Source organism: Nanorana parkeri, unplaced genomic scaffold (genome assembly GCF_000935625.1).
Source record: "Nanorana parkeri isolate BGI_ZX_2015 unplaced genomic scaffold, ASM93562v1 scaffold198, whole genome shotgun sequence".
In the NCBI taxonomy this organism is placed as follows: Eukaryota; Metazoa; Chordata; class Amphibia; order Anura; family Dicroglossidae; genus Nanorana; species Nanorana parkeri.
Window position 1 is genome coordinate 572,011 of NW_017306466.1, and position 64,313 is coordinate 636,323.

The following is a 64,313-nucleotide window of genomic DNA, read 5'->3' on the forward strand; positions in this document are numbered from 1 at the left end:
CCTTATTTGTTTTTAAAGATCTGCATGTTGGATTCAGTTGTGCTATATATTAAATCTTTGTGTTATCTAATGGTGTTTTCATGTTTTCCTTTATAACATAAAGCCTATTAAAAGGGTCACATCTTGCTTTAGAATAATGGTCGGAGTCATGCAAATTTTTCCTATAGAGAACCATGGTCTTCTCTGCATCTGAAATACAACTTCCACACTATGATGGATTAATGATTCTTTTTGTGGGGGTATTTTAATATTGATTGAGAAACAATAATTAATATGAAAAATGAAAGCTTGTTTTTAAATGTAATTAAAATATATACCAACCTAGGCTGCTCTCAGTACACTCTCTTATATTTAACATGCATCTAAAGCACTGTCGGTCAGCTCAGAGAATATAAAGGGGTCTCAAGTACAGTCCTGACGCATTGAGGTCTGCACAGTTGTTGATAGTTTATAAATGTGTTGTGTTAAAATGATACTACACTCAGGAGATAAATCTTTAAAAAGCGTTCAAGTGCCTTACCTATTAACAAAAATGTATCTTATGTGTGTATCACTCGGATGTAGATCCTCCAATCATCTCTGAATTGGTGCTGACACTGTCCTTCCTTCTGGAGGGTGGCTACTTTTGTTAGTGTGTGTTGTAATGTAGCCGCCTCTCCAAGCTCACGCATGTGATGAGCTACAAACTTAATACAAATTAGTAAACTAAACATGACATTATAGTCCATCCCATGAGTGAGCATGAAGTGGTGACTACTTTACAACACACACAGGGACCATGGGGAACAAAAGTAGCCCCCCTACAGAAGGAAGGACAGTGTCAGCACCAATTCAGAGATGATTTGAGGATCTACAGCTGACATACACAAATAATACACATTTCAGTTACTAGTTAAGGTACTTGAATGATTTTTAAGATCTAACTCCTGAGTTTAGTGTCATTTTAACATGCTGAAAATACGTCTCAATGTGTGTAACCGCGTTAACCTACGCACCGCTGTGTGTGCATTGTGATGCCATTTGTTTTGAATGAAACCCTAACTCACTGTCACAGTAGTGGGCAACACACCCACCCAAACTGCAGCGCACCACAACGACCATGATGTGCGTTGCAGTATGCTGCATTATAAAAGGTTATGTCTGATTTTTAATGTGTTAAGGTGCACTTAAATTCGTTAAAGTTCTGAGGACTTGCTTATGCATTAAGAACCTGTCCATGTTATATGTTTTGACTGGCACTTTTAAACAGCTGAGCAGCACCAGTCACGGGTAGGTCACATAGAAAATAATGCCCCGTTCACATTACAGCCCAGATGTGATCTGCCGTATAGTGTGAAAAAAAATGCAGACATGCTGCAGTTTTTAATTGGTATCAGCAAGTACCTGAGCCAAAGTACTTGCACTTGACTGCACTGCAGGTCACCGTATCGCCGTACACCCACTGCTGTGCAGGTACCTGAATGAAGTGTACAGTTTGCACACTCCAAATAAAGTTAAAAAAGGAAACTGTGCGATACTCTGAGACAAGGCTTTAGACCGCTCATTGCTGGAGCTGTGACACTCTATTTTAGCGGGCTGGTTAGTGTGAAAGGCCCGTTAATATCACCCAGAATGTTTGACATATTTGGTTTGACCCTAGGATAAATGGGATAGTTGTTTTCCACTTACATTCATTGAAGGACACAGCACAGATGTTGATCTCTGTACTGATGGGTCATACTGCCACTTGCAGGAGTAGATAGATTAAAGTAGTCACTCGCACTCCATGATGTTAAAGTCAATGCTGATTATTGACTGAGATAACACACATCTACTTAGCGACGTTTTGAGACCATGCGGTCCCGTCCTCAGGCAAACAGGCTGTTTGCCTGAGGACGGGACCGCATGGTCTTGAAACGTCGCTAAGGAGATGTGTTTTATCTCAGTCAATAAACAGCATTGACTTTAATATCATGGAGTGCGAGTGACTACTTTAATCTATCTACATTTCACGGAGGCATCCGTTGTCACCACCGCACCCACCCAGTTGGATTTGGGTTTTTGTCCGGTCAGGAGTGCGATGGGACAGGAGGATTAAACTTGCAGGAGTAGAACGCTAGGCACAAAAAAAGAACCTTGGTTTGGGGGGGGGTGACTCCTGCTGGTGGCCACACCCCCATCCAGGGCAGCCTGGCATCAAGGAGTAAAGGCCTATCTCCTTGCTGGGGATCTTTGTTCCTACTTTTTTGTCCCTAGTCAGGTATTCATTTTTATTTTTTCTCTTCACTTTTCATTGATCTGCAATTAATAGCTCAGCTGGGTGGACAGGCTGGATAATATAGATCCTTATAGTCTCCCCAGCTTAGCCATCGAGTGCACACAGTTCTCTTCCTGAGAGTGAGATCGGTTGCGACAGCCCTTAAGAAATTTGGGTCAGCCGGTGAGATATCTCAGAAAAGATACAAATGACCGACTGTCACAGTATTTCCCCCAGGCTAACAGGGTCCCCGTCTTGGTGGGAGACATTCTGTCGGCACAGAGGATGCAGCAGCTGCCGTTCTTCACAGGCATGTTTCTCTGGGGGTGGTAAGCCTGCTGGGACCCCATTCATCCCTGGTGGCTTGGTGAGTTTAGGCTTGTGGAGCTGTGGCATGGTGGACCCTGTTAAGGGGAGCAGTGATGGTATGGTGGGCTGTAAGACATGTGGGGAAGTTTTTTTACCTGGGATTTCTGCATCTTCTGGGAAAATAGGGGTGACAGATTCACCTCACTTTGCTAGTACTGATGAAACCACTTCATCTATTTTTCGCAAGAGAAAGAACTAGTCTCTGCTCTTCTTCATTCGGTTCGCAAGACTTTTAAGATTGAAGATTTCTTTGGCAGCTTTGGTTCCCTTTTGTACACATAAGTCTAAAGTACACATACGTCTAAACATTTGACTTAGTCTTTCCCTTCTCATGCCTTTTTTGATTACTTTATTTGCAAAGAATGGAATTCCCCTCAGCAGTGGTTGTCCGGTTCTATATTTCCATCTCCTCCTTCCCGGCGCAGGCACAGCCATGGACAGCCCCACACCGCACATACAGCCCCAGAGCCGGCACCTGCCCGTTCAACTCCCCACACACCATTTCAAGCCAGCACCTACCCGATCCGCATAGCCACTGCCTGCAGAGATCAGCACACAGCCTGGTGACATGTATTCAGCCCTGGTGACATCTATATTTATCCCTGGTGAGAAACTGCCATAAAATCATCTGTCTGTATTGTTTTAGAAAAAATGTCACATGTCCCCTTAAGAATAAGTATCAGTAATTGGTATCGGCAAGTACCTGAGGGAAAGTACTTGTACTTGGACATCCCTACTTTTCCCATATAATTTCTCCATTTTGGCTATGTTTTGTAAAATAAATAATGACACGGTGTAATTTGTCATGTGCTGTTGTTCATCTGAGGTTGTATTTACCTAATTTTAAGACCTTCTAAGGACCAGATGATTTTTATAATGGCCTGATACTTCAGAAAAATTTGATTCAAAAAGGGTGTACTTTCTTTTTCACACAACTGTAAGTCATATACTATCATAGTGTACATGGGTTTGGTTATGCTCTTATTTCTTCTAAAAGTTTTCTACTGTTGTGTCCTGCCAATGATCTCATGTACCTTTAATGATTCCTTTTATGATATGTGTGTGATTCCTCTTTACCCTCTTGGTTCTGTACCACTCCCTCTTTCCCTTTGTACCTTGTTATTTCAATAACAACTGTAAAAAACAAAAAAGATCTATATCAAAAGTAGTATTCAAATACATTGTTGGAGTACAAATGGTATGCAAAGTCTAAAGGGCAATTACTATAGAAGAACATAAAATGCTGAAAGACTTTGCAAAATTCTATCATGTCTACTAGGGATGCACCGATACCGTTTTTTCGGTATCGAGTAAGAGTACCGATATTTATATTTCAGTACTCACACATACCGGTACTTCCTCTAGCATGGAGCCGACTTCCCGGGCAATCAGGAAGCCGGGTGGCATGTCATTAAACGCCGCCTGGCTTCTTGATTGCCTGGGAAGCTGGCTCCATGCTGTTTGGCCGACTCCATGCTGACTTCCAACTTCCCAGCCAATCAGCATTGAGAGAGCTTCCCGGCCAATCAGGAACTTGGGAGGCGGGTCAATAGCCGCCGCCCGGCTTCCTGGCCAATCAGGTGCCGCCGCCCAGCTTCCTGGCCAATCCATGCTGTTTAGCTGGCTCGATGCTGATTAACTGGGAAGCCAGCTTCCCTGCCAATCAGCATGGAGCCTGCCAAACAGCATGGAGCCGGCAAGTCATTACCCACCGCCCGGCTTCCTGATTAGCCTGGAAGCTGGCTCCATGTTCCCTTGCAGCACTGCCAGTCAGAGGAAATCTCCCTCTGACCGGAATTTCTGGTATTGGGGAAGGTATCCAATCATTTGGGCGAGTACGAGTACTAGTAACAGTGCATCCCTAATGTCTACCAGCCAAGTCATTAAAAAATCATTATACTCCCTGCATCAGGGCTGCAAAGATATGTTGGAAGGATCATTACTCACACATTGTAAAAGGGTGATTTATGGATGGGTTCTGTGTGTTGAGCAAATGCAATAAAGACTTTCAAGTCCTTGCAGTATACAGTTTGAGGAAGTGTCCAAGTTATTTCGCAGATATAATAAAAGTTTATGTTTTGGTACACTTATGTGTACTAGAGCACATTTTTATATCTCTTTAAACTGTGGCTGGCAATAATGTCTCTCTTGAATGGAGTTCTGCTCATCTGCATGGAGCCAGCCAAAAAGTGATCTCTACCTATCCAAAACTACACGAAAAGGTCAGTGAAATCCATCTTTCTTTCAGGTATCCCCCTTTTTTACCCTGTGCTACAATACAGTGCTCCACCTTCTCCCTTTCAGTTTTACACTGGTCTAGGAATTCTAGCACCATCATTCCAAGCCTCATACCTGTCCATAAGCTTGCTAGCTGGCCAAACAGATTGATGGCTGCCATGCTGCCCAAGTGCCTGACTTTGTGGCCTAACCATGAATCAGGGCTTGCGTCTTACACCTGGTTTTGCAGTGCTTCACGGCCTTTTGGCTAAGATCAAGTGTGGTATCTGTTCTTATCAGTTGCCGGAGGGGAAAGGATGCTGCCGTCTATGGAAAGGGGCGGATGCACCTTAGTACCCTCTGGTGTAATTGGTGGGTGTCGGATGGGGTTCAGTCCGTGGTTATGCAGTGCTCCATGGCAAACTGACTATTGTGTCCAACAAGCTGAGATACTCTGGATTAGCATCACTATGTCTCTCTAAATAATTTTAAAGAAAATTTTGGGATTTGATTAAGGATTTAGAAAAATTGACCCTTGCAGTGGGGCTACCCCCACACTGCAAGGGTTAATTGCTCGTTTTTCTGTAGAAGTGAAAATAAAGAAGAAATACTCACCCGTTCCTTGGTCCTGCGGCAATGACCGCTCACCTTTCTCCCCCTCCACTCCGGCTGTGGTATCTTTATGACGGCCTCGTATGTGATATCTTTAAAGATTGCCTGGGCGTCTTTATGTCTAATAGACCTGTATTAGATATGATGATGTCATGGGATCTTAGACCTGTTGCAATGACATCATCACAGTGCTGCACATAGCTTGTGTAGAGAGCAGAACAAGAGGGGGTGGATACAAAACCAGTCACCCTTCACAAGGATAGCATGCAACAGTGGCTAGTCTTGACAACAGGAAGTTCCTGCACAAAGTAAAAGTTTCAAATAGAAAACTGCAGAGATCTAGAAGCAAAAACCACATCGTACACCAAGATTCAAGTAGCAATACACATGGGTATGGGTCAAGTATTTAGACAATATTTGCTTATCCTGAAGTTCAGTTTGAAACCTTCTGAATCTCAGGAATCGCTGAAACTTGCAGCAAGTCCTTCCTGAACTTCTGGCAGATGAAACCTAGCATCATTTGGTTCCAAAAACCATAACTCTTTTTTTTTTTTTTTGAAGCCCGTGGACGTGCATCAATACAAACTTCCCCCTGTGAACAAAAAAAGTGAACCGTGAAATCACAGCACACAAAAACGTGCACAAGGGTGCAAGGTCCTTCCGAAGAAGGGACCCATTTCCCGACCCCCCGGGGCGCAAGGCTCCTGACAGGGGTTGAGACTGGTGGTCCACCAACCCGAAGGCCGGTGGACCCATTTCCTATGGGGACCTGCCGAAACAGGTCCCCCTCAGTACTTGGCAGGTGGGATCTCCCGAAGAGAAACCCACCTCCTGGGTGGGAGGAGGCAGAGAACCCCGTAAGAGGCACAGAACCTCCTCCCAGCATCAGGAATAGGCCCCGAAGGAACCTGCACCTTCCGCAATCTGTGGGTCAAATTTAAAAATAAAAAAGTGCCAAACGTGCATAGAGTGCAATAAATAAATCTAAAGTGCCAGTGCACCACGCTGACAGGCCTTAGGGGCCGGAGTGCAAAAATATTGCCCCGGACTAGCCATAAGGCCTGTCCAAGAGGCGTTGTGCAGAAAATTGCAATGTGGAGTGTGACCAAGTGATCAAGTGAGTCAAGTGGGGTCCCACACCCATGTGACTACCTGAGCACCCCTGGGACGCCACCCCCAGGGGGCACAACTCCACGGGCTTCTGCCGCCCCCCGAACCCTCGGGCCAGACCCCGTGGTTCTCCGCTCACATCAGGAGGTAGTGCCGTCGGGGGTCCTCCCACTGTCTAGGGTCTACCCGTACATCAGGGCCTGACGCAACTAGCAGTGGACCGAACCGTCCTCCGACACCCACCATTACGTCAGAGGGTACTAGAATGTTCTCCCATCGGGTGGCAACATCCTCTCCCCTCCAACAACTGATAAGAACAGATACTACACTTGATCTTAGCCAAAAGGCGAAAAACCATAACTCTTTTCTTCTTTGCCACTAGATGGTGCTGTGCCTGTACAAGGTGTATCATTTATTCAATCAAAGTGCCACTATTCTAATTTTCGGATCTACTTGGTGCTTGCACCTGTAAGGGTGTGTATTGTATTAGCGCGAAAAACATTTGGTTATTGTAAGGTGTATAACCTGCAGGACCTACATTCACAAAACTCCCTTCATCTCCCCAGATAGAAACCAATGATATGCATGTAACTAAAAACATTGGTTGTTGTCTTTGCAGGTGGAACTCATTTGCATACTGAGGGTTTAAGCCAATCTTAGCAGGTAGAAAAAATTTTTACATTATATATTTGCATATATTCACTGCGTGGTCATGAACATGTATCCTTTGGTATCCTATACCTATAAAAGTATCAGCAGCTCAGCAAAACAGGCGCTATAAGTTGTCAGCTTGTTCATTTTAATGTGCTCTGTGTGCTCTGTGTGCTTGGAGTGCCACCTAAAACCCAGGCACACAATGACTGCAATGCAAAGCCTCAGTAGCCTCTAAAGTAGTGCATTGTGGGATAGCAGTAAGTTTTCTACCTTGGAATAAAATTGAGGCTTTCAGTAAGCATCTTGTGGTACCCATTTCTCTGAGCTGCTGTTTATTCACATGTTTTGAAAATACAACAGTTTCACTTTTTAATTTCCCCCCCAGTTTGTAGGACAGTGGTATCACGCTTTCACAATCATTTGCATGACTCCACCCACTGCCCTAAAATAAAAAATTAACCCATTGTTTTTTGGATTTGTGTGGGAGATGAGGACACAGTATCCCCTCTTTTTTAAGAAGCCAGGACTATATTTTATAGTGCTTTAATCTTTTTTTGTTTCATTTTTATCTACCACAAAATAAATTCATACATTTTCTGCTAATCCTTACAGATTCTCCAAACCTTATTGCATTGTGTGTCAATTTATAAGTATAGAGGACTTAACTGTGCCGCCTGATATCACCAAGGAGCTGCACATAATCCATGGAATCTATGAAGCGTCGTAGACAATTTTTCGAAATGCGTTGTTCCTCCTCACGAAAAATGTCAGTGCCTGCAACAAATTCATGTAGTTGTTGAAACACATACATGGATGTGTCTCATGGAGGCATGGTGAGGGTGGCACTGAGGCTGCAGTGTCCATACCATGGACACTTCATCCTCAATCCATGTTCAGCAGAGTTTGTTATCTTCAGCAAAGGACAGGACATAGTTTTTCCCCAATCCACTTCACTTAGCTGCTGGCATCTGCCCAGAGTACTGCACAGCATACCTCCCCAATCCATTCCCAAGACTGAAGCCAAGGTGTGAAGATCACTAGGTATTCATGTAACCTTAGCACACTGAAATACGCATCCTGTGCAGGGGAATCTGGCATTAAGTCATTTTCATTGCCTGGAAATTCTGTAGGAAATTTTGGTTTGTAAAAGTATTAGCTTTTGGTTTAAAAAAGGTCATGGCTGCTGAACTTTGAGCCCACACGGCCCAAAATTCACAAGAGAGATTCACTCCAGGTGTTATATATTCAATTGTGTTCCGCTGTGCTAATAAAATGTTGAAAGTGATCATTACTGTGTGCAGAGGTTTTTCCAGTCCTGTCACGATATATGCACCTACATTTAAATATCACCCAAATACTTTGTTATCCCTTCATAAGTGAACTAAGAAAACAATTTCTTAACTCATTATCTTTGGAAGGTGGTGCATACATCTTAAAGAACATAAGCTTTTAGGAAATGACTGAGGCTAGACTCATAGGTGGGTGTTTCGTGGCTCAGAGATGGGATGATAAGTCCTAGTTTCTCTTAGAGTTAGCTATGGCTATGACCTGTTTCAGTAAGGACTTCTGTAGCTGTGCCTATTTACCATTCCTCGGACTGATGAGTCACCCACAGAGGAAAAAGATCTCTATAGCAGTGGTACTCATGGAGTCTTTGATACTCATCAAATGTCTTAGACGCATTCAGATAACCACAAATGTAATGTGGTGCTAAGGGTGATATTAGACTAAAGCTAGCCATACACCTTTAGATTTCTCTTGTGGGAGAAATTAATAAGTTTCCAGTATCAAAGCTAAAGACCATGGATGAAGAAATATCCTCTACCAGCTACTGAATTCAGCAGCCAGTACGACCCATGGCTGCTTAATATCCAGCAATTTTCTATCCGACTCCTTCCCCAAAAATGGGCTTATTGAATTCAGCAGGAATCAGATGAAATTCGAGTAGTGTATGGCCATCTAAAGAGTTGTGTCTGACACTGTTTTTCATTGTTAAGTGAACCGGCATTCTAATGGTACTAAACAGGCCACAACTCTACAGTGCAGTCAGCTGGTGTAAAGCATATCTTTAGATGGCCCCTTGCCAGTGCCCTGGCTTCCACGCGTAACAGGATCCTATAACATGCAAATTTCAGCACTTGTTGAGAGCTGGTCGCTGTCTCCCACACATTCTTATTCACTACTGAGGCCACCAGGCCAAAAAGAACAAGTGGGAGCAGGTATGTAAGCTGTCAAAAGTCTCAGAAAGTCCTTTAAAATTTACAGTGCCCCAGAATTTGATCCACCCAGACTACTGGAATGTATCAAAAAGTGCAGGCGCCGCACATAGTCAAACCAGTGCCAATGTTTTCATATATTTGAATAAGTGCAAAAAAAACTAGTGATCCGCCAGATTCTAATTTCCTGTGTACCTTGCCTGTGCTTATTCCCAAACAGTGTTATCAGCCCTACCCACAGGGCTGCTATTAGAATTCATGGGGCCCCGTACAGCCTGCCTCTCCACAATAGCCAATGTGGGGGTCATCATGTGTCACCCCAGCAGTGCTACTTATATAGTGACAGTGTGCCAACTTGCAGGCAAACCCCTTCCTATAACAGTATGCTGATAAAAGTGATACAGAGGAAGGCTGTGTGCCCGGCTCCTCTTCTTTTCTAGCTTTCTCTCCCATCCAGCTTCTCTTCCCTACATACTCCAGCTACCTCCCTGTCTCAGTACTGTGCATCCAGCTATCTCTTCCCTGCTCGGTAACACATGCCCTGCCTTACCCATGACATCAGCTGACAGTCAAGCATCTCTAGCTGAATTTAGGCATTTGCTTCTCCCTGGCTGCTGTGTGCACTGAGTGTGCTGCCTGAGCCCAGGCCCAGTATTGCAGAGCTGTCTGTACCCCCCTATGGCTGGCCCTGCCTAAGAAGGTTGCCACCTGTCCAGGATTCACCCAGACAGTCCAGGTTTCTTGGCAGCAGATACCCGGACACAAGATGTCCAGCAGACGGGGGCAACCAAAATTAAGATAGGTGCTACTGGCCACGCACTGAAAATAGACTCAGCTGTGATATTTACATATGAATGGGCGGCGCTATTTACATATGAATAAGCTACAACTCATTCTCCCAAAAAAATTCCCACTCGTCGCTAGAGTATTTGGGTTTCGCTTGAACAAAAGGTGGCAACCCTACTGCCTACCCAGGTTAACCCTGTTCACTACACCACCCTTTATGTTATGGAGATGAGGAAAGGGGGATGTGTTATGTAGTTCAAATCAGGAGTGAGCAGCCTAGGGCAGGGGTGTCCCGAGTCTGGGTGACACCTGGAGCGGTAACCGAGTGTCACCCCGTCGAGACATCACTGCGCATGCACGTGACGTCATCGCGCACGCGTGGCAGTATTCTGATACCTGCCGGGGGCCATCTTGGTGATGGATGCCGGCAGAGAGAGGAGGAGACAGTCACCCGGCGGGATAAGGTATGCCGCCGTGTCCCCTCCTCTCTCCTGACACTGTCGGGCGTTTGGTCCATGACCGAGCGCCCGACTTTTCAGAGGGGGGTGACACCAAAATGACTGTGAGTCATTTTGGTGTCACCCCTCCAATGGTGTCACCCGGGTGCGGGCCGCACCCCCTGCACTCCCCTTGTGACGCCACTGGCCTAGGGTGACAATGCGGTAGATGTTGCTACCCAAAGAAAGGAAGTGTGTTACTTGCAGGGTCACCAGGTGAAAATAAAGGAAAAAAAGACTGAAAAAAAGAAACCTAATGCAGCCACCATATCTAAGGGTTAATTTTTTGAATCAACTTTGTTCAAAGGGGCCAGGTGGTAAATTGTTAGGAAAAGTGAAAGGTGTTGGAACAAACCAAATACCTCTTCTGGGGGTGCTTACAACAGTCAGCTTTTATTTATATGGTTTAAACCTTTTTCCCAATAAAATAAAATAAAAAACAAAAAAACAGTTGTAACTGCACAGAATCTCTTTGCTGGAGATACACTGGGTACACACGGATCAATCCATGAGTGGTCCTATCTCCTTGACAAAAGTGAATCATTGGATCAAATTTTGTTTGCAACCAATCAGCTTCAGTCACTGTTCGGGTATTCTAACAGCAGCGGGCACCAATTGTCAGAATACAGTAGCAGGTAGGAAAATCCACAGCGTGGATGGGGAAATCAAAAGATTCTCTCATTCAGCCTATGGAGCCGGAGTAAAAAACTTGGATGCAGTATTTTTTTGGATGCAGTACAGCACAACGCACAGCAATGTGTGACCATAATAAATCGGCAAAGGATTATATAAAACTTGGATATTAGTACAGGCTTTCTGACTTTAGCATGGTTGCAGTGTTCCTTCAAAAACCAAATGAACGTGACTTCTAAAGGAAGAGTCATCCAGTGACCTGAGAGGTTCTGAATGATCACATACATGCCTCTACGTATGACCAAGTTAGCCCTTGGGGAGATCATGATGAAGGTGTCACTCCAGGAAGATTTCTTTCTGTAGGTGTAAGCTGGCCATACACTTATAGATTTCTTAGATGTAGAAATCTGACAGGTTCCTCCATCCACGCTAAACTACATTGATGGGCGAATCTCCCCTGCCAGGACATTGTATTCTCATAGTTGGCACCAGCGTCTGTCAGAATACCTGAACAGTGACTGCAACTGATTGGCTGTAGTCACTGTTCGGCCAAATTGCTCTCTCATGGCTCTCCTCCTACCTATCTAAGCGCTCCTTTAGTGTCACGTACAAATCTAACTTCTCCCCTCCTCTTCCTCTTTCTGTAATGCTGGGCACACACCTTACCGCCATCGCAAGACTGTTGTCTTGCGATGGTTGTAAGGTAATTTAAAAAACGTACGATCTGCCTATCTTGGACAGGCAGATCGTACTTGCGATGATCGCAATCCCGCCCCGCTGAGGGGCGGGCTTCCGATGACCGCAATGCTGAACAGGCAGTGTGCACTTGCGCACACCGGCCCGTGCGGCTTTTATCTTGCGAACATGCCACAAACCCGCCGAAAATCGTACGACGTTCGGCTAGTTTTCGAACATGTTCCTAAGATAAAAGTAGTGTGACCGTACAGTAGCAGAGGTCGCACGCCTTCCACACACCTTACGATATTCGTATGATCGCGGGATTCTCAGTGTCCTTGCGTGTCACTAATCTACTAATTGACATATCACTCTGGATGTCACAACATTTCTTACATCTAAACCTTTCAAAAACTGAGCTCTTGATTTTTCCTCCCGCCCGTGCACCTTCCCCCTACATTTCAGTTGAGATTGTTAACACAACTATCCAACCCTCCCCCCATGCCAAGGTCCTAGGTGTCATCCTTGACTCGGACCTCACCTTTCTTCCCTACATCCAATCACTATCCAAATACTGCCGCCTTCACCTTCGTAACATCTCCAAAATACGCCCCTTCCTCACCAAAGAAACCGCAAAATTACTCATCTACTCACTTGTTATATATATATATGAATGCTGCTGCTAGACGACAGGTGCCCATACACTGTACGATTATCGTACGAGAATCGTGGGAAATCCTGTGATCGTACAAAAATCGCAAAGTGTATGGAAGGCGTGCGCCTGTTTCTACTGTACGATCGCACGTCTTCCGTCAAACAAGCAGGCTGGAAAACCCGCCGAGAATTGTACGATTCTCGGTGGGTTAGTGGCGTGCTTGTTCGACAACTGCCGAACGGGCCGGTGCGCACACGCGCACAATGCCCGTTCAGCATTGCAATCAACAGAAGCCCACCCCTCAGTGGGGCGGGATTGCGATCATCGCAAGTACGATCTGCCTGTCCATGATGGGCAGATCGTACGTTTTTTGAATTTCTTTACAACCCTCGCAAGACAAAAGTCTTGCGAGGGTTGTAAAGTGTATGGCCACCTTAAAGCCCGTGACACACTGTACATGAGGCAGCGCGGACCTTTGTGTGCAATGTGTCTCGTAATTTTCACTCTGGTGCAAGAGCTTGCGAGAGCTCGCATAGCTGATCATGCCATAATTAAAAATTTAATCTTCAGTCAATCGGCTCACGTGTATAAACCCGTGCATCAGGATGCAAAGTCCATTCAGTTGTTATACATGAGCCGATTGGCTGAAGATGCAGTCTTTCATCTGGCTGTGCTCAGCTACTCAAGCTACAATGTCATCTCTGAGCCAGATGAAGGGGATCGCGTGCTGCCCCAAAAACGCTTGACACTTTCACACTGCAGGACATATGGACACAGGTACTCAAGCTCGCACACACTGCATGCGAACATCCGCTCCTGGCAGCTTTGCTTTGCCCTGCACGGCTTCGCATGCAGTGTGTTACGGGCTTCATCCACCTAGCCAACCACTCAGTGTCTGCAACCCCCATCTTCACAATTCCTCCACCCAAAGGATAAAACTCAAAATATTAACAACCACTTACAAAGCCATCTACAACTATCTCCAACCATGTCTCAAAGTATCACCCTAACTGTTCTCTCCACTCCTCCCAAGACCTCCTGTTCTCTAACTCTCTCATCAACTCCTCCCATGCTCACCCCCTAGACTTCGTTAGAGTCTCTCTCATCCTCTGGAACTACCTACCACAAGCTGTCTGGCTATCTTATACTCTGTCTACCTTTAGGTGATCCCTGAAGACTCATCTCTTCAGGGAAGCCTATCTTGCCTCAACCTAACCACTCAACTATCACTTTCTCAAACAATTAATTCCTGCGCAGCTACCAGCTCTTGTATCACTCGCCCTTCCTTTTTAGATTTTAAGTGCTCACAGGCAGTGCCCTTCTAACCATCTTGTCTTGATCTGTATTGTAACTGTAATGTCTTCCTTGTACTGTATATATCTTGTATAATAATAATACTGTACAGCAGATGGCACAAGTTGTTTCTTGTCACGGATAGGTGTGGCTTCATGTTGAACTAGAGAATATAGAGTAGGTGAGGAGAGAAGCCTTTGCTGAGCTTCCTGTTAGCTGGCTGTGATGAAATATCAGCTTTCTTCATTCACGGCGGGAGCTGTATAAGTGTGTTGTGTAAATTCTGTCCATGGCTAACATAATGCTGCAAGATAAACATTAATGAAGCGCTGAAGCACTGAAGACTGCTTCCATTGTAATGTGGAAATATCCTACCACACGACGAGCTGTATTACCACGTACAGTATGAACTGTATTAAAAAGTCAAACTCCCAGTTTAAAGCCTCATACAGACATGCACAGCTGTACAGCTGTACAGAAGCCTGCACCCGAGAGATACAGGTGGTGCGTGTAGCCGAATGCAGCCACCTGAACAGTTCTATGACAGAGCAAATAAAAAAAGCCACCAGCACAGCAAGTTCTTTATGGATGTTGGATAATAATGTCATCACATTGAAAAGCAACATTTTGGAACCGCATAAGGTTCCTTCAAACTTTGTTTGCCTGATGAAGGAACTTCATGTATATCTGAAATGTTGCTTTTCAATATAATGCCATGAGTATCCAAATCAATAAAGACAGAACGATAAGGTGGAAATTGGTGTGCTGGTGACTTATACACACAAGGAAAATGGAGTGGCATAAATGGTCAGAGCAGGTAAAGTCAGTTCCTGGGTTTCCAAAATTATACTAAATAAAATAATTTCCTTGAGCAAAAGGAAATCCCAAAAATTGGAACTGTCTATTAAGTAATCACATGTAAATTTAATCATAATACATTTTTAATGAAGTAGAAAAAAGTATAAACCACACAAGACATACATTTAAAACTTTTAAATACAAAAAACTCCCCTACAACAGCTCGGTAATGAATGTAGCTAGTAGCAGAGATATAATTACCCTCCGCGGGTGGTAGGCAGTCACTTAGTGAGTGAATCCAATTCTGAAGAGACAAGTCGGATACAAAAGTATCATTGTAATTAAAGTGGTTACTCACTCCTTATGTCGCGATCTACACAGGTCCCAAAGTATGGCAGTCCACACGAATTGATGGTTTCTCAGCAATCACCCATAAACAGGCAGAGGAGAGATATCCATAGAGGGATTCAAGTTGAATGATCATGGGGGTCACTCTAGACCGTTCATCAAGATGAAATTTACTCCACAGGATTCCTGGGTGCACGTGCACAAGAAGGCTGTAATCTTACTTGTAGGTGATACCGGAGATATCTCCTGTTCGTTCCGTCGCACAACAGCCAGATGGATGTGTCTCCGGATGACGGGGGCTCTTAGCCTGCAGACACCAGATCCAGTTGCCGCTGTAGTGTGTGGATGACCCAGGCTTGATTCACTCGATAGCGAAGCCTCCAACCCGCCACGGGTTTAAAAGTATATCAGATTTGTCAGAGCTGGGAGGGAAGTGGGAAGCACGCTAGCCCTAACGCGTTTCCCCCCAGCAAGTGGGGCTTCAGAGGGGCGTGAATGGAATTTACATGTGATTAAATACTTATTAGACAGTTCCAATTTTTGGGATTTCCTTGTGCTGGTGACTTCTCTTCCTTGCTTTGTTACATGTGGCACCATTTGCGGTCACTATAGCACCCAGGCAAGAAACACTGGGTTATACACCGGTCAGGAGTGCGATGGGATACGATTCACTTATACAGGTGAAACTCGAATAATTAGAATATCGTGCAAAGTTCATTTATTTCACTAATGCAACATAAAAGGTGAAACTAATATATGAGATGGACTCATTACATGCAAAGCAAGATAAATCAAGCCGTGATTTGTCATAATTGTGATGATTATGGCTTACAGCTCATGAAAACCCCAAGAACCCCAAATCCACAACCTCTAAAAAGTAGAATATTACATGCAATCAATAAAACAAGGATTGTACATAGAACAATATCGGACCTCTGAAAAGTACAAGCATGCATATGTACTCAGTACTTGGTTTGGGCCCCTTTTGCAGCACTTACTGCAATTACTTTTGCACGATATTCTAATTATTCGAGTTTCACCTGTACATTTTTATGAAAGGACATGGCTAGTCGGCTACACGCCAACCCGAACTTGGACATCTGTACAGGTTCGGATGCAAGCACTTGGATGTAGACAGTCTGCGTCAAACTGTGTGCATCTGTACCTGTACCGATGTGCAAGATCGGGTCAGCATGCAGCCGCATCCCATCATCGAGATGTATAGGTGGCTGCACATAGTTATGAACAATAACTGTTTCTCCTAGGCCCAGGTTTCTGTACAGCTGTGCACATCAGTGTGAATGAGGCCTAAGGGCCCATTCACACCAGCAGCCGTGCTACACTGCGTGTGCTTGTGTCTGGCACATTGCCGGTATACTTGATCATGATGCATTGCACGGTTTACTTTTTTTGTTAGAACTTTATTTCTTTCATTAAGTTATATGGGCACAGCGTTGACCAGCTCCTTGATACAAAGCGCAGCAGCACTTGCCACTTACATTTTCTCATATAACAGCCGCAGTCCTCAGTACCTGGGACCCTGAGAGGGAGCGTGGCTGCAACTTCCCAGGCTTCCCATCCAATGAGAAAGCCGGTCAGGTGGTCACATGACCACCTGCCAGGCTGCTTCTTTACTGCACCCCTGCTGGAAGAGGTAAGGGGCAGTTGAAGACATGGGAATCCAGGATGCCTCAGATCTCTGTATGTATGTATGTATGTATGTGTGTATTATATGTACACAATAGGGGTATTATCTACGGTCACTGGCACCAATTCTGGGAGCTGTTATTGATGCCATGGATACCATTATGAGGGGCTATTACTACACTCACTAGCACACATTAGGGGTTATTACTGCAGTCACTGACACCAATGCTGGGGGTTATTATTGAAAAAACTGACACCAATGCTGGGGCTTATTATTGAAAAAACTGACACCAGTGCTAGGGGGTTATTAAGCCACATCCAATATTCAGCACAGAACAAACCACACCCACGTTTTGCCATGTTATTGCATCTCCTATTTCGCAGGGAAGGGGGTCCAATTTATGATCTTGCAGATAAAGCGCTGCGCTATATAAATCCTGTATAATAATAATAGGTCCACTGGATTTAGAAAATGTCCCTGCCTCAGCCTAAGTAAAAAGGCCTGTCTCCTGCCAGTATAGTACAGAGAAGGACCCTTGCTCTTTGTGTGGAAGCTGTGGCCTCCCTGTAGAGGTTGATCAAAGATCTATAGGTCACACTCAGCAGGGGGTATGCCACACCTCTGCAGAGAGGACACTGCCTGGTGGTCTGTGCACTGGCAAAAGCAGAAGTGTATACTGAGCCAGAGTTGGCTCTGTACGCCCTTGCAGCCCCAGTGATTGGGTGGTGCTTGGTAACCCTAAGGGGCCAACCACATTACATTATGTGTTTATGCATGTGCATTCATCGAGCCTGTTCATTTTGAACGGGATGCCAGGGCACTTGAACACATGAAAAAGCAAATTTGACCATTTTGTTAAACCAGCGTGCTACAACAGTGGATTGGTGTGTTGCGCTGTAGAACAAATGTTTTGTCCTCCACTGTAATAGGTGTGGTGCCATACAAAATGAGTGCCACCACAACTCATCATGGGTCATGTGGCAATGTATGTTTTACCACACATTACTGCAACGCAACATGTGAATAAAACTCAGTGTTCCTTGGCCAACAGCATTCTTCATGAATACAGAAACTATTAGTTTGTAATGTATTAAAGGTCAATTGAACCTTCAGTTTAAATCTGCTAAGTACATTTCAGGCACATTAAAACAAAAGGTGTTCAATGTCTTACAGTTTTTATTTTTCTAAAGCAACCACAAACTGAGAAAAAAGCCTGTCCCCTGCCAGCAGCTTTAGAAAAGGACCCTTGCTCTTTGTGGGAAAGCAGTTGTCTCACTGTGGGGGTCTGGCACTCCTCTTACTTAGACAGACCTATAGCTCTACAATTAGCAAAGTTCATGCTCCCCGCTGATTGGAGAATTCTGGCTTTGATTCAGTGGGAGCCGTGTCAGATCTCTGCACTCATAGACTAAGCTACTCTGCAGGATGCTGGCCAATGAGTGTTTGCCATTTGGGAGCAATATTTAAACTACAGAGAGCAGCGTGTACAGAGTACAGGTAGTACACCGGCAACGGCAGATGGGAAGGAGTGTTCAGCCAAAGGTAAGTGCAGCAGGGAGGTGGAGAAGGGGCCAGATTGGAGGGGGTAATTCTATTTTCCTAAATTCCCCTGTTAAAGTGGGATTACCCTTTAAATCACCCTCTTTCGTGATAGTGGATTTGGTGTATTTGCTCAGCACCAGTCTGGAGCATCTTGGGGAACTTCTAAGACTTGCATCACCTGTTCTCACAATAGAATAGAATTTCAGCATGCTCTGTGCACAAAATCTGCTTTTCAAAAGTCCACCTCTGACTGTCTCCTTCCTGCTCTGCCTGCTACGTGGAAGTGAGGTGGCTGTCACAAAAGGAATATTGCTGCCACACAGAGTGAGTGCTTATCACGTGGGGGTAGCTGTCACATAAGGGGAGAGGCTGTCACTCTGGAGGGATGGCCGTCAAGCAGAAAAAATGGCTGCCACACAGAGAAATTGGCTATCGCAAGGGGAAATGGTGTTATCCTTTTTTAAAATAGATATTTATAACAAACCACACTCCTTAATCAGTCTAGTTACCCACTATTTGCTACACTACTTTATCACTCTACTATGCTTCTGCCTGGGTTGACATTTCTGTGCAGCAGTATTTGAGAAGCTGTCCAGTAATTACAAGATGGGCATTGTTGCTTTCATTTTTTTTTTTTAATAAAGAATAAAAATGCAACAGCAATTTGCTCACCAAGAGGTTGAGGGATGCTCCTTCCAGAGGTACTGCCACTTTGCCATGCCTTATAGAGCTAGAGACAGATTGTGAAAATTGTGAGTATAGAGATAAGGGCTGGAAAGATGTGTACCTCCTGATTCCAAAAACTGAAATTCATTAAACATGATAAAAACATTGACACCAACATTGACTCTACTGTCTGAATCAGCAATTCTTCTCTGCCCATGGTGTGACTAGGCTATATATATAAATCTATACAAGTACAGAACCTAAGCCTCATAATCTCCAAGATCTCATAAATAATTCTGCTCTTCAGGTTTGCTGCAATCTGGGATTATCTCACTTGTTGAATATAAATATCACAGTTTGTAAAATGACACAAACTGTTGATGATGAAGGCCCCTAGGCCACCCAGAAGACCATAAAAAATCTGCTCTTCTGGATACAACTGTTTTAAAATGTGGTTACTGGAGAAGTTGTGGACTTCCTGCAACCTTGAACAAGCTTCACTCACAGAATTAGTTTTTTGCATAATATCCTTTATACCCTATAAACTGTTGTACTGTACATGAAAGGAGCAGCAGGTCAGCAGTTTCATAGATACTACAACCACCCACAGTCATATCTCAAGCAGAATTGTTTAGATCACACGTTTTCCCTATTCTAATGTTTGGTTGAACAGCCGCTGAAGCTTTTGACCATGTCTGTATACTGTACTTTATATATTGAGTTTTAACCATTAAGGCACACATTGGCTATTTGCGTTAACAAGAAGCTCTATCTAATACGGCGAATTAACCAATCGGAGCCAGAAGGACTCCAGGTATTTCATATATCGATAAACAGCCAACCTCCATATATATTGATACACAGCCAACCTCCATATACTGTATATATTGATACACAGCCAACCTCCATATATATATTGATACACAGCCAACCTCCATATACTGTATATATTGATACACATCCAACCTCAATATATATATTGATACACATCCAACCTCCATATACTGTATATATTGATACACAGCCAACCTCAATATATATATTGATACACATCCAACCTCCAGAAGAAATGACACTTTGCTACAATGTAAAGTAGTGAGTGTACAGCTTGTATATCAGTGTACATTTGCTGTCCACTCAAAATAACTCAACACACAGCCATTAATGTCTAAACCGCTGGCAACAAAAGTGAGTACACCCCTAAGTGAGAATGTCCAAATTGGGCCCAATTAGCCATTTTCCCTCCCCGGTGTCATGTGACTCGTTAGTGTTACAAGGTCTCAGGTGTGAATGGGGAGCAGGTTTGTTGAATTTGGTGTCATCACTCTCACTCTCTCATATTGGTCACTGGAAGTTCAACATGGCACCTCGTGGCAGAGAACTCTCTGAGGATCGGAAAAAAAAGAATTGTTGCTCTACATAAAGATGGCCTAGGCTATAAGAAGATTGCCAAAACCCTGAAACTGAGCTGCAGCACGGTGGCCAAGACCATACAGCGGTTTAACAGGACAGGTTCCACTCAGAACAGGCCTCGCCATGGTCGACTAAAGAAGTTGAGTGCACGTGCTCAGCGTCATATCCAGAGGTTGTCTTTGGGAAATAGACGTATGAGTGCTGCCAGCATTGCTGCAGAGGTTGAAGGGGTGGGGGGTCATCTTGTCAGTGCTCAGACCATACGCCGCACACTGCATCAAATTGGTCTGCATGCCTGTCATCCCAGAAGGAAGCCAACAGTTTGCTGAAGACAAGCAGACTAAGGACATGGATTACTTAAACCATGTCCTGTGGTCTGATGAGACCAAGATAAACTTATTTGGTTCAGATGGTGTCAAGCGTGTGTGGCGGCAACCAGGTGAGGAGTACAAAGACAAGTGTGTCTTGCCTACAGTCAAGCCGGGTGGTGGGAGTGTCATGGTCTGGGGCTGCATGAGTGCTGATAACAACCCCAAACACACCTCCAAGACGACCACTGCCTTGCTAAAGAAGCTAAGGGTAAAGGTGATGGACTGGCCAAGCATGTCTCCAGATGTAAACCCTATTGAGCATCTGTGGGGCATCCTCAAACGGAAGGTGGAGGAGCGCAAGGTCACTAACATCCACCAGCTCTGTGATGTCGTCATGGAGGAGTGGAAGAGGACTCCAGTGGCAACCTGTGAAGCTCTGGTGAACTCCATGCCCAAGAGGGTTAAGGCAGTGCTGGAAAATAATGGTGGCCACACAAAATATTGACACTTTGGGCCCAATTTTGACATTTTCACTTAGGGGTGTACTCACTTTTGTTTCCAGCGGTTTAGACATTAATTACTGTGTGTTGAGTTTTTTTGAGGGGACAGCAAATGTACACTGATATACAAGCTGTACACTCACTACTTTACACTGTAGCAAAGTGTCATTTCTTCTGTGTTGTCACATTAAATTATATAATAACATATTTACAAACATGTGAGGGGTGTACTTACTTCTGTGCGATACTGTATATTGATACACAGCCAACCTCCATATATATATTGATACACAGCCAACCTCCATTTTTCACGTAGATGATACTTTTGTATCACTATGTTGCAGATGAAAATTGTATTGTTGCAAGTACTCTTATGTCCTGAGATCTCAATCTCTTAGTTTCCTAAATGAACAGTTGGTGGCACTAGTACAGGGCTCGCTCATAAAATCTCCATCAAAATAACCTACTTGTGTATGTGATGCTAGTAATTCTAAAGCTGCAATTTACATATATGACCAGACAAATCCTGAATGACTATAAGGGATGAATAGATGCAGGCCACACATTCCATGCTGGATTTAGTGGGAGTACATTGCAGAGGACCTTCTTGCTTTCTACCAAAATCGTGTCTTTGTTTGATTGCAGCTCCCTGTTGATGTTTTTGCATAATACTAGGCAGCAGGCATTTCTTTTATTGCAGATAGGATACAAATGTGGACAGTCATCTAATCCCATCATGTAAAGTGCATAAATGTGCATTAACCATAGACTCTAATTGTATAACTTCAAAACTTGGTTGCTATATGAGTAACAGCACATTTGTGCAGATTATCCTATTAAGGTTAGCTCCAGCTTTTGATGCCCTATATAGACACTGAACATTCAGAATACATGCAATATATCCTCTTGTCCAGATACAGTCTGGAAACCAAGCATTTACTTCAGAAAACTGCAAAATATGGAACATGAATATAGCAAATGACTGCTTTTCCGCTGTAAAATCCTGATTGTCGAACATTTTATTAGTTTATTCTTCATTTAGAATTTTTACATAATATAATTCAACATCAACACTTGATCACAATAACAAACTTCCACCAGGACAGCTTATCAAACATAGACAGTACATCGTAATATATTCATTTAAATAAATATAATTAAAAATATTATATAGCATATTGAAAATATTTTTCTATAGACACTGTGCAGAACATTAACAAACAATTGAACTACTGTAGCTCTCCCACCTTTACAGTACACCCCTTTAGGCCTCATTCACACGAGAAAAAGCCGGCGCGTACAGCTCCGTGCTGCATGCACGGCCGTATCAGGCAGCTCCCAGGAAAGACAGGTGCTGCGTGTGATTAGTACCCAGCCCCTGTCCTTCTCTATGGGAGTACGCGGCCGTAAGCCGCCCTGCGCTCACCCAAAGTGCAGGTCCGTGCGGGTATCCCGACTCAGACAGGATCCATCCCGTCAGCGGACGAGTACGGACACCCGCACGGACGTGCAGGGCGGGTGAGCGTAGGGTGGCGTACGGCCACGCACTCCCATAGAGAAGGACAGGGGCTGCGTACTAATCACACGCAGCACCTGTCCTTCCTGGGAGCTGCCCGATACGGCCGTGCATGCAGCACAGAGCTGTACGTGCTGGCCTTTTCTCGTGTGAATGAGGCCTTAAAACCACTACAATTTTTACATTTCTGCTATGGGCCTGTTTATTTGGCAATACCTAAGATGACAAAGAATTTCCATTTGTTTTTTTCTTAGGACAAACAAGGCTTTCTTTTGATGATATTGTCTTGCAAAAAAAAAGACTACTTTATTTTTTTGCATTTTATAGACAAAAAAGGAACAGAACAAAAAAAAAGTTTTTTCTACTTTGATCAATGTTTAAAAAATGAGTGTTATTGTAGATAATATAAACATTTTATTCTCTAATTTGTTCTGTTAAAATGTCACCAAAATGATGTTTCTGATACAAAGCATTGCAAATCTATTTAGAAATTAATTCATTTCTTTTTTAAATTGTGCCCATTTTTTTAAATGCAACACTAAATAAACAAACTAAATAAGTAAAAACATAAAAAGTTGAAATATTATTGGTTAGAAAAATAGATATAAGTGTAGCTCCCTACTGGAAAGGGTGCTATTAAATTTAGTGATTGTATGTGGTCTGATACTAATTTGTAGTCTGGGTTAATTTGGTTTCCCCCTAAACAATCTGTCATTGCTTGCCATCTGTCTGCTGCTAGAGGTACTGCAGGGTGTGCCCTGGTCATAGAACAGAGCAACCAATTGGCTTGCTATGACTTGATATCCCTCTCCAGCCAATCACTGTTGAACGATGGCCAGTGGTGTATACTGGGGGAGGAGAAAAATACTTGGGGTGGACCATGTGAGCTCTCTCTTCCTCCCCTGGGGCCAGCCTGTGGGGAGGCTGCACTAGATTGTCTGAGATGGTTAGGCCTGAAGCCTGGGGACTAGCCATGGGACGACCCTGGAGCCTGGTGGCAGCAGGTCCAGTAGTTGCTACTGAAGACAAGCATCAGTAACTTCTACCTCAAGTAATGTAGTGTCAGGTGTTCGACTTGCTGTGCATGGAGACAGTAACCACACTCTGAAAAGGTATGGAGTCTACATCTGCCTGGATGATGCTAATCCTCCACCTCTCTCCCTGAAGTTCTTCAATAAAAGTTTCAAGCATCATAACTACAGTCTGAACCTCACTTCAATCGATCACCGGAAAGGGATGGTAAGTGCTGATGGGCAAAGCGAGTGAATGTACCCCTAGAAAAGAAGAATTTGGAGGTGCCGTAACCAATATCAGCCGACCCTAGAAACTCAAGGTGTGCTGAGGATCCATAATAGAGGTTTCTTATAGAGGAAATACAGGGAGACCCGTTATTTCATTTTATTGTAGATCACCCCTTCAGAGCCACCGGTAGTGTTATCCTGTGCTGGGATAGCGCTGACCGAGGAAAGGGGACACTAACAAAAAAGATCAGCAGTAAAATAATAGCTAATAATAGCTTTATCATGTCTTTGAAATTACAACAAATACACCTTTAGAAATGTTTAATGACAATCTACAATCACATACTTTTAGATAATTGCCAGCCTTGTATTGTTTGCATACTTTATTTTTCATTTCTTCCCCATTCTTATCACAGTGGCCATTTTTACAAAAGGCAGAATAATATATCTAATTTTACTTCCTGGAACTCTGGCACATGTGACTAGGACATGTGACCACACACATCATCTCATGGGAGGAAAATGCCTTTCCCTGAGATCTCTTGAGATTACAGATGAGATTTACCCAGCAATGCTCTGCTGATGTAACATTCCCAGGATGAAATGCTTGGGCACAGATTACATAATTTGTACCAAAACTGGACCAGGAAATGGGAAAAAAGAAATTGTAAGTAAAATAAAAATATGTTTGTTTAATAATGAATGTGAGATGATTTCATATCAGCACGCAGAGCTGCATTGTGATGTGATTTTCAGTGAAAGGGGTTAAAGGTCTGCTTTTTCTTTAAACCCTTTCTTGCCCAGTTGCTTTAACGGATCATATGCTGATTGAATCTCTCCTGTTTGATCTGCAGAGTAAATACAAAAGTAACAATGTAACTTTGTATCTCTCTATCTCAGTGTTTCTAAACTCTGTGTCAGAAGATCGATGAGATGACTGCAGCAGCTGTTAGGGCTTGTTCACACCAAATGCGGACCAGATCTGCATGTGTTTCTGCACATGCAGTGCAGTGTGTTTTGCCATGTTTTTGCCACGTTGCGGGCAATTTTAAAAAGCCTAAAATGGCCTTTCAGAGCGTTCCAGGGCATTTGCATGCATTGTTTATGCTTTTGCATGCGTTTTGGTGCGTTCAATAGCAGAAAAAATAGGGCATGCTGCAGTTTTTCCACATGCTCTGGAACTGAACGCTCTGGTGTGAACTAGAGCCCAAAATACCATTGGAATACATTGGAATTTTTGGCGCGTTCTGTAACTGCTCTGCTCTGCATCTGGCCCGTGCGAACAAGCCCTAATAGTTTCTGTTTTTTACACAGCAACTACCGGCTGTCAACTTGACAGCTGGGAATTTCCTGCAAATGTAAGGAGGGGAGCGGCAACAGGGCAGAATGACAGGGATCTGTGTACTTCAATGAAGCTTTATTTGGCATGTGAAGCACGCCCAATGTCCATAACTGGTTAAATATCCATTACATAGAAATAAGATACAGTATACCCTTTCCTTTTTTTTTTTTTAATATTCAGTTTTATTGATTTTCAAATAAAAATAGAATTTAACATACAGTAGTTTGCAATTGTGTAGCAAGGTACAGCTGGCCAAGTCAGGCATTAGTAACATCGATAGCATTTCGTTCACATGTCAAACATGAAGAGTGGAGCTATTTGCTCATGTACCTTATGAATAGAAGGCTACAACCAAGAAGGAGAAAGGAAGGAAAAGCAGAGAGCATAGAAAAGAGAATCAGAGGGCAAGAGAGAAGTAAGAATTAGGAAGTATAAGGGCAACGCTAGGAGACTCTGAGTCATCATATTCTAGCAAAATGAGAAGTGTCTGCTATTTAGTCACCGATAACGGCTTCAATTGGATGGACAGTTATATTGGTATGCGACCATTCTATCTAGCGTCCTGCAGATATCCAGGAGATTGTTTGAAAGCATTCCACGCCAGGTGGATTCATATTTTGTGGAAGTGTCCCTCCGAATGGACGTCAATTCCTCCATCAATCTGTAGTATTCTACTCTGTTATACCATTCTCTCATGGTCGGACTTATACCCTTTCCTTAACCTGTGTATTCATCCAAATGTAAACTCAGTTTCCAAATAATGTCTTAATGCTCAGTTGCCACACAACCTCTGAAAGTTAAAATGAGACTATCATTTTCGATTGTCTGCTCTTCATGGTGATGGGCAGGGAAAAGATGCTTAGGCCTATAGGACGGAAATAGCCCTGGCATGGCCTCACCTTTCTTTGAGTCAAAAGGAGCAGGGAGAAGATAGGACAATGATTTACTAGTCAGCCATATAGCACAGGGGAAGGCGAATCGTAGGAGTATGTGTATCACTTTACAAGTAGTTTGGCAGTCATTAGTAGTTTGTGTGTTTAACTATAGTCATAACACACTTTATCAATGCACTTGACCAGAAACAAAAACAATTATAATTTTAGGCAGCCAGTGGGTAGAGAATGCTCCCAAGACAATACAAATACTGATAAATGAAACCACAGCATTGGCATGGAATAAACCACACTGCTAAAGGACATCACAAGCATGAGCAACTACTGAATCCTAACTCAGATTCTGGACTATGATGGTTATATAGAATAGGTTGATCCCACAACAGGAAGAACTGCCTTATAGGATAAATGTCTACAGTTCTGTGCCAATGTTATTTCTACGTTTGTATTGGTTAATGTATATCGAGGTCAATCTGTGCTGTGCCAGTGCAGGGCAAAACAACAGGTTTGCTTAACTGCCACCCACTCTAGCTGCAGCAGAATGGAGTGTATGGGCAGCCAAAGGGAGATAAAGGGATACTGTCTTAGAGATTAATGGAGGCTGCCATTACTGAACACTCCTTTAAGAATGCTAGTTCCTTGGCTGTCATTCAGATACTTTGACTTCATTACTGTCTGTGTTGCTGACTTTTTACCGGCTGAGCAGGAGGCTGCAGCCATAGTTCAAGAAGAGTACAGACCTGCAAGGGTGGGGGAAGGGGGTGTTCTTTATAGCTGAACATGTACTTTAAGGCCCTATTCACACCAGATCTGTTGTGTTATTATCTGTTTTTTAACGGATGGTAACACATGGGCCACAAACAATGAATGGGTGTGAATGGGGACAGTTCACACTGCAGCGTTGCGTTGCCGTACGTTGTGTTAATAAAAAAAAAAGAGTAGTGCATGCTCCTATTTTATTTTTTTGAGTGCAACGTGTCAAAAATACGTGCTAATGCATCGCATTGCAAGCCATTACAGTGAAGTATTTCCACCAAGGACATGTCACTTCACATAAAGCTGGCCACAAAAAGAAAAAAACGCAACAGAACGCAGTGGATCAGAAGGAAATCGGAACATACAATCACAAGTCAAAGGACCCTCTGCTGACTTGCAAGTATCTTTCAATTTTGGTCTGAATGCACCCTAAGAGATCGCTACAACGAAAATTGTTGCATTGTAATAATTGTATGCAGTTATTGTATATACTGTAATATAGTACATTGTAGTGTATATCAGTCTTTTTTTAAGGCTAAGTACATCTTTTTCATGTACAGAACACTGAATGGAAATATCGAACAATGTTATCAGCCTTCCTAGCTATCTTATGTGACCTCACCCTATGTATGGACTTAAAGTGACATTAAACCCTCAGATTTTGTAACATAAACCAATACTGTAATGTGTGCCTTACTGTAATTCATGGTAGTTTCCCTTCTCTTTGCTGCTCTTCCTTTTAAATCTGTATCTGTTCTCATGCTGGGCAGAACTTCTGTTTTGCAGCAGACTGCCTTGTCTCTGAAATGGATACATGGTGTCTGTGTGCAGGTTCCCAACTTGAGCCAGCACTACAGGAAGAGGCACTCCCCCCAGCATGAGAAGACATGAGGATTTAAAAGGAAGAGCAGCAAAGCGAAGGGAAACTGCCATGGATTACAGTAAGGCACAAATTACAGTATTGGTTTATGTTGAAAAATCTGAGGGTTTAATGTCACTTTAAGGAAAAGGGAGTGTTTGCAGTTCAAATCAGGAGAGCAGCCTGAATTGACAATGATGCTCTTCGGAAGACACAGTACAATGCATGTGCGTTGTCACCCTAGGACAGCAAGAGTATGTGGATTTTAATTCTGCTTTAAAGTGGACCATTACCCATATCTTTGAAATGACAACAAAGGTACCTTTACAAATGTTTAGTTTTCTTTTCCTTCCCATTCTTCTAATAGTGGCCATTTTAACTAAGGGCAGGTTAGTAGATCTCCCTTTACTTCCTTGAACTCTGGCAAATGTGACTAGGACATGTGACCATGCACATCATCTCAGGGGAGGAAAATGCCTTTCCCTGTGATCTGGTGAGATTACCGATGAGAATTCCCAGCAATGCTCTGCTGATGTAGCCTTCCCAGGATGCAACACTGGGGCACATTACATCACTAATGCCCAAGTGGACCGAGAAGTGACAAAACAATAACTATAAGGAAAAAAAAATATGTTTGTGTAACTAATGTATGAATGTAAAATGACTTCATATCAGCATGCAATGCTCATGTTATGTTTAGTGAAAAGGGTTAAAGGTTTACTTTAAGGCTGGGTTCACACATAGGCGCGTTTTTTCTGCTCGTTTTTTGCACGTTTTTTCATTCAGTGAAACACGCGTTTGACGCTCGTTTTTATACCTTCCTTGCAGTATGATTTTCATTTCCTTTATATTCTCTATCTTTTTTTTAAACTTTCAAACTTCCCGCCGGCTCCGCCCCCCTGCGACGCGGCCCCTCGCAAGGGACGGAACCCGGAAGTCGGCAGCGGCCGGAAGACACAGCGGGGAAAGTGGACAAGGTAAGTCCTACGCTGTATTCCCAAATGTGGGTCTGGGTTACCGCTTTGTTAACCCCGAGCCACACTCGGGAATACCAATGGATACGTGCGAAAAACGCCCCAAAGAAGCTCCTGTACTTGATTGGGTGTAGGGCGTTTTTCAGCGCGTTTCCACAGGCTGAAATACGCCCAGGTGGGAACCATGTCCATAGGGATTCATGGGATTTCACTTGCTGAGCGTTTTTCAGCGCTTCGATCAGCGCTGAAAAAACGCCCAGGTGTGAACCCAGCCTAACTGATGTGTTTGTCATTCAGCTTCGGGTGGAGAAACAAAAATGACTGATGATCTACAACCAGCCACCAGAGGGAGCATGCAAATACAGTCATAAAACTATTAAATACTTAGCAACATGTAAAAATCTGAATGTCACATCAAAAATGGTTTACCACATAATAATAACTCAAAATAATGTGCCAAGTAAAAACCTACAACCGCTTCTCTTGAAAAGGTGTACTAATAATTATAGGAAGCCATTGTAATTAATATTTCAGGACCATCAGTACAAAGATAGACTGCCTTGTCTTAGATGCTCTTCTGAAAGCCAGGTGTGGTTGCTAAAGGGAAAAAACAGACAAAAGAGAGGGAAGAATATTCCCAGTGGTGAACCACCCACATTTGTAAACTCTAGCTAACCTTTTGTACAACAGCAGGGAAGTATAACACCTGCTGCCAAAGAGGGGAGGGCTAGCATCCAGATCACATATGTTGTCAGGTTCTACACATATTACCTGGGATCATAAAACTCATGCATGTTAGTCATAATTGCTACTCCACTTTTTTTTTTTTTTATCTGGAAAATCTGATTTTTTTTTTTTACATTAAATGATCAGATAATTAAAGTATGTACTGAACACAGGGCTGGATTTTTACTTCCTGCCTCCTTAGGTCAACTGTCTTGCGTGCTTCCACCCACCCTAATTGACTGCCTAGACTTAAGCTGGCCATACAACACAAAAAAAATAATAATTTTCGTTCAATTTTCTGGTAGTTAAAAGGGACAAATTGATGATCGATTTCGACATAGTGACGAAACAAATCAGAACAGAATTTCTTCTCAAAATTCTAATATTGAAAGTTGTTTTTTTAAAACTCCATTCATTCCAAAATGTTAAATTCAAACGAAATTTGAAACGTCAATCGTCATGTCGCTGATGGCATTATTGAAATTTCTCATGAGATTTTTTCATATGAATGTAGGTATGGGAATCTACCAGTGTATGGCCAACTTTAGCATTGTTGGATATACAACAGCACATACTGTACTGATATAATAATGTTCTGAGATGTTATATGTCTTTTGATGGCGCTGTAGTGCAATGTTACTCTCTTTGTGCATGCCTATCTATGATACTGTAATGGATCCCCACCATCTGCTCATGTGCAACCTGCACGTTCCCGTACTGTTCGGGAACGCGCCATCCCGCGCATGCGCAGAAGCAGTAACCTGCGAGCACGAATATGCGCCATCCCGCGCATTCGCAGTAGCCTACCAGCACGAAAATCCGCCGTAGCGGCGCACAGGAAATGACATCACTGGCCCTATATAAACCCAGCAGCAGTACCACCATGTTGCTGGTTTATCGTCAGCTAATCCTTGTTTTTGTGATATCCTGCTTGATCCTTGTGACCCGGACTTCCTCGACAAACCTTGAATTCTGCCTGCCTTGACCACGGAACTGTTATTTGACCATTCTTCTGCCTGACCCCTTTTGTACTGGAATTGCCCGCTTGGAACTTGACCTCGGCTCGTCTCATTGGACTACGGCTTGCACGGTGCTCAACACCACTGGCACTCCTGCCACTTGTTGTCCCGCTGGGCTCTGTTCCCATCCTCAGAGTCTCCCAGGACACAAGGTGCAAGGGAAGCCTCCTCTCACATCCGGTCTCCCAGAAGGTACGTAACAGATACACAGGAAGCTGTTTTCTCTATCTATATGTTTTCCTCACAATGCTGTATACAGATGTAATATTCTTCTAAGCAAGTAAAACCTAATTCAGCATTCCTCAATATCTCAATGCTTCATCTAAACACAGGTTATGGGCCCATGCACTAAACAGAACACAACAAGAGCTGCATCCAAGCTACTGAAAGATGGCAAGTAGTTCAGATATGAAGTTTGCAATTGCAAAGCTCAACAATACCAACTACCAGCTATGGAAGTTCAAGTTTGAAAAGCTGCTAAGCAAAGACGACTTGTTTCAAGTACTGAGTACAGACAGACCCACTAATGGACCCACAGAGGAATGGGACAAGAACAGGCAAACAAAAGCAAGTATAAGTCTGCTAGTGGAAGACGACCTGTTTATCCACATAAGAAAAGAGTATATAGCTAAAGGTATGTGGACTGCATTAAAAAAAACTGAGCGGTCAAACCTAAACAGGAAACTATATCTGCTACGCAAGCTATATAAGCTGAGACTAGAGAAAGGCCAGGAAATGCGTGAACCTTTGCCATGCTGGAAATCATAGAACAACTATGTGCAATAGGAGAGGAAATTAAAGATAACCATGTGGTGGCATTACTGCTATGTAGCCTTCCAGAGTCATGCAGTGCGCTTGACCAGGAACTAACACTAGAATATACCAAAGGAAAATGAATCGATGAATATGACACAAGGAAAGAAAATATGCACATTGAAGAAAACAAGAAAGCCCTTAAGGTGCATGACAGCGCAAAGCAAAACAAAGAAAGCCGAGTGTGTTTTCGCTGTAAAAAGACTGGTCACCTGAAAAAGGACTGTTCAATCTGGAAAACCGAGCAGCGAAGGCAAGAGGCACATACAAGAGAAAGAGCTAAGGCAGCTATAAATGCAACTGCAGGAACATCAGGAGCGCTACCTATAAAGTGACTCAGAAAAGTATACAATGCAGATAGTATATTGACTCAGGCGCAACAAGTCACATGACTAGTGATGAGACCTTCTTCACAGACATTTATTTCAGTGCAAAGGACAACGTTTTCCAAGCAAACAAGAAAAGTGTTACTGCAGAAGATAACGGTCAAGGATTCTTGAACTGCATCACACCGTCAGGGGACAAGCAGAGTATCCTCATAGAAATTGTATTGTATGTCCCAGACCTAGAAGGAAGCCTTCTATCAGTGAAAACCCTTGCTTGAAGAACTCTACAGACTAATCACCGCGGACGAATAAGTCAAAACAGTCACTCATAATCCCCACAACAAGTGTATTCATCTACGGCACAGACGACTAGGACACCGAAACCCAGAAGCCATAAAATACTTTATAAAGAGAGGCTTATCAGAAGACATAACCATACTGCCCTGCCAAATGTTCATAGCATCTAAATGCTGTATGGAAGCAAAGGCCACACAAATAAAAAACACCCAACCCTTTGGAGCTCATACACAGCGACATGTGTGGACCAATGAAAACTCCCACATCAGACGGGAACAGATATCTACTGACTTTCATTGATGATTATTTCGGGTACACAACAACTTATCCGATGAAGCACAAGAATAAAACATCAGAAAACCTTCAACAGTTTGTAGCCATGTCCAGCAACAAATTTCAACGGAAACCAAGAATGATACGCACCAATAACAGGAGGGAATACATCAGTAAGGAATTGGAGTCACATCTGAAGAAACAAGGTGTAGTACACCAGATAACCACACCATACACTCCTGAACAAAATGGTGTAGCTGTAGCAGAACAGAGAAATTGCACTCTTAAAAAAATGGCCAGATGCCTGCTGTCAGACGCCAACCTACCTAAGAAGCACTGGGGAGAAGAAGTCATGATTGCATCATACCTACAGAACAGACTACCTTCAAAGGCCTTCAAAAGCACCCCATTTGAAATGTGACATGGATCGAAGCCTAGCCTAGGGCACATCTGAGTATTTGGATGTAAAGCTTACGCATACATTCCCAACAAGAAGCAATCCAAATTGGAGAACAGAGCCCCAGAAGTTATTCTGATGAGCTCTAGTGAACAAAGTAACGGAAATAGAATCCTCTACCTAAAGACTGACAAACTGACAATAAGCCGCAGGGTTTATTTCAATAGACCATCACCAGAAACAATGAACCTGGGAAGTTGTGAAGTGAATTCGCACAGGAGTCAGAACTCAGGTGGAACTCAGAATGCATAAGTCAAATTCCATGTTAAAATCTGGTGAACAACCTGAAATTAGAAGATCCACTCGGGCAAGAAAGGGAATACCACCCTGCAAGCTGTCATATACTGCTAAGACGCATAGCATACTGTCTCAAACCAACATCGTCGGACGACATTGAAAAATTACCAAAATGCAAAGCCAATAAATGGAGAAAGGCAGCAGAAGAAGAAATAACATCACTCCAAGAAAATAAAACCTGGACACTCAAGAGCAAGCCATTATGAACATTCAATATTGCTCATCAGAAGAAATGACTGTGGATACACTCACCAAGCCATTGCCAAAGGAGCGTCACAGTTTCCTTTGAGAGAAGCTAAACTACATATAGCAACACATATGCTGTTGAGAAGGGGAGTTGGAAATACAACAGGATATACTGTACTGATATAATATTGTTCTGAGATGTTATATGTCTTTTAAGCTGTGCAGTGTTAGTTTCTATGTGCATACTTATCTATGATACACAAGAAGCTGTTTTTTCTATCTATATGTTCTCCTCACAATGTTGTATTTAGATGTAATATTCTTCTAAGCAAGTAAAACTTAATTCAGCATTTCTCAAGATCTCAGTGCTTTATCTAAACACATAACCAACAAGTTTCACCCTACTAGGATCAGATGTAATATGCGCAAAAAGGCTTAGTACCCGTTCACACCTAGGCGTTTTGTGGCTCAAAGCTAAATTAGGGACAGGGAGTGTGCACAAGGCGTTTCAGCCTCTCGCGCAGCCTTAGCTCCATTCACACCTATGCTTTGCGTCGCTCAATGTTAAGCTAAGACAAGGAATCTCATTAATTTCTATGGCCACTATTCACATCTGTGCGGTTTGTTACAAGCAGAAAAAAACGCCTGTCACTCGAAAAATGAGCTACTTTTTGGCAGATTACAGGTTTTTGGTCCCATAGACTTCAATGGGAAACTTCAAGTAACAAGATGCTCAGGTGTGAACAGGGGCCATAAAAATGTCACTCTTAGCTTTGAGTGACAAAATACCTATGTGAGAATGCAAGCTAAGGCCGGGGGAGAGGCTGAAAGACATTTTGCCCACTCCATGTCCCTAATTTGGAACCAAATCTCTCTGTGCCTCTTTCCTCCTCGGTTGTCCCTCCTTTTGGTCTGATGTGCAGATATCTATGAAAAAGGTATTTAACAACCAAAAGTGTTATTCTGCATTAAAACCTTTATCTTTTCTCTTAACCACTAGCTGCCCGGAGCAATTTCTTACTTTTGCACACACATGATAAAATCAGAATTTTTGGCTAGAAAACAGCTTCGGACCCCAAAACAATGATATATTTTCTGAAAGCAGAGGCCCTATAGAATAAAAATATGGTAGTTGCAATTTTTTATGTTGCAAGGTATTTGCGCAAATGTTTATCAAACAAGTATTTTTAGTATAAAATACACTAAAATGTAATTTAGTGCACAGAAAAATGATATAATATGCAATTTTTTGGTAAAATATAAAAGACGGGATCACACCAGATAGATAGATACCAAACATGTTAAGCCTTAAAATTGCGTGCGTCAGTGAAACCACAAAAAACTACAATAACCAAAATGTCCCGTAGGCAACGCTTTAAACACTTTCACGGCTCATCAGTTTAGTGCTAACAGTGATTAATGGGCCTAGAATTATTGCTCTCACTCCGGCGCTCACGACGATATGTAACATGTGTGGTGCAATATTCGTAAAAAACACATAAGCGCATCCGACACGTGTTTGTGTTGTATGTGGGTGCACTTGGGGGTGGGGGACTTTACATTTTTTTTTTTTTGCATTTTTAATTTTTGTTATTTGTTTCTTTAATTTGTTTCATTTTTTTTTAGTCAGTTTATTGCTACCTCTTAGAGGGCTAACAAGCCCCCTATGTAATAGCAAATATAATGTGATAGGTCCTCTTTATGGAGACATCAGAGGTCTTTCAGACCCCTAATGTCACCTAGGGACCCCAAAGAAGCTGATGAAGCAGAGATCTGCTTTACCAGCTTCTTCTTCTGGCTCTAGGAGCCGGAGACTGTGCTCAGTGACACGGGAAGTGATGTAATTCTGGGTCCAGTGATCATAGGAGAGATCGGCGGCTGGAAGTCTGCTGATCCCCCTCCGATCTGTTAGGGAAGACCCACTTTGCCGGTCCCAGGAAGCCGATGGCGGCACCGGCGAGAGGGGATGACACGCACACGCTGCAGTACCGTAAAAGCGATCCAGCGCCTGTATAGACACTGGATTGCTTGTATTTAAACAGCAATCGTCTGCTGTTTAAAACGGTACCAAGAACATGGCTGCAGCAGCAGGCGTGTTCTTGGTATAACCACTTCCAGCGGATGACATGTATTTACGTGAACCCACTGGAAGTGGTTAATTATCAAAATTCCATTTTGGGTATAACCAATCATTTTTGACATATAAATTCTATCGTAGAGCTAAAAGAAATCTCACCGCTCCAATTCCTTAGCCACCATCAGGACTCCCCAGGTGCTGGTCCAATAGGTGCGTCTCCACCTTAGAATGCAGCAGTATACGAACAGACCGCACTATCCAGAGAATTCCAATATTGCAGACTTTATTAAAATTTACAGCAAATTCAGTATGTCAGTTAAAAAGTGTATAAAGCAACAAATGCCAGCACTGCACACCCCCAACCCACTACAACCAAATGATGATATACTGGATTTGCTGTGAATTTTAATAAAGTCTGCAGTATTGGAATTCTCTGGATAGTGTGGTCTGTTCGTATACTGCTGCATATAAATTCTATCAATTCTATGTCCATTGCCTAAATGCATGTGGCGAAATCAAAACTGGAGCAAAGAAAGCAGAGGTATCATAATGTTATTCATATGACACCTCGACTCACAGACCCGAATGGCATTGTGGTATTCAATTTGTTCAATTATCGGAATAGTCAAAAATTTACTGTTTTTTTTTTGTTCAATTAAAGTATTTTTTGTTAAAGTGTGTTTTTTAAAATGTATATTTTCACTTTTAGACCTTTAGTGAATGAGTAGGAGTACAAGTACCCCTTATTCATTCACCAGGGGGGGAGGCCGGCATCTGGATACCCCCTTAATTAGAGGGTACTCCAATGCAAATAAGCGGCCTTGCCCACAGTAAGTCGCAGGAAGGAGGGGGGGGCCCTCAATCGTTCCCCCCCTTTCCTGCCTTGCCAGGCCTGTGCTCGGATCAAGGGTCTGGTAGGAATTTTAGTGGGGACCACGTGTTTTTTTCCTCATTTTTTGGGGCTGGGGTTTCCCCTTAAAATCCCTACCAGATCTAAAGGGCCTGGTATAGATTTTGGGGGGAGCCCCCACTCACTTTTCTTTTTGTTTTAACTTAGGGGGTCCCTCCTAACATTCCTACCAGACCTAAAGGATCTGGTATCAATTGGGGGAAACCTCACACTTTTTTTTTTTGTTATAAATATATTTATTATTATTTTCACAATCCACCATATTTCATACATTTACACTACTCAAAGACAATTAACATTAAGACAAATACATAACATAACATGATATTCAATTAATCCCTTCTAACATCGGTGCTTTTCCTACAAAGTCATAACCCAGAACTAATCTACATAGTGCCATTCCTCCCATTTCCCCTCTGGTGTCAGTGTCAGTATTTTTCAAGTTTTTTATTTTTTATTGTCTAATGTCACTTTGCTGCAACAAAAATTAGTCCGGGACGAAAATTCGGTCAGTCTACCGCTAACGAATTTCATCCGAATCCGAAAACGAATTGACTTTTGGACCCGAATCCCGAAAAACTAAATAACAGAAAATCCGATTGAAAACAAAACGACACTAAACAAGTTTTTTGCCGGCGCACATGTCTAATAAACCCAGGGCTGTTAAGTATTCTTTTTTTTATTCCTTTTTATTTTACTGTTGTTATATATTTTGTCTCTCTTTATTAATATCTCTTTATTAATCTGTATCTTTTTCTGCACTGTTTCTTTTATTAAAGGGCGATCCTAAAAATTGATTGTTGAGCTTATCTCTATGCTCTAAATACAAACTTAAAGTATCCTTGCCTCTGTGATGAGTGCTACGGTATAGTGAATCCTGTCATATTCCTGTCTGAGAGCACAGCGGTATCATAGACATTGTTTAAAGGAGAACTATGAGATGAGTGATTTCCACTCACGTCATAGTTCTAAGCCGACCTGTGACAATGAGACTGTCACAGGTCGATGTAAATTGTCACAGCACTTGCTTGGAACGGTCCGTGTTTCCATTAATAAAAAAAAAGCGAACACGTGGTGGCAGCGAATGTTGTTGTGTAAAAGGTTAAAGGAGAACTATGAGGTGAGTGCTTTTCACTCACCTCATAGTTCTAGCCGACCTGTGGCAATGAGACTGTCACAGGTCGGCTCAGTAGATCGGGAGGTGAGCGAACATATACCGGCGTTCGCTCACCTCTCGATCGTGTCACGGCTCTCTGCCGTGACAGAGGAGGGACTGGATTCCCCCCTCCCCGCTCCGCCAGCGCTGAGTGGCGGAATGGACGGGGGAGGGGGCGGGTACAGCTGGCTCTGCCTCTAGATAGGCAGAGCCAACTGTCACTCACGCAGCTGGGCGAATCCCGACATCGATGTCGGGTTCCGCTCTGGCTGCGGCGTCTCAGTATACAGAGAGCTGTAGCTCACGGTATACTGAGCTTAGGGTAACGGGAGGACGCTAGTTTGTGTCCTCCCGTTACCCTAAGGAGAACTATGGGGAAAAACACTGACCCCATAGTTCTCCTTTAACTGCGGAGTTAACCAACCCTAGTGACGATCTCTCTCAGTCTACTGGTCTGAGAATGTTGTTCCGTGAGCTAGGAAATCTCTGAGCAGAATGCGGTTGAGAGTGGTATCCTCACGTCTTTGTGATGGCTCGCTCGGTTCAGAGCGGCGTGTAGTCACATGTTATTGATGTACAGCGGGTTCGGGACATCCGTACGTCACAGATGGGACTACAGCTCTTTGTGTTAGAGCAGTAACCTCTTAGTTGCAGTCCAACATGCCCCAGACTGACTTAGCAGGGAGTGTAAATTTTGCTGATTACCTAGCTCTAGCTGGTTTGGGATGGGGGGTCATATCACGTCTGGGAGATTGCTGTTTACACACAGAAAGCCATAGTCCCATGAGCAGCATCCAGCTACAGACTTAACAGCAGAGGTCTGATACAGGATTATGCTTTGAAAAATCTAGCAATCTGGTGGTCTAAGGAAATAATTATTTCCAAGAAGACACCTAGGACCTCTGCTGACTGACTTTTGGTGGTGTTTCAGCCTCCTAGATGACTTATAACTACCTTTCACTTCTAACTTGGACCAAGTCCCCTCAGGGTGAGCATCCCAAAAACTTGCATTTGTGGCTACCCTCTTGGAAATGGTAGGGTTATCAAATAAGACCTCTTGGTAGGCGAGTGGTCACCACAGACTACTTCTGACCTGGGTGGGGAGTTTTAGGGATGTTTCAGAAAAAGCGGGTAATTGAAGGAAATAATGGAAGTTCCTCATGTGAAACCTGGCCCACTTCACAGGGGGAACACGCAAGGACATCAGTACCAACACAGATAACTGTTCTAAAAGAAAATGCTTGACTGAACTGAAGCACCTTCAGATTAAGTTTTAACTTGTAAATGTTGTTGTCTGGAGAAATGATTGTTTGCAACATTGATTCCAGGCTGCGTCACCGAAAAGGACCTTTCAAGGAAGGAATCAAATATGACTTTTCCAAGTTTAGGTTCCATCTGAGATTCCTCTGTCAAATCTGTGCAAACTAAATATCCAGGGATAGTTGAGCTAGAAATTCCCTGAAAAGCAGAAGATTGTCCAGAGAAGGTAGAAGATGACAATCCAAAAGTCCTGAATTAGAAGTGTTTTCTTTCCAAAAGTTGTGAACTTGACCTGATGGGCAGATGAAGGTTAGCATCCTCCAGATTCAGTGATACCATGTAATAATTTGGAGGGAGCATGGAATGTACTGAAAAAATGTAATCCCTACGAAACTTTTTGTATTATGCTTAGAGACTTCACACTGAGGACAAGACAAAAACGTCAAGATTTGTAAACCACTAAAATGTGGAAGTAAAACCCCAGGTCCTCTTCTTCCTGTGGTACTGAAACAAGAACTTGCTGATTCGTCAGCTCTCCTAGCAGAGACAGGGCCCAATTCTTCATAGGGTTCTTGAGAAGTTTGGTAAGGAAAAATCCTGAAGACAGGCGATTTGAAACCTCCAACCTGTAACCTTGCTGTGTCACCCACAACATAAATCGATTGGAGGTCATGTTAATAATACATATGATCATGTTACAACAGCTGTACCTTTTCCCTTTTTGGGGATTCATAAACAGCTTTAGGCAAATGATCCATGTTGGGGACAGTGGCACTGTTTGTAACCCATCTTTAGTTCTTTGGTCAACCAAAGAGGTTTAAATACTAAAATGTGGACAACAGTTTCTCCTTTACACTTGAAACAAAGTCTTTGAATGCACCTGCAGATTTGTATGAAGCTAATTTACCAATACAAGTCTGGCTTAAAGGCTTCTGCCTAGAGCTACATAACTCTTGTCCTTTCAGGAACAGCATATTTTCTTAAAGGAACCACAAACTTAGGCTTTTCCAGGGCTTTTAGCATGTGACATCACCAAAGATAGGCCTGCATAGTGATACCTCAGTACAGAGGCGTAACTAGAATCTTCAGGGCAAGAAACCATGAAGGGCCCCCCCAACCGCCATGGCACTGCATGGTTAACAGGAAGGCTGCCGAGGTCCCCAGCAAGCGCGGGACCTCAGGCAGCCGCAAGCTTTACATTTTAGTGCCAGTGTTCTGTCAAGAACGCCGACCCAGTATCTGCGCTTATGTACAGACGGGATTAACGAGGAAACCGGCATTTATTTACAAAGTATTCGTTTGTAATTGTTAATTGTGACCGTTAATAATATGCCGTCCATGGCAGTAAATGATGGATGGCAGTAAATGATGGGTGGCAGTAAATGATGGATGGCAGGAAATGATGGGTGGAACATTATTAACAGTCACAATTAATGATTTAAACGAAATACTTTGTAAATAAATCCCGGTTTCCACGACAATACTGGCCTGTGCGCAAACGCAGATGCTGAGGCCGGAAAATTCGACTACGCCGGCGTTCTCCCCAGAATACTGGTATCTGCGTTTAGTATCGGGGAATTCTCACGAGTATGAGTACTTGTGAAAATGCCCAGTATTGGCACTGGTGTATCCCTACTTTAAAATATAATGAATTGCTGGGACTTGTAGTCCTACATAGTTAATATCATCAAAATACCACCAGCTATGCGGGACTACATGTCCCAGCAATGCATTATAATAAAAGTGAGCACTATATCACCAGCACCAACTCCGGACTTACCTTTCCTATCCTGCAGGGCCCTCTTCCTCGTCTCGGCAGAGAGGGGGCGGAGCTAAGAGGAGAGGGTCCTCACACAGCAGAATGTGCTGCCTGCAGCACATTCTGCGGGACCAGCTGCCCGTACATGCTGCGGGCGTCTGTGCGGCAAGGAAGGAAAGGCACGATCTCGGGGGGGCCCCTCTTCTTCCTCGCTGGGCCCACCCAAGTGGCGGAACGCCAGGGCCGCGTCGCAATTGTGACCGCTGCGACCCTGGTAGTTCCGCCAGTGCCTCAGTAACTGAAACCTAAACACTAGAGAAAAATTGATCTATAGCATCTATAAACACACAAAGAAGAGCAACCCTGACAGCATATCTAAGTTTGCTAACCAAGTACTCTGAATTAAAAACAGGCCCTGGAAATAATCTGCGTGAAGGAGGGGGATGCAGGCTCATCATTTACATTTCTCACAGCTATTCATGATATTCCTGGTCATACACATTAGAGGACATTTGGAAGTACAGACACAAGACAACCAAACTGTAGAAGGTCTTCTCCCCCTTCCTTCCTCCTCCGTAAACATGCACACTTAGAACTCCTGAATGTGCATGTTTATACCCCAGCCGGCAGGTGTGCGAGTGGAGACAGTCAGGTGTGCTGTAGAGAAGTATGATAAGAGAAGTGTGACAGAGAGATGAGCTCATCGCTTTGCTGATTCTCAGTTCATTGTCCAGTCACAGGGTGAGGTGGGGAGGAGACCTGTAAGTAAAAGTGAAGCTTCAACAAAGATCAGGCCCCCTTCCTTGCCAGACAGGACTGTGCTGTGTCAGAGTTGTGTAAATGTTAGAATTGGATGGATAGAAATACAAGTCCTTTGCAGATAATACAGCTCTCCTTTATGTATTCCACACGTATATTTAGCTGCTCGTCTGGAGTTGAGCTTCAGCTGTTGGACAGCGAGCACCGTAAAATACCAGATGACTTCTTTCTTGTTCCTGTAGGTCTCCTGCCTTTGCTCACAGAGTCTATAGAAGATCCTATGCAAATACAGTGTTTATGTGATTCGCTATTTGCGTAGCCGTGAGCCCATCCTCTTATGACAGTGCTTACGCCTGACAAGGGGCCACCTGGGCCCCAAGCACTGTGCTATGTAATGAGGGAGTGTTCACATACTCTACTCATACCCCTGAAGTCTGGATATTTTGGGGGCTTCAGGGAAGCTGTCAGGATTCTTCCAACAAAAAGATACTGTCTAGCACTGCTGCCTTCCTTCTGACTTTCTACAACTTCCCGGATTCCCAGTGTGCTTTGCGTCTCTTTCCTGCTGCTTGATGTGATGCAATCTCATTTTCTGAAGACTGCACATCCCATCATGCATTGCTTCCAGAATGCAATGATAATGTTACATTGTTCAGACGTTGATTTGTAGGTCAGAAGACAGGCTCTGTGAGAGTGGTGATACAAGGAAGTGTCTATTCACAGGGCTGAGAGAAACTGTGTCAGTGCATGGAGGAAGTCCATCCTATGAGCATCTTCAGTAAGTAAGCTTCCACATTTCTAGATGGATATGGTTATAAGGAGTGGGGGAGAACGTTTTGAAATTCATGATAAAAATGCATTCTTAGATACCCTTTAGGAATCTGCACATATACTCTGGTAAACCATTTGTTGTTATTGTGGAAGAAAGCAGCCACACACATAAAACAATTGGAACTCACTAGGTCCTGGTTACTTTTGAAGGCTGGTTCTCATTCCCTGGTACTAGAGATGAACAATTTGCCGCTGGCCAGTCTAAGCCTGGCTACTCTGGCAATTAAATCCGTTGGCTACAGAGAGATTTAAAGAGTTAAGTAATGTAACCCCTTTAGTGGGTCTACCCCCACGCTGCAAGGGTTAACTGCTCATTTCACTCTAGGAACTGGATTAAAGCAGATATATGCACCTGATCTTCGGTCCCATCTGGCCGCTAGACCAGTCCCTGCAGCCACTTCTTCCCTGGGCTCCAGAGGTCTAAGCCTCACTGACATCATTGTGCGATTGCAGGTCCATGCCCCTGCATTAGAGGTGAGGGACATACCGCAGCTGGAGCAGAGGGAGAGAAAGGGAAGCGCTGACTGCCGCAGGACTAAGCATCAGGTAGGTATATCTGCTGTATTCTGGCCCCTAGACCAAGACAAGCAGTTAAACCGTTTGAATGGCACCCCAGCACACATGCACGGTACCGGGTGCGTCCCGAGTGTCACCCGGAGCAGAGACCAGGTGACACCACGCCGTGACATCATTGCACGCGCGATCATCTAATTGACTCCTGCCATCTTGGTGATGGACGCCGGCAGAGAGAGGAGGGGACGTTCACCCGGCGGGATGGGGTATGCCGCCGGGTCCCCTCCTCTCTCCTGACACTGTCGGGCTCAGTCCTAGACCTTTTTAGAGGGGGTGACACCAAAATGACTGTCAGTCATTTTGGTGTCACCCGGGTGCACCCCCCTTGTGATGCCACTGCACGGTACCCCAATACTGTGTATTGCAGTGAAAAATGTAGTACATGCGCTTCCTTTGCTTCCCCTGCACTGCTTGTAGCATGCATTGTGCTACGGTGCACGGTGGCCAGGAGGTGCGTTAGGGTGACATTCAAATGAATGGCAATGCAACACACCTAGTGTCCAGGAATACGCCAGGTGCGTTGTGCGGTAGCATGTGTCAATCACATATATTATAGAACACGCGGTATTGTACAATGTACGCAATGCTAGTGTGAATGGGCCCTTAACCCTGTGGGTGCCAGAGCCTTTCTTTTTTTCATTTTGCGCACACATAAAAAAAATGCATTTCTCTTGTTTATCAAATCTTTATTTTCCGTACAAATGAATTTTATTGCACAATATATTCTCTATTTTATTTTTGTAAAATATAAATGGGGTTCAAAATTGCGTGCGCCCGTGAAACAGTCATCAGAGGCAGCAGTGCCTTAGATCTCACACTGTATGAGGCTGAATGGAGGAGTGCCTGGGAACCCTCGCGTATCGTGACGCACTCTTAGTATTCAGAAGACAAAAGGTCGATATTTCAGGGCACAATGATCATTTCTAGATGTTCCCTATAATAGAGCAAACCTTCAAGTTCTGATGAAGGTCTACGCTAAAGGTGGCCATACACTCTACAACCATCGCAAGACCTTAGTCTTGCGATGGTTGTAAAGTGGTTAAAAAAAAACGTACGATCTGCCCATCTTGGACGGGCAGATCGCACTCTCGATCATCGCAAGCCACGCCCCCTGAGGGGCGGGCTTCCGATGACCGCAATGCTGAACGGGCAGTGCGCACACCGGCCCGTTCGGCATTTGTCTCCCGAGCACCGTTCTAACCAGCCGAAAATCGTACGATTCCCGGCTGGTTTTCTAGCGTGCTCCTTAGACAAAAGACGTGCGACCGTACAGTAGAAACGGTCGCACGTCTTCGTTCACACTGCACGATTCTCGTACGATCGCGTGATTTCCCGTGATTCTCGTACGAGAATCGAGCAGTGTATGGGCACCTTAAGACAGATGCCACAACACAGGTGTACACCTTGAATCATTCCCCCGTTCCGGTGACAGGTAAGATTTTTAGATTCCTCATCAGTTTGTGTTGGACGATGAAAGGTGATGAATGTCCTGACCCTCATGTCTGAATGCAAAGTGTTGGCTTTAGATCAGGGGTGGCCAAACTCCGGCCCTCCATCTGTGGTGGAACTACAAATCCCATCAGGCATTGCAAGATTCTCACAGCCGCAGACATGACTCCCGGAGAGAGATGCATCATGGGATTTGTAGTTTCACCACAGCTGGAGGGCCGGAGTTTGGCTACCCCTGTTTTAGATACACTCATCCAGGTGTGGGGAACCTCCGGCCCTCCAGCTGTGCTGAAACTACAAATCCCATGATGCATTTGTCTCTGGGAGTCATGTCTGTGAGAATCTTGCAATGCCTCATGGGATTTGTAGTTTCCCCACAGCTGGAGGTTCCCCACCCCTGCATCAAATACGTCATCAGTCCTGTACACTCATCATTCACGTTCTCATTGCCATTAATATATATCTCAAAGCAATTGTTTGTCCTATACTAGAACTAATGATCACCATTCATATGGGGGCGGCACAGGGACCACCATTCATATGGGGGAGGCACAGGGACCCCCATTCATATGGGGGCAGCACAGGGACCACCATTCATATGGGGGCAGCACATGGACCACCATTTATATATGGGCAGCACAGGGACCACCATTTATGAGGGCAGCACTGGGACCACCATTTATATGAGGGCAGCACAGGGACCACCATTTATATGAGGGCAGCACAGGGACCACCATTTATATAAGGGCAGCAGAATGACCACCATTGATATGATTGTGGAAGCAGGGGGCTGTGTGGGGACCTATCTGTACTGAGACCTGTCAGTACATTGTCACCCTACTGCTCATACTCAGGGACCAGTCCTGGACTGCTGTAAGATCCAGTACTCTCTATAATAATAGGCAGATCACAGTTGGATACCCTGTGTTAGAGGGGCACATCACCTCGAGTCTGCTGTATATGATGATGACCTCATTCTATATACAGGGCCATGTCTACATGACACATGACGCTGATCTATTATTGAGCTGTAGCCTACCTCCTCCCCGTTGCAATATCTGTCAAATAAACCGCTGTACACTTACATTGGATCTACAAGCACTTTTAATAGAGTAGGTGAGGGTTGGAACCTCAGTCATTTTTGTTTTGGCCATCTGTTTCTGTTTAGGCCTCATGCACAGGAACAAGGGGGTTGTACACGAAAACGGGGGTACTTCCCCACCTGGGGAGCCATAGGTGCTGTGTATAGCCTTCAATGGCTGTATGGGAGTATACAGCTGGACATATCTATATATACATTAATTCCTATTCATAGTTTGCACACACACACAGACATCTCCCCTGAACACAGACCACCCATCCTATAGACTGGCCAGACAGTGAGAGGAGATTCTTCCAATGTGAAGCAAATCCCCTTTTATACTGTTGTCCCCAGTGAGAGATTTCCTCTATATTCCTGTTCTGGTGACAATTCTGATTTTTGGAACCCCTCTCACTCTCATTGCAGGTGACATTGGTGATCAGGACAACTGAAGAGCGACTCTCTCCAATGGGGACACAGACTAATAAAAACCTGAAAGAAGTTCTAACCTCTCACCGCAATGGAAATCTATAACACAAGTTTGCCTTTAGTTATTCTTTATAGGCTGGAGATCCTCTGCTGTTCATAAATCATTGTATGATACATTGTGATTGGGGTGCTGTCCATTCTCTCTTATGGGTCACAGGCTGTAGTATATCAATGTAATGATCTGCAGGAAATCACAGATGGCTCTGCATGATCAGTAGGCACTTCCTATGAAGACATACCAGAGTACAGGGGGCCAAGATCAGCCTGCACACAGATCCCTGCATCCTATGACTATATAACTGATGTAGAACTACTAGTCCCAGCACACCCCGTCAGCCTCCCATAGGACTAGAGGGATGGCTGGCATAGCATGCTGGGACTTCTGGTCCCCCGGGCGCTTTCCCGTACTCACGATCACGCAATGTGTAGAGAAAGCCCATCGGGTGATGTTCAGGACACCGTGCACACAGCGGGGGTCCGGAGTGGGCATAGATTTCAATTCGCAGATTTCCCTGCCTAGTCTGATCATTGTGCGCGTTCACGAGAGCCCGGGCAATGTACGGATAAAGGTGTAAAATTGAAGGGCTTTGAAGACGGCTGCAGGGTGTGGATGGGGGTGAGCCTGTGTACGGGTCCCGCCTGGACGTACGGTGCCCGTCCAGCAGCACGCCATAGCCCCATAGCGCAGACAAGCCCTCGGTCCTCCGTTCTCTAGGTTGGGTGATGCGGTCTATGGCAGCCTTGCATTGCAAACACTATAACTCAGCCTTCCAGCTGCATCCCGACTGAGCGCCTCGCACACACACAAGACACTTCGAATTTGCGCGCTGTTTTGCTCCCGTGTGACGTCAGCGAAATGTCGTCCAATGGCGGTCGGCCGCTGGTCAGGACAATGGAGCCGAGCCGGCCAATCGCGCAAAGGGACTGGTTGGCGGCGGCCAATCAGCGCCGGGCTGAGCTGAGAGTAATGTTACAGATTGGGAGAGTGAAGAGGCTGCGTATCGATCCCGCTTTCTCTCACAGCCATTGCAGTACATTGAGCTCCATAGACACAGCATTGGGTGAGTACACGGCGCTTCGCCTGACAGGGACTGGCTATGTCTATGTGACTGAAAGCAGTGGGTAAGTATCGCACAGGGACGTCAGTCAGCCCGCCAATTAGTCTGTTTTAAGCCGCCCGACGGCCTCGATGATCTCGGCGGCGGTGAAAAAGGGAAAGCAGTAGGGGGATTATATTTAAAAAAAAAATAAAACGGCGATTATTAAAGTGGGGAGACGGACGGGTAGAATCGGCCAGAAAAAAATATCTTTATTCTACACACTATGACGTCACGGTCACCTCACACAAGGAATGGCCGCGACGGTCTAATTCAAGAAAAGTGAGAACGGAACTTTGCGTGTCATGTGACCCCCAGACACCGAGAGCACGGGCACTGCCACCCGTGTCCTGCTCTTTATGTGAAGTGTCGGGGCGTATGGGCACCTCGGTTACCTGAGGAAATATTCTGCTGTAACATGGCTGACTATGGGGAAAAACAAGGTTGGGGGGTGGTGAGAAGGGTGGCGGCGGGCATACACTGCCCGTTTTCAGGGCTTTACACCTTCCCCGAGACCCCCCCAGTGCGGCTTTAGCCGGCCACCACTTCTCTCTACGAGATGGCGGTTGCGAGCCGCACTCTCTAACATGGTGGTTTTACAAGCGCGGGCACGACAAACAATAGTCAGAAAAGGGCGGCGCGCTCCCGCGGCCGCCATTCCGAGAAGCAGAGCGCGCGCACGCACATAGGCGCGCTGCCTCAGCCTTTCTCTCTAGCCCCGCAGTGTAATGTCTGCGTGTAATGTGGGGAGCATAGAAAGAGACACATAACACGGACACAGAGTCCCTCCACCGCCATCCGCCACACCTCAGCGAGGCCATGGCATGGCTGCCGGAGACATTTCAAGGGGACTTTCTTTCATCGGGAAGCTGCTCTTTCAAGATGGAAGGAGAAAATCTGTCATTGTTGACCTTTTTTTTTTTTTTTCCCTCTCTCCCTCCCTCCTCCTCCTTCTCCTTTCTGGAGCTGCGCCATCGCTTGACTAACAGGAGGACGTGCTGCTTCCATGTGACATGACCGAGCCGACTCGAGTGACAGCTGCATGTTGCCTATAGCAACGCCATTTGTGTAGTGGGAGGAGCCTGGTTGCTACAGGCCAATGAGCTCAACCAGCATCCAGTGCAGTATAGCACCAATAAGTCCCAGCACAGCCTTCAGGCAAGGGGATATGCTGCCTGGGATTAGTAGTCCATCAAAGGGTAGTGATTGGGGGGTTGGGATAGTTATAATGGAACTACAAGACCCAGTGTGCTTTGACCTGCCCCTTAACATTGCCTACATCTAACTGGCAGCTCAGTATTCAAGGAAAACTGTCATGCTGGTCCTCTTGCTTCAGCGCTCTAAGTCACTGATCCACAATACGTGCACAGATGTCGATCTCTGCCTTTCTCAGTCTACGCTCACACCGCCACTGCTACGGTTTACATTATTTAAAACGCAAGAATAGTTATTTGGGAAGTATAGACAAACTTTATGCTTCTAGAGCAAGTCCTCCTGTGTTTAGATGTTCGTTCCTTTACCCCATTTATACCGGTGTTCCTGTTTTTACGGATCGGGCAGCCTATTCATTGCAATAGCCATCACACCAAAGTACTTCCTGCGCCTTTTAAAAAAAAATTATTTCCTCAAAACAGATGAGGGGAATTTATCAATATCTGGAGCAGCTGCGCACGGCAACCAATCAGCTTCTCTTTCATTTGTTCATTAAGTTATACAAATGAAAGAGAAGCTGACTGGTTGCCATGGACAACTGCTCCAGTTTTGATTTCCCTCAAAGTAGATTGCCAATTGTTTTGGTGCAGTCATGCGGATTGGGGTACCGATAATGAATGGCACAACGTCTTACAAAGTGATGTGCTGGACACAGATATGCGCAGGGGCCAAGTTCACACTTGTGTGAGTTGAAGCGCTTCAGCTGTTGTGTGACAATGCACAATAAGAGGAATCCCATTATTTTCTATGGGGCCATGTGACTTCTTTTGGCATGATATAGTGTATTTTTAGACTTCAATGGTAATGCTTTAAAACCATATGTAATGTGCACTTTAGCGCACAACCACAAGCCCTTACCCCTTGGCTAGAAAAAAAACTGTATAAAACACATTAAGAACACACAACTAAAAAAAGCAAGAAAATGCACACACAAGCGTGAATTACCTACATGCATTCAGAATATGTCATCTGCCCCTGGACCCGCATAGAAACACACAGCTCTAATGATACCATTTACAATCTCTCCATGCATGGATATGTATTTAGAAATGGCCTGGACATGAGTTTGTCAATGGCAGTGTGAATGAGGCCACTCACAGGACAGTGACAGCGGTGGTCAGAGATGGATTGGTTATGACAGGTTTACTTTAAACGGCTGCTGACCATTCTGCTGTTTAGGCAACTCCAGCACATGTCCTTACATCTTAGCACGGGGGAGTCCTCAGTTCCACAGCAGCTGGGAAGAAGTCGGCTTGCCGTGGTGTACATACACTCCATAGACTTCCTGCATGAGGTCTCCTTGTATCCCATGTGGTACATCACGGGTTGCAGCTAGGGATGAGTAACATTTGAACTATTCCAAACACACCACATTCCCAGGAACACAATTTGCTCTTTTCCCAGCTCACAGATCCGCCTTTTCATTCTTTTGTTCAAATCTTGTCTACACTCTTAGATGAAATGTTCCCATATCACAGATTCCCCCCCACCACCCGACACCTTTAATGCAGAGGCTCATCGTCAGTCATTCACACTAGATGAAAGAACTTTCTGTTCTACAAACAAATCTGAAAACGAAGTTCACTTGATTTATTCTCTACAAGGTGCAATTTTAAAACTGGAACTCTGGCTGAGGATATTGCATATTACCCGGAAGCAGTTCTCTACATTTACTATATTGCTGTAAAGTTCAGCAGTCAATCCGTACATTACACCAGAAGGATACATGCCTGCAAGGATTGCCTTTACATAGCTGAAGACCAGTGTGTCCTGGCAGCATTTACAGAGTCGGCTGACATCACATTGTTCTGTTTGTGGTGAGAATAACTGACATTTTTCTAGCAGAGGTGTAATAGCTTCATTTTGATGTTCATATCGCATGAATAAAAGGGTGATGGTCTCCTGCCCCATAGAAGAAGGTCCACAGAACTGTCTTTATTAGATCCGTAGGTCTGCCCCAAGATGCTCCATGTAGCTCTTCTTTTTTTTTTTTTTTATAAGAACGTTATATATATATATATATATATATATATATATATATATATATATATATATATATATATATATATATATATATATATATATACTGTAACACATTTTATGTATAATTGCAACACTACTACGGAGCATAAAAAGTATCCACCTGACACCAGCTTAGTAAAGCTTCATATGAACAGAAAGTACCATACGGGGGATTTATTAAAACTGGAGCAGTTGCTCCTGGCAACCAATCGGTTCTCTTCAGTTTGTTCAGTTAAGCTTCGGAACTGAAATCTAGAGGCTGATTGGTTACTATGGGCAACTGCTCCAGATTCTGTTACTCCAGTTTTCTTAAATTCCCCTCAAGGATTTCTAAATAGGACCATACTTGACCATTATTTATTTTCTTGCTTAAATAAGCTTCTTAGTGTTTCTGCTTTAGAGCTTGTTCACACCAAATGCAGACCAGTTTCTGCACACGCAGTGTATTTTGATGCGTTCCGGGCCGTTTTTTTGTAAAATAAATATATTTTTTAGCCTAAAATGGGCTTCTAGGGCGTTTCCATGCATTTTGGTGCGTCCCAGAGCAGAAATTTTAGGGCATGCTGCATTTTTGTACATGCTCTGGTGTGAACTAGAGCACAAAATACCATTGGACGCAGTGTTGATCTGTTCTGTAACTGCCCTGCATCTGCTCCGCACTTGGTGTGAACTAGCCCTTAAGCACACTCGTTTATTTGCTTCACTACTAATACTTGCATCCAGGCTTGTCCAAGCTCTCCGGAGAAGCATTTATAGAAGGCATTCAGTGATACACATGTTGTGTATTTGTTTTTAGCCTAGAAGATCTCAGAAAACCATAAATAACATGGGGGACGGTCACATTCTGCATTGAATAAACATGCAGCAGGCCAATGCACACAATGTTATTTGTGTCTGATGATTTCATAATTCTACGTACCTGAAAAGAACAAATATCCAATCCAGCTTCTGGTATTCTTCACCTGACAAAACAAATGCATCTACTTCACATGACTTTATTACACACATTGCCTGTTCATGTTTTTCCTTACTGCTATTATTCTAATATAGGAATATGATTTTCCGGTCTGATATAAGCCTAAAAACAAAACATTATCCACGGGAGGAGAACTGCAGAAGTGACTTTATGATTATAAATACATTATTTGATTAGTACCCAGTCAGGTTTTAATGTAGCTTCTAGGTATGTTGTCTTGAAGCAATTGCTGTCTTTCCCATGACAACTGTTTCCATCTGTTCTTCTCGGGGCACATCTTACTCGTACTGCTTTAGGAGTGCATGCTCTATAAGATGGGCACACCAAGTGAGCGGCGTTAACGCTAGTCCATTATGGAGGTTGCTGTCCAGGGATAGTATGCACCAGTTTTCAGGAAGAAAGACACTTGTATTTGTGTATATTATCACTTGGCTGCAGTGTATGAAGCCACATTCATGGAAATACGTGGGTATTGTTTTTTTAAAGTAACACTAAATCTGAGCGTTACATTTTACAAATGCATTCAAGTACCTTAACTATTAAAATAAACATCTTATTTGTGTAGCACTCGGTTATAGATCCTCAAATCATCCCTGAGTTGGTGGTGACACTGTCTTTTCTTCTGGAGGGGGGCTACTTTTGTCCCCCATGGTCCCTGTGTGTATTGTAAAGTAGCCACCGCTCCAAGCTCACTCCTGTGATGAACTACAATCTCACGTTTAGTTTACTAATTTGTATTGAGATTGTAGTATATCACAGGAGTGAGCTTGGAGTGGTGTCTACGTTACAATGCACACACAGGGACCATGGGGAACCAAAGTAGTCACCCTCCAGAAGGAAGGACATGTCTACATGGATCTACAGCCGAGTGATACACAAATAAGATTTTTGTTATATTTGAGGTACTTGAATGTTTTTTAAGATATTTAACTCCTGAGATAAGCGTCACTTTATCTTTTCTGCAGAGTGCCCTTTAGAGGAACGCTCTTATACATACACACAGGTCCACCGGTGCACTAAAAACTCGCACTTCCCAAAATTCAGGGGAAGAACTGTAGTCTAAAAAGGGAACCAAAAAAAATAGGTCAGTTGATGAATTTACAAAAATCTAGATGGGTAAAGAGCGAACGCTTGGCCAAAGCATGAAGAATTAATGTCCTGTCCTTTTGCTTTTAAATGCATACCTGGCCGTCCACATTTTCTGGGATCTATGATCAGGGATTGACTATGGATCAGAATCTTATATAGAATTGTGACATGCATACATTGTTGGTTTTTTTGCACACGGCTTGTCCTGTTCTGCTACATTTGAACTGCTTTCATTCCTCTGTACAAGTCAAAGGGAATACAGTGTGAAAATCATCATATCCTCGTATTAAGCCATTTTCACCGACTTCGAATAAAAGCAAGCTATGTTCTGGCTGATTCTGAGTGTGACGCACCTGTACACAAGAAAAGAAATAGACACCGGCACTCCAATAATAAATCGATTACGTCTATTTATTGACGTACATCAAAAGCAAAATAACACACTTAGGGTTCCTGTGTGTCCCCGAAACGTCGCACTAAGTGTGTTATTTTGCTTTTGATGTACGTCAATAAATAGACGTAATCGATTTATTATTGGAGTGCCGGTGTCTATTTCTTTTCTGCATTACTTTGACGGTGGCCATCCGTCGACTACTGAGCACCCAGGATACTTTGTTGGACGTGCGGTCAGGAGTGCAATGGGTACATGGACTGGCACCTGTACACAAAGCACCTATGATGTGATCAGGGATACGGGGTAGAAAAGGTATTTCCATATGTAATAATGGAGGTGTTTTTCTGTATATTTACAGAAATCTAACAAAATGGGGAAAGGTGATCCAAAGAAACCAAGAGGAAAGATGTCCTCTTATGCTTACTTTGTGCAAACTTGCAGAGAAGAGCACAAGAAAAAGCACCCAGATGCATCTGTAAACTTTGCCGAGTTCTCCAAGAAGTGCTCCGAGCGATGGAAGGTAATGGTTCTTGAATCATCCACAAGTATGTTCTAGGTTGGTTTTTTTGCATGCTCTGTATTTTTCTACATATGCTGTGCATGCTAGGTTATGTAATCTGGTTATACAAGGGAAACTATCAAAAGCTTTGAGCATGCTTACTCGCCATGTCAGGTAACTACTAGAAGGAGCCAGGAAATAATGTTTCCATTGACAGCCATAGAAACCACTTCAAAAAGCCAGACATGCATTTTTATATTTCAGTTGCATTGTGTACCAGCTTTCTGAGATTTGTTCAGTTCAAACGTTTCAATATCCACATATATAGAACTTCTCTTTACCTTCAGATATGTGCATTGTATTGTCTCATTAAGCTTCACATCTCACCTGTTCTTGGCTTGCTTATCAGGGCAAAGCATAAAGGTGGCCATACACTTTACAACCCTCGCAAGACTTTTGTCTTGCGAGGGTTGTAAAGTAATTTAAAAAACGTACAATCTGCCCATCTTGGAGAGGCAGATTGTACTTGCGATCATCGCAAGCCTGCCCCCCTGAGGGGCGGGCTTCCGATGACTACAATGAGGGGCGTGCTTCCGATGACTGCAATGCTGAACGGGCAGTGTGCGCGTGTGCACACCGGCCCGTTTGGCAGTTCTCTCTCGATCATGCTGAAAACCAGCCGAAAATCGTACGATTCTCGGCTGGTTTTCCAACATGCTTGAAATGCAAAAGTCGTGCGACCGTACAGTAGAAACGGTTGCACACCTTCCATACACGGCACGATTATCGTACGATTGCGGGATTTCCTGCGATTCTCGTACAAGAATTGTGCAGTGTATGGGCACCTTAAGGCTCCTTTTATATATTAGATAATTGCCTAGCAGGTAAATTACCATGGCATTAAATGTGGGCATGACCTTTTATATTGCTCAGCCCTTCAGTATATAGACAGCGGTCTCATCCACTGGATCTTATGGTTCAGGGAAATCTGTCCTGAAACAAATGACCTATGTGAGAAGCTGCAGATAAGATCTGACACTACTGATATTGGTTCCAGGGCAGTGTCGTTGTCCAGTTCTCCTGTGAGAAACATCACTGCCCTGGGGTTGGTATTCTGTTCAGAGAATAGCAGCTTCCATGTGAGGTTTCTCTCATAGGTGCTTTACTTTGCTACAGATTTTGGCAACTGGAGGAAAGAGAAGCATCTGCTGTGCACACGATCAAGACCTTTTGTTTACAGCATTTTTTGTTATCGGTTTATTTTTGGATATAAGCTTAATTTTTATTAAATGAGAACTATGGGGTTAAGTATTTTCCCCATAGTTCTCCTTAGGGTAACGGGAGGACACAAACTAGCGTCCTCCCGTTACCCTAGGCTCAGTATGCCGCGAGCTGTAGCTCCCGGTATACTGAGACGCTACAGCTGAAGCGGATCCTGACAATTATGTCGGGATCCACCCAGCTGCGTGACTGACAGCTGACTCTGCCTATCTAGAGGCAGAGCCAGCTGTACCCTCCCCCGTCCGTTCCGCCAGTCAGCGCTATCGGAGCGGGGAATCCAGCCCCTCCCCTGTCACAGCAGAGAGCTGTGACAGGATCGAGAGGTGAGCGAACGCAGGTATGTTGTTCGCTCACCTCCCGATCTACTAAGCCGACCTGTGACAGTCTCATTGTCACAGGTCGGCTAGAACTATGAGGCTAGTGAAAAGCACTCCCTTCATTGTTCTCCTTTAACGTGTTCTCTAGGCTATAGGGGGAAAAACGCAAAATTGCTGTATGTGCACTGTGCTCTTTGCATATAGGATGTTATTGCCATCTGAACCCTGAATGAGGTGATAATAAATGACCTTAAAGGTTCGGTAAAACGAAACAATGCATTTCACTAGCAGGATAGGCATGTTTGTGTGTCAGTGAAGACGTGAACATACATTCAGGGATGACTGGCATTAAGGGCACCTCTTAGCTGTGGTGTGTTCCGGTACTAAAACATACGTCACAGAATCTTGACATGTGTTCGCATGACGTGGTGCCATTTTATTTTTTTAGGCAGCTTCAAATGTTTTCATAGATATTTTGATTTAAGAGCAGAAAAAGTGTAACTGAATCTAAAAAAAAATGTTTACAGAGGGAGAAAAAAATATCTTATTGTGTCCAATCATTCTACATTGACATGTAATACTCATGTTCCTGATGAGATGTATATCTGACAATTCTTCTTGTATTGTGGCGCCCATACACGGGTATGAAAATGTTAGATCTTCACGTTGGCACTCTTCTGTCATTTGTAACAAGAAACATTACATGTCAGCACAGGGGTGATTATGAGCAAAACGACAGTACAGCTGAATGTAGCCTTACGTTTATAAAATTCAATGACTTCCTTATAAAATTGTAATTCTGCTTTGCAGGACACTTATCTGCATGGAGTTTGCATGTTCTCCCTGTGCTTGTGTGGATTTCCTCACGGTACTCTGGGTTCCTCCCACACTCCAAAGACATGCTGGAAGGTTATTTGGCTCCTGTGTAAATTGGCCCTGTATGTATGCATGTGATATAGGGGCCTTAGATTGTAAGCTCCTTGAGGGCAGGGGCTGAGGTGAATGTAAAGCACTGTATACCCATAATAAATATTATAAAATTCAACATTTCCATACCTGTGTATTTATTTTGTTTTCTTATAATGTGTTTTGTCTTCCAGACCATGTCCGCTAAGGAAAAGGGCAAGTTTGAAGATATGGCTAAAGTAGATAAAGTCCGGTATGAAAAAGAAATGAAAACTTATATACCACCCAAAGGAGAATCCAAAAAGAAGTTCAAGGACCCAAATGCACCAAAGAGACCACCGTGAGTTCTGCTGCTGTGGATAGCATTCTATAAGCTGTGGAAAGGAAAGCCGTCCATGTTTTACAGCAGCCAGTTAAATGTTTGCTTGCATATTTAGCTGTAATGTGATTGGTTGATATTGCCATCACAGACAGTGTTCTTTATCACAGACTCAGTCATTGAATCCAGGGTGTTTTCCAATGACATATTGTTTTATTTTGCTGTGCCTTGGCATTCATTAACAAATGTTATACTTTATTATTAGGTGAAGGGGGGTCTGGTTGTAGGGCTGATTGCACATTACGGCAATTCATCTTTTTATTGCAGATCGGCTTTCTTCCTGTTCTGTTCTGAATTCCGTCCTAAAATCAAAGGTGAGCACCCGGGTTTGACCATCGGAGATGTGGCAAAGAAACTAGGAGAGATGTGGAATAACACCGCATCTGAAGACAAGGTGCCTTATGAAAAGAAAGCTGCCAAACTGAAGGAGAAATATGAAAAGGTAATTTCATCCCAAATATCACTTTCCTAAAACTAAACAACGGTTTCATGGTTTCACACACATTGCCAGTTTGATTCCAATTCTATTACAAATAGTTACAGATGTTCAGACTAATGAGGAAACAAAACAATTATTTGCATTCAAATCACGGAGAACTTGCAGTGCAGAATTGACCACATTCTAGAAGAATAACCCCGTGATTTCCCTCTCTCTCGGTGTCTGTACTTTCTTTTGATAAGATGAAAAAGAAAAGCAGATCATGCAATAGCAGGAAATTACTATTTTCCCTTAAAATGTCAGACGAGACCTCTGAGAGTCTGTAGTTAACAAAGCACATAGTACTAATCACGTTTCTGATCCATCCACTTAGAACAATTCTACATGATTGCAGTTTCCAAATGTGGAAGAATTTGCCTTTCTATGTTGGACATCCCTGTCCATCTCTAGACGTTATCACCAACATGTTCTGCAGCATTACAGCGCACAATAATGCATTGCCTCCTACAGTCTCATGTCCCGGTAAAGCAAGCCTTGTACAGTGCTTTATTTCGTATAATCCATGATCTGATGGCATACAAACCTGGTGAACTGTCACCCACAGTAGCTGTGACTGGCTATGGATCCTTTTATTTCCCCCTTTTTCTATACACTTTGTATGTGATTTTCCTTCATTGGTTTTGTGCAGAAGGTGGCACTGTCTTACCAAGATCATTTTCCTTCTCAATAAGTGAGGATCGCTGCCTTTTTGGAGGATTTTCCCAGCTGAGTACACACATAGAGTAGAACGATAGGCAGAGCTTCTATCTCGCACATGTCAAACTGGCATTTTGGGGGCCAGTCTGAGGGTCCTAGCTAATGCTCTTTTACAGCCACTGTCACTGGCTTTTGTAACACTGCAGTGGCACACTTGTTTTGGAGGTTAAAGCTTAACCCATACAGCTTTTAGAGACTGGACTTTCCTTGGTGTAATATACTGAATGAAAGTCTGATTATATAATGACTGATTTCCAGATAGGCGGGAGATTAACTTTATAACCACTTTCCCTAATGCTGGCTTTACATGCTTGCGTTGCAGTGCATGGTATTGCATACCTGTAGGTGTGAATGGATCCATATCATTAGGGCTGCAACAACTAATCGACATAATCGATTATTGGAAAAGTTGTCAACTTTTTCAATCATCGATTAATCGGCTTCCGATTGGTTGGCCCTGTTCACGGCTCCACACGCTGCACGCCACACCTCCTCCCCACCTCATGCTCGCTGCTGCCAGACCCGCCCGGCCGCATCCACACGCCGCACCTCCTCGCACTCACCGCCCGCATCCACGATCGGCACAGGGACGCGGGGAGAAAAAGTAAGGAGGAGCAGGTGTGGGGGATGACAGCTGCCGATAGACAGACCCGATCTCAGAAGCAAGTTGCTGGAAGACTGCTCGGGTAAGCCTGCACTTTCCGCCCACATGGTTCCTTATAATGTATTGCTGGGATAGTGGGATTAGTATTCCTCTATAGCTGATGGTACATTCTGCTGTACTGTATATTATACAGAGCAATATACCATCAGCAATAGAGGAATACAAATCCCAGCAATACATTTGTATGTATAATGTATTGCTGGGATTTGTTGTATTCCTATAAAGCTGGTGGTATTCTGTATTGCGCTGTATAGAGGTGTACAAAACCCAGCAATAGTACATTATACAGCGCAATGCAGAATACCACCAGCTATAGAGGAATACAACAAATCCCAGCAATAGTACATTATACAGCGCAATGCAGAATACCAACAGCTATAGAGGACTACAAAACCCAGCAATAGTACATTATAGCTGGCGGTATTCTGCATTGTGCTGTATAATGTACTATAGCTGGGATTTGTAGTCCTCTATAGCCGATGCCATTCTGCATTCATTGCTGTATAATTTTACACTTTTCATTTCACTATATTGCACGCCACACTTTTTTTCTTTTTTACTTCCACCGCTCCAAGCTTGCTCCTGTGATGGACTAAATCTCAATACAAACTAGTAGTCCCATCACTGGAGCCATTTTTTAAACTTTTTTTTTTCTTCGATTAATCAAACTCAATAATCGGCTAACCGATTTTGAAAATAATAGTTAGCTGCAGCTCTACATATCATCTTCCTTACCTTTTCAATAAACTGCAGCGCATAGATGTGAATGGGATTTCTGCTTGACAGGTGTTTCAATGTAGAAAAATGTGTGAGTTTTGCTGCATAAAAACATGAAGAGACGCTTGAGGTCTATTCATACTTGTCTATTTTCATGCAGAAAAACTCATTCTAGTTGTTGCATAAACATGCACTTCCAGCGGATATCCTATTCTTTCCTATGGGGCCCATTCACAGTGGTCTAAGGTAGACTACAGGCCTATTCACACCTACCCATGTGTGTGTATTACCACGTGCACGGTGGGCTTATTCGCACCTACCCATGTGTTTTACCACGTGCACTGGGGCGCACACAGGACCAGTGTGAAGTGCATTTAAAGTGATTAGTGTTGTTCTATATGTACTCAGGCAATGCTTCCCTATATACATGTGTGACTGACTAGGTCAGAAAGATCTTTTTTTGCCCCCTTTATCAGTGTTCCTTTTTTAAACTAATTTTGAAGGCAAATGACTTTTGTTTTAAGATCTATTTTTAACAATATTCCCCAAAATGCTGCATTCTGTATTTTATTTCTGTATTTATTGTTGCAAACTTCAGTGCATGTTTCTCAGATCCCATGCCACTATTCTGGAGTTTCCCTGCTCAGTTTGTCACTTTTTCATTTGTTATGCCCGATGTGTTGTACCTGCGCTCTTCCACGCTTCCTTTCCTCGTGTGCTCAGATATAAAACATTCTATTTTATTAATGGATGTCTGCTTTAATCTCACTCCATAGGATGTTGCAGCATATCGGGCCAAAGGAAAGCCCGAAGCACCCAAAAAGGCACCGCCTAAACCTGAAAAGAGCAAGAAAATGGAGGATGATGATGATGATGACGAGGATGATGAAGATGAGGAGGACGAGGAAGATGAAGATGATGATGAAGATGATGAGTAAACCTCCCCAGGAGCAGTTTTGTCTATATAGCATTTAAACCCCCTGTACACAGCTCTCATTTTTTTAAAGAAAACAAAAACAAATCAAAATATAAGGATGTGTAAGATTTGTTTTTAATCTGTACAGTGCCCTCCCCTCCCGCCACGTTTTTTTTTCTTTTGTATTGTTAACACACTACCAAAACGTATCTTTGACGGCCCTGTCTTTTAAGTGGTTTTCAATTGCCACTAACCTTGCCTGGTACAGTAAGGGGGTTGTAAATTGGCATGGAAATTTCAGCAGGCTCATGTTGGTGCACAGTTTAGTTTATATGGGGATGTAGTTCATTTTTCATCTTCAGTTGTCTTAGCATCATCATCATCATCATTTGTTGTTCTGTTTAACTGATACCACTCTGTAAGTGCAAGAAAAATTGCAAATGTTTTGTTGGCATTCTGATTGCTTCGAAGTAAATACAAATTTTTTTTTTATTACCAGTGTTGTTTATTTCAGAGCTCAGTACTTGGTCCGTGTTCTGTCATCTACTTGCTGAATTCATGATCACACGTGTTCTTGTTACATTTTAACAACCCTCACTGTCAGGTGCTGGGAGTTTTGGTTGTAGAGGATTTTATCTTGTCGAGTTAAATATTTTGCTTATTTTATGTGAACTTGATTATCCGAATAATACTTCCTAAAGTGACGTATCATGGGTGTTGTGAATTGTTTCTTCATCATGTAAGTGTGGAAATCAAACATGCGTTTTTGGGAGAATCGCATTTTATCTGACAGGTGTAAGGCAAACGGTCACATGACTCGATCCTAACACCTAATATTGTCTCAGTTTATTGAATTACACTTTAGGAAGCAGTTTAGACCAGTGGTTCTCAACCTGTGTAACCTCAGGACCCATGTTTGTCCTTGGTCATTAAGTCACAACCCAAGTTGCACCGCACTGGAATGCGCACCATTGCGGTACCAGATGTTCCGCTGCGGGTGATCAAACTGTGGGTGGTAGTTGCGTCTGGGGAGCCATTCACAAGACTGGCAATGCACCTCCCGCACCAGAACGCGTGGTAGTGCTGATTGCATGGTACAGTGCGTTAATCACACGGGACTGCAGTGAACGGACCCTCAAAACACTGACAGACACACAAATCTCAGACATTCTCCAAAAAACATTTTCTATTTTTAAGATCCACTCCCCACCTTGTGAGAACTGGAGAGGGATCCTCAGCCTGGGGTCCAGTGTGGGCTGCTGTGCTGTGATGGAGCTTTATCCATATGTGCATTGCTTGTACAGCTCCCTAGAGGTGGCGGGAGCCAGAATGTGACGTCACTCTGATCTAGGGAACCTCTACAGGGCATGCAAGAGAGCTGTAAGCAATGCAGATATGGATGGAGCTCCCTCGTGGCCATACCCTCAGCCCTCCTCACCTCAAGCTGACACTCGGCAGCAGGCAGTATATTCTGAATGGCTGCTTGGTGTGAGAACTGAGTGCTGCACTAGAGGGAGGCTGAGGAGCCTCTCACGTAGTGCCATGGCGACCCACTGGTTGAGAACCAAGGGTTTAGGCAGAATTAGGTCTGTGTATATCTTATAAATCTGCACAAACATTTTAGTGCTGGAGATGAGGTTCTTAAACATTTCATGGTTACTTGCCTCCGTAACTACATCATGTCAAAAACATATTCTAGTCACACATTGGCTTGAAAATTATTTAAACAATCTGGTCAAAGTGCATAGAAAGGTTTGTAAGCGTAGTTCTATTCTGGTGTTAAAGCTCTTCAGCTGAAGAGAGAGGCAGTTCAGGAACAGCCCGGCTTTACATCATCCATGCACAATAACACACCTTGAACATTGCAGTGCCATTTATTGTGAATGATACTTCAATGCAATAGAGCGATGTTCCTGCCTTGCGGTACATGGCAATACACGCTAACACTATCACATGGTTCCTTGCCAAGAAAGCACCAGGTCCACTTGATGAATGAGAAAGCACCACAAAGGTGTGAAGCAAGCCTAAGGCTACATTCACACTAAGTGCGTTTAAAATGGTTTTCTAAACACGTATGCATCTAATGATTTCCAACGGATCTATTCACACATTGCATTTAGATGCTTTTATCTTCAGTCAGTTTAGCTGCAAGTCGGGTGTATCCAGGAACTGACCACTCCTTACCATCTTGTCTTGAATTGTATTGTGATTGTAATGTCTTCCCTATATTGTAAAGCGCTGCGCAAACTGTTGGCGCTATATAAATCCTGTATAATAATTGCAGGTGAGTACTACACCCTGTCGGGGAAGGGGACTTGGATGTCAAAGGAATCCTGTCTTCCATTCAACATTCTGAAGCTCCATGAACACCACGTCTAGAGTCATCTGATGAGAGTCCAGCTGAACATTGTCAGAGCAGTGGTGCACAGCAACCAGGGAACCAGAAGTTAGGCTGCTGAAAAAGTCAAAAATATTTTAGTTTGGGCAGAACTCCATGTTCTAGCCGTGTCTGCCATTCACATACCAGCCATGGACAATTGACAGGCAGATTAACTCAGTCAGCAACTGGTTCCTTAAACATGGAAGTGTGACTGGACCTGTTACAGGTTGGAAATGCCAGATGTGGATCTTCTGGCCTTCAGATTTAACAACAAACTGGACAGGTTTGTCTGCTGGTACATAGATCGTCTGGCAGGAGCAGTGGATGCTCTGGTGACCCCATGGGAGCAGCAAAGCCTGAGCTACGCCTTTCCTCCTCTGAAATCCCTTCTTCATCACCTCTGCAGATGGAGGGAATTTCAGCGTTCCTCATCGCTTTAAACTGGCCCAGGCAGATGTGATACTCTGATGATAAATATGCACAGTGCTTAAAGTGCCAACTACAAATCACCAATATCTCTTAAAAGGGATTTTAACAACAATTATGTTTAAAGATAGGTAATATATGTTCAATAAGATGCACTTAAAAAAGTATTACACCTTCAACTATTATTTAATATTTCCCTCTGGATCAATGTAATAGCAGCACTGTCAATATGTTTTTTCTAATTTTGATTTTAAACAAATGTTTTCCCTTTTTTTTTTTTAGATTACCGTCGCAGTATCAGTTTCTACTTGGTCTCTGCGCCAAACGTCCAATTGGGGAGCGCTCACTGTTACATCACACATGCAGGAGTGGAAACCAGCTGTCAATCTAAAAGTTGGCGGGCGGGGCAGGGCTGCAGTTCATAGGTAAAGCTATCTGTGTCTGTTCCAGCTCTTTGTATACACAGCATAGTCTTGGAAGTGTTCCCCTAAAGATGGCTCCAGGGAGACCCCGTACACAGGAAGACCTTCTACTTATCACCTAGCAGAGCAAGGGACCTGATGGTAAATCAGTCAAATAGATAGCCCCACCACACTCCTGAATGAGAAGCCCCATATATTGTGGGGAGGGGTGCTGAAGTTGCCGCGGATGGCGTCGCCAAATATTTGCAAAACAGAATAAATGGTCGCCAGCACTCCCAAGTCCTCTTCAAAACAAAATCCTTTTCTTCATTCTAGCAGGTCATATCATCATGCGTGGCTGATGGTAGAATGACACAGCAGCAATTAGGAAAGATTGTAAATTATGCTTCTGCATTTTACCTAAAGGAGAACTCTGGGGAAAAAATCTTAACCCTCGCAGGGCTATCCCCATGCTGCAAGCGCTCGTTTCTGTCTAGGTTAAAAAAAACAGTTATACTCGCCTGATCCTCTGAGCCAGTTCAACTTTTAGGCCTCATTCATACCTATATGTTTTTGTGCGATTAGGGATTCCTGCATCAGGAACTTGTGATTTCATACAGCAGGAATCCCTAATCTGCTGTTTACAAGCGGTAGCTGTCACCCATTCAAGTTGATGATCGGGTGACAGCCGCTGCATTTAAATGCTAACATACCACCAGCTTTTTAAAGTGGACCTTTACCCATATCTTTAAAATAACAACGAAAACGCCCTTTGAAATGTTTAGTAATGACAATCTACAAACAGAGGATTCTACATAATTGCCGGCTGTTTATTCTTTGCATGCCTTATTTTCCTTTTGTCTTCTCACAGTGGCCATTTTTTTTTTTACTAAGGGCAGATTAATATATCTCCTTTTACTTCCTGGAACTCGGGGACATGTGACTAGGACATGATTTGGTCTTTTTTACAACCCAAGTCTGGGTAAAACATGATTTTTCGTTTTGGGTAGATTAGGGAAGGGTTAAAATATATCTCTTCTTTGCTGTCAGTTGGGCAGGAAATAAGGAGAATCTCTCCAGCAGTGATCCATTTTATAATAGTTGATTAAAACAAAGAAAAATATAACACATGGCAATCCTTTACATAGATTTTCTTGAGGTTTTAAACAGAAAGTACAGAGTTATTACAGGAGGTCATTTAGCACAGTGGTTCTCAACCTGTGTAACCTCAGGACCCACATTTGTCCATGGTCATTAACTCGCGACCCAAATCGCACTGCAATGGACCGCGCGGCATTGCGGTACTGTGCGTTCCGGTGCGGGTGATTGAACTGTGAGTGGGAGGTGTGTTTGGGGTACCATTCAAATGAATATCAATGCAACATACCTCCCACACCAGAATGCATAGTAGGTGTGATTGCGTGTTACAGTGCATTGTTCTGGCACAGGCACCTCTACAGGACACATGAGAGAGCTGTAAGCAATGCATATATGGATGGAGCTCCCATGCCGCCATAGCCCACCTCAAGCTAACACACGATGCTGGGCAGCATATTCTGAATGGCTGCTTGGCATGAGAACTGATGGTGCTGCACTAGGGAAGGCTGAGGAGCCTCTCACCTAGAAAAGGGGAAGGCATGCGGTGACCCACTGAACATGAAGTCTCGACCCACCAGTTGAGAACCAAGGATTTAACATACATTGTATAGCCTGAAATTGACATCAACAATGTTGTGTAGGAATATTCATAAGGTAATAAATCATTAATTTAAAAAATATGTTTTTGTTATGTTATTTTAGGTTGGAATCTGCTTATATTGAATCCAGGGCATTCCTAGAATAGCAAAATATTTGGCTTTGTTGATGTTGTATTCTAAATAAAAAAAATACATTAATACATATATAATAATAATATATATTAATAAATAGATTTTAAAAGAAGAG

General features: G+C 43.6%; 1 protein-coding gene across 1 annotated transcript; it reads left to right on the forward strand.

Moving 5' to 3' along the window:
* The first annotated feature begins 46,451 nt into the window (after positions 1-46,451).
* On the forward strand, positions 46,452-59,655 carry HMGB1 (high mobility group box 1). The gene is made up of 5 exons (XM_018555486.1): positions 46,452-46,559; positions 52,647-52,808; positions 55,486-55,631; positions 55,938-56,112; positions 59,023-59,655. Exons 2-5 carry the CDS (start codon positions 52,659-52,661, stop codon positions 59,182-59,184), a joined length of 633 nt encoding a protein of 210 aa, XP_018410988.1. The 5' UTR covers positions 46,452-46,559; positions 52,647-52,658; the 3' UTR covers positions 59,185-59,655.
* The last annotated feature ends 4,658 nt before the right edge of the window (positions 59,656-64,313 follow it).

Excerpts from the sequence above, each read along its gene's own strand:
- HMGB1 (XM_018555486.1), top strand. The coding sequence starts at position 52,659 with ATGGGGAAAGGTGATCCAAAGAAACCAAGAGGAAAGATGTCCTCTTAT. Across the intron at positions 55,632-55,937 it reads AATGCACCAAAGAGACCACC|ATCGGCTTTCTTCCTGTTCT; the intron begins GTGAGTTCTGCT and ends TTTTTATTGCAG. Across the intron at positions 56,113-59,022 it reads TGAAGGAGAAATATGAAAAG|GATGTTGCAGCATATCGGGC; the intron begins GTAATTTCATCC and ends CTCACTCCATAG.